The following is a 58531-nucleotide window of genomic DNA, read 5'->3' on the forward strand; positions in this document are numbered from 1 at the left end:
TCTCAAATAGAGTTCAGTGTGTCAAATCGGAGGGCCTGTTGTCCGGACCTCTGGCAGTCTCTATGGGGGTACCACTGGGTTCAATTCTCGGGTCGACTCTTTTCTCTGTATACATCAATGATGTCAATCTTGGTGCTGGTAATTCTCTGATCCACCTCTACGCAGACGACACCATTCTGTATACATCTTCAATGCCATACAACACTCCTTCTGTGGCCTCCAACTGCTCTTATACGCTAGTAAAACTAAATGCATGCTTTTCAAACGATCGCTTCCCGCACCTGCCCGCTCGACTAACATCACTACTCTGGATGGTTCTGACTTAGAATATGTGGCCAACTACAAATACCTAGGTGTCTGGTTAGACTGTAAACTCTCCTTCCAGACTCTCATTAAGCATATCCAATCCAAAATGTAATCTAGAATCAGCTTCCTATTTCGCAACAAAGCCTTGTTCACTCATAAAGCCAAACATACCCTCGTAAAACGGACTATCCTACCGATCCTCAAACAGACTATCCTACCGATCCTCGACTTCGGTGATGTCATTTACAAAATAGCCTCCAACACTCTACTCAACAAACTGGATGTAGTCTATCACAGTGCCATCCGTTTGTCACCAAAGCCCCATATACTACCCACCATTGCGACCTGTATGCTCTCGTTGGCTGGCCCTCGCTACATATTCGTCGCCAAACCCATTGGCTCCAGGTCATCTATAAGTCTTTGCTACGTAAAGGCCTGCCTTATTTCAGCTCACTGGTCACCATATCAACACCCACCCGTGTGTTTCCACCCCCATGGTTCACAGTAGGTATGGTGTTCTTTGGATGCAACTCAGCATTCTTTGTCCTCCAAACACGACGAGTTGAGTTTTTACCAAAAAGTTCTATTTTGGTTTCATCTGACCATATGACATTCTCCCAATCTTCTTCTGGATCATCCAAATGCTCTCTAGCAAACTTCAGACGGGCCTGGACATGTACTGGCTTAAGCAGGGGGACACGTCTGGCACTGCAGGATTTGAGTCCCTGGCGGCGTAGTGTGTTACTGATGGTAGGCTTTGTTACTTTGGTCCCAGCTCTCTGCAGGTCATTCACTAGGTCCCCCCGTGTGGTTCTGGGATTTTTGCTCACCGTTCTTGTGATCATTTTGACCCCACGGGGTGAGATCTTGCGTGGAGCCCCAGATCGAGGGAGATTATCAGTGGTCTTGTATGTCTTCCATTTCCTAATAATTGCTCCCACAGTTGATTTCTTCAAACCAAGCTGCTTACCTATTGCAGATTCAGTCTTCCCAGCCTGGTGCAGGTCTACAATTTTGTTTCTGGTGTCCTTTGACAGCTCTTTGGTCTTGGTCATAGTGGAGTTTGGAGTGTGACTGTTTGAGGTTGTGGACAAGTGTCTTTTATACTGATAACAAGTTCAAACAGGTGCCATTAATACAGGTAACGAGTGGAGGACAGAGGAGCCTCTTAAAGAAGAAGTTACAGGTCTGTGAGAGCCAGAAATCTTGCTTGCTTGTAGGTGACCAAATACTTATTTTACACCATAATTTGCAAATAAATTCATTAAAAATCCTACAATGTGATTTTCTGGATTTTTTTTTCTCATTTTGTCTGTCATAGTTGAAGTGTACATATGATAAAAATTACAGGCCTCTCTGATCTTTTTAAGTGGGAGAACTTGCACAATTGGTGGCTGACTAAATACTTTTTTGCCCCACTGTATGTACATACTACCTCAATTGGGCCGACCAACCAGTGCTCCCGCACATTGGCTAACCGGGCTATTTGCATTGTATCCCGCCACCCACCACCCTCCAACCCTTCTTTATGCTACTGCTACTCTCTGTTTATCATATATGCATAGTCACTCTAACCATATCTACATGTACATACTACCTCAATCAGTCTGACTAACCGGTGTCTGTATGTAGCCTCGCTTCTTTTATAGCCTCGCTACTGTATATAGCCTGTCTTTTTACTGTTGTTTTATTTCTTTACTTACCTATTGTTCACCTAATACCTTTTTGCACTATTGGTTAGAGCCTGTAAGCAAGCATTTCACTGTAAGGTGAACACCTGTTGTATTCGGCGCACGTGACAAATATACTTTGATTTGATTTGCTGTCTCTCCAGGGCCGGTTCCCCTCTCTCCACTGGGATTCTCTGCCTCTAACCCTGTTACTGGGGCTGAGTCACTGGCTTGCTGGTGCTCTTTCATGCCGTCCCTAGGAGGGGTGCGTCACTTGAGTGGGTTGAGTTACTGACGTGAACTTCCTGTCTGGGTTGGCGCCCCCCCTTGGTTGTGCTGTGATGGAGACCTTTGTGCGCTATACTCGGCCTTGTCTCAGGATTGTAAGTTGGTGGTTGAGGATATCCCTCTAGTGGTGTGGGGGCTGTGCTTTGGCAGAGTGGGTGGGGTTATATCCTTCCTGTTTGGCCCTGTCCGGGGGTTTCTTTGGATGGGGCCACAGTGTCTCCTGACCGCTCCTGTCTCAGCCTCCAGTATTTATGCTGCAGTAGTTTATGTGTCGGGGGGCTAGGGTCTGTTGGTTATACCTGGAATACTTCTCCTGTCTTATCCAGTGTCCTGTGTGAATTTAAGTATGCTCTCTCTAATTCTCTCGTTCTCTCTTTCTCTCTGAGAACCTGAGCCCTAGGACCATACGTCAGGACTACCGGGCATGCTGACACCTTGCTGTCCCCAGTCCGCCCGGCCTTGCTGTTATTCCAGTTTCAACTGTTTCTGCCTGCGGTTACGAAACCCCTACCTGTCCCAGACCTGCTGTTTTCAACTCTTAATGATCGGCTATGAAAAGCCAACTGAGATTTATTCCTGATTATTATTTGACCATGCTTGTCATTTATGAACATTTTGAAAATCTTGGCTCTCTCTAATTTTCTCCTCTCTTTCTCTCGGAGGACCTGAGCCCTAGGACCATACGTCGGGACTACCGGCCGTGGTGACTCCTTGCTGCCCCCAGTCCGCCTGGCCTTGCTGCTATTCCAGTTTCAACTCTTCTGCCTGCGGTTATGGAACCCCTACCTGTCCCAGACCTGCTGTTTTCAACTCTTAATGATCGGCTATGAAAAGCCAACTGAGATTTATTCCTGATTATTATTTGACCATGCTTGTCATTTATGAACATTTTGAAAATCTTGGCTCTCTCTAATTTTCTCCTTCTCTCTTTCTTTCTCTCGGAGGACCTGGGCCCTAGGACCATGCATCGGGACTGCCGCCCGTGGTGACTCCTTGCTGTCCCCAGTCCGCCTGGCCTTGCTGCTATTCCAGTTTCAGCTGTTCTGCCTGCGGTTATGGAACCGCCACCTGTCCCAGACCTGTTGTTTTTCAACTCTTAATGATCAGCTATGAAAAGCCAACTGAAAATTATTCATGATTATTATTTGACCATGCTTGTCACTTATGAACATTTTTGAACATCTTGGCATAGTTCTGTTATAATCTCCACCCGGCACAGCCAGAAGAGGACTGGCCACCCCTCATAGCCTGGTTCCTCTCTAGGTTTCTTCCTAGGTTTTGGCCTTTCTAGGGAGTTTTTCCTAGCCACCGTGCTTCTACACCTGCATTCTAGCTGTTTGGGGTTTTAGGCTGGGTTTCTGTACAGCACTTCGAGATATTATCTGATGTACGAAGGGCTATATAAAATAAAATTGATTGATTGATTGATTGATTTATATAGACAGGTGTGCCTTTCCAAATCCTGTCCAATCAATTGAATTTACCACAGGTGGACTCCAATTAAGTTGTGGGAACATCTCAAGAATAATCCATGGAAACAGGATGCAGCTGAGCACAATTTCGAGTTTCACAGCAAAAGGTCTGAATACTCATGTAAATAAGGTATTTCTGTTTTACATTTTTAATAGATTTGCAAAAACTTCTCAAAACCTGTTTTCACTTTGCCATTATGAGATATTGTGTGTAGATTGATGAGGGGAACAAAAATATTTCATCAATTTTAGAATAAGGCTGTAACGTAACAAAATGTGTAAAAAGGGAAGGGGTCTGAATGCTTTCCAAATGCACTGTATACTCAAATGTACTAAGATGATGATAATGACTATTATGATTTGACTTCACAGTAAATTTTACACTGCTTTACTAAAGTTTATTTTATTCCTTTGGTACTAGTATTCAAAACCTTTCATTGTGTATTTATTTTGTTTGTAGACATATTTCATCACACAACCATTGATCCAAAATATAGGTTTATTCTGAAATATGATACATTGGTTTAATCACCAAAACACAACATATTTAAATATTTTCAATTTAGTTATTTTAACAACCAGTTAATCCAATAGCAAAACATTTAAGATACATGTTTCAAAATTGCCCTTTGAGTGTAGTATGCTACAGTACTGTAAATTACAGTACATTACATTGTTTTCACATTAGGTAATACAATTGCACTACCCTCTAAAATTGACTGAATATCACATTTCCATCATTTCTATCCCATGTGTGATCAAAGGTGTGATCATTGAAGACATCTTTCACAGTGTAGTCAAATGAAAGAAATGAAAGAGACAATGTTTTGTCATGTTTTGTCATTTGATTATCATGTCTTGTCCCTGTGCTTCCCTTCCATTTTTCTCCCTCTGCTGGTCTTAGTAGGTTCTTTCCCTCTTTCTATCCCTCTCTCTTCCCCTCCCTCTCTTCCTCTCTCGCTCTCTCTCTATCGTTCCGTTCCTGCTCCCAGCTGTTCCTCATTCTCCTAACTACCTCATTTAATCTTTCACACCTGTCCCCTATTTTGCCCTCTGATTAGAGTTCCTATTTCTCCCTCTGTTTTCCGCTTCTGTCCTTGTCGGATCTTTGTTTGATGTTTGCTGTTCTGTGTCCTGGTTCCGCCCTGTCGTGGTTTTGCCTTCATCAGATGCTGCGTGTGAGCAGGTGTCATCTAAGATATATCCTGGAGTACCGTTTTGTTTAAGACTGGAATAAAGACTCTGTTTTTGTTAAGTCGCTTTTGGGTCCTCATTCACCAGCATAACAGAAAGATCCGACCACAATGGACCCAGCGACTACGGATTCTCGCAACACTGCCATCAAGATCCAGGGAGCAATGCTCGGCAGACACGAGCAGGAATTGTCTGCTGCTCGTCATGCCGTTGAGACCCTGGCCGCTCAGGTTTCCAACCTCTCAGGACAGTTTCAGAGTCTTCGTCTCGTGCCACCTGTTACTTCCTGGTCTTCCGAGTCTTCGGAACCTAGGGTTAATAACCCACCATGTTACTCTGGGCAACCCACTGAGTGCCGCTCCTTTCTCACCCAGTGTGATTTTGTGTTTTCTCTCCAGCCCAACACATACTCACGAGAGAGAGCTCGGATCGCCTACGTCATATCACTCCTTACTGGTCGGGCTCGGGAGTGGGGCACAGCTATCTGGGAGGCAAGGGCTGAGTGTACTAACGATTATCAGAGCTTAAAGAGGAGATGATACGGGTTTTTGATCGTTCAGTTTTTGGGAAGGAGGCTTCCAGGGTCCTGGCTTCCCTATGTCAAGGTGATCGATCCATAACGGATTACTCTATAGAGTTTCGCACTCTTGCTGCATCCAGTGACTGGAACGAGCCGGCGTTGCTCGCTCGTTTTCTGGAGGGACTTCACGCTGAGGTTAAGGATGAGATTCTCTCCCGGGAGGTTCCTTCCAGCGTGGACTCTTTGATTGCACTCGCCATCCGCATAGAACGACGGGTAGATCTTCGTCACCGAGCTCGTGGAAGAGAGCTCGCGTTAACGGTGTTTCCCCTCTCCGCATCTCAACCATCTTCTCCCATCAGCTCAGAGACTGAGCCCATGCAGCTGGGAGGTATTCGCATCTCGACTAAGGAGAGGGAACGGAGAATCACCAACCGCCTTTGTTTCTATTGCGGTTCTGCTGGACATTTTGTCATGTCATGTCCAGTAAAAGCCAGAGCTCATCAGTAAGCGGAGGGCTACTGGTGAGCGCTACTACTCAGGTCTCTCCATCAAGATCCTGTACTACCTTGTCGGTCCATCTACGCTGGACCGGTTCGGCTGCTTCCTGCAGTGCCTTGATAGACTCTGGGGCTGAGGGTTGTTTTATGGACGAAGCATGGGCTCGGAAACATGACATTCCTCTCAGACAGTTAGGGAGGCCCACGCCCATGTTCGCCTTAGATGGTAGTTCTCTCCCCAGTATCAGATGTGAGACACTACCTTTAACCCTCACAGTATCTGGTAACCACAGTGAGACCATTTCCTTTTTGATTTTTCGTTCACCTTTTACACCTGTTGTTTTGGGTCATCCCTGGCTAGTATGTCATAATCCTTCTATTAATTGGTCTAGTAATTCTATCCTATCCTGGAACGTTTCTTGTCATGTGAAGTGTTTAATGTCTGCTATCCCTCCTGTTTCTTGTGTCCCCTCTACTCAGGAGGAACCTGGGGATTTGACAGGAGTGCCGGAGGAATATCATGATCTACGCACGGTCTTCAGTCGGTCCAGAGCCAACTCTCTTCCTCCTCACCGGTCGTATGATTGTTGTATTGATCTCCTTCCGGGGACCACTCCCCCTCGGGGTAGACTATACTCTCTGTCGGCTCCCGAACGTAAGGCTCTCGAGGATTATCTGTCTGTTTCTCTCGACGCCGGTACCGTGGTGCCTTCTTCCTCTCCCGCCGGAGCGGGGTTTTTCTTTGTTAAGAAGAAGGACGGTACTCTGCGCCCCTGCGTGGATTATCGAGGGCTGAATGACATAACGGTTAAGAATCGTTATCCGCTTCCCCTTATGTCGTCAGCCTTCGAGATGCTGCAGGGAGCCAGGTTCTTTACTAAGTTGGACCTTCGTAACGCTTACCATCTCGTACGCATCAGAGAGGGGGACGAGTGGAAAACGGCGTTTAACACTCCGTTAGGGCATTTTGAATACCGGGTTCTGCCGTTCGGTCTCTCTAATGCTCCAGCTGTCTTTCAGGCATTAGTTAATGATGTACTGAGAGACATGCTGAACATCTTTGTTTTCGTTTACCTTGACGATATCCTGATTTTTTCACCGTCACTCGAGATTCATGTTCAGCACGTTCGACGTGTACTCCAGCGCCTTTTAGAGAATTGTCTCTACGTGAAGGCTGAGAAGTGCGCCTTTCATGTCTCCTCTGTCACTTTTCTTGGTTCTGTTATTTCCGCTGAAGGCATTCAGATGGATCCCGCTAAGGTCCAGGCTGTCAGCGATTGGCCCGTTCCTAAGTCACGTGTCGAGTTGCAGCGTTTTCTCGGTTTCGCTAATTTCTATCGGCGTTTCATTCGTAATTTCGGTCAAGTGGCTGCCCCTCTCACAGCTCTGACTTCTGTCAAGACTTGCTTTAAGTGGTCCGGTTCCGCCCAGGGAGCTTTTGATCTCCTCAAGAAGCGTTTTACATCCGCTCCTATCCTTGTTACTCCTGACGTCACTAAACAATTTATTGTCGAGGTTGACGCTTCAGAGGTGGGCGTGGGAGCCATTCTGTCCCAGCGCTTCCAGTCTGACGATAAGGTTCATCCTTGCGCTTACTTTTCTCATCGCCTGTCGCCATCGGAACGCAACTATGATGTGGGTAACCGCGAACTGCTCGCTATCCGCTTAGCCATAGGCGAATGGCGACAGTGGTTGGAGGGGGCGACCGTTCCTTTTGTCGTTTGGACTGACCATAAGAACCTTGAGTACATCCGTTCTGCCAAACGACTTAATGCACGTCAAGCTCGTTGGGCGTTGTTTTTTGCTCGTTTCGAGTTCGTGATTTCCTATCGCCCGGGAAATAAGAACACCAAGCCTGATGCCTTATCCCGTCTCTTTAGTTCTTCTGTGGTTTCTACCGACCCCGAGGGGATTCTCCCTGAAGGGCGTGTTGTCGGGTTGACTGTCTGGGGAATTGAGAGACAGGTAAAGCAAGCGCTCACTCACACTGCGTCGCCGCGCGCTTGTCCTAGTAACCTTCTGTTTGTTCCTGTCTCTACTCGTCTGGCTGTTCTTCAGTGGGCTCATTCTGCCAAGTTAGCTGGCCACCCCGGTGTTCGGGGTACGCTTGCTTCTATTCGCCAGCGGTTTTGGTGGCCTACTCAGGAGCGGGACACGCGCCGTTTCGTGGCTGCTTGTTCGGACTGCGCGCAGACTAAGTCAGGTAACTCTCCTCCTGCCGGTCGTCTCAGACCGCTTCCCATTCCTTCTCGACCATGGTCTCACATCGCCTTAGACTTTATTACCGGTCTGCCTTCGTCTGCGGGGAAGACTGTGATTCTTACGGTTATCGATAGGTTCTCTAAGGCGGCACATTTCATTCCCCTCGCTAAGCTTCCTTCCGCTAAGGAGACGGCACAAATCATCATTGAGAATGTGTTCAGAATTCATGGCCTCCCGTTAGACGCCGTTTCAGACAGAGGTCCGCAATTCACGTCACAGTTTTGGAGGGAGTTCTGTCGTTTGATCGGTGCTTCCGTCAGTCTCTCTTCCGGGTTTCATCCCCAGTCTAACGGTCAAGCAGAAAGGGCCAATCAGTCGATTGGTCGCATTTTACGCAGCCTTTCGTTTCGAAACCCTGCGTCTTGGGCAGAACAGCTCCCCTGGGCTGAGTACGCTCACAACTCGCTTCCTTCGTCTGCTACCGGGCTATCTCCGTTTCAGAGTAGTCTTGGTTACCAGCCTCCTCTGTTCTCGTCCCAGCTCGCCGAGTCCAGCGTTCCCTCCGCTCAGGCTTTTGTCCAACGTTGTGAGCGCACTTGGAGGAGGGTCAGGTCTGCACTTTGCCGTTACAGGGCGCAGACTGTGAGAGCCGCCAATAAACGTAGGATTAAGAGTCCTAGGTATTGTCGCGGTCAGAGAGTGTGGCTTTCCACTCGTAACCTTCCCCTTACGACAGCTTCTCGCAAGTTGACTCCGCGGTTCATTGGTCCGTTCCGTGTCTCTCAGGTCGTCAATCCTGTCGCTGTGCGACTGCTTCTTCCGCGACATCTTCGTCGCGTCCACCCTGTCTTCCATGTCTCTTGTGTCAAGCCTTTTCTTCGCGCTCCCGTTCGTCTTCCCTCCCCCCCTCCCGTCCTTGTCGAGGGCGCACCTATTTACAAGGTACGGAAGATCATGGACATGCGTTCTCGGGGACGTGGTCACCAGTACTTAGTGGATTGGGAGGGTTACGGTCCTGAGGAGAGGAGTTGGGTTCCATCTCGGGACGTTCTGGACCGTTCGTTGATTGATGATTTCCTCCGTTGCCGCCAGGGTTCCTCCTCGAGTGCGCCAGGAGGCGCTCGGTGAGTGGGGGGGTACTGTCATGTTTTGTCATTTGATTATCATGTCTTGTCCCTGTGCTTCCCTTCCATTTTTCTCCCTCTGCTGGTCTTAGTAGGTTCTTTCCCTCTTTCTATCCCTCTCTCTTCCCCTCCCTCTCTTCCTCTCTCGCTCTCTCTCTATCGTTCCGTTCCTGCTCCCAGCTGTTCCTCATTCTCCTAACTACCTCATTTAATCTTTCACACCTGTCCCCTATTTTGCCCTCTGATTAGAGTTCCTATTTCTCCCTCTGTTTTCCGCTTCTGTCCTTGTCGGATCTTTGTTTGATGTTTGCTGTTCTGTGTCCTGGTTCCGCCCTGTCGTGGTTTTGCCTTCATCAGATGCTGCGTGTGAGCAGGTGTCATCTAAGATATATCCTGGAGTACCGTTTTGTTTAAGACTGGAATAAAGACTCTGTTTTTGTTAAGTCGCTTTTGGGTCCTCATTCACCAGCATAACAATGTTTAGCAGACACTAGTTTGCATCAAGCGAGTCTTGAGCATTTGGCCATAGATTGCAGTAAATATCAATTTTTCATGCACCTGGTGAAAAACCTTTTGGCATGGTGAATCCAAACCTGACATACAGTAAGTCTGGATTGAAATCAGTGCATGCCTCATCCATAGCCTGAAGGAGGGTGGTACGCTCATGGGGATAGCAATCTTACATCTCCCACCTGTATTGTAATTGTTTATTGTATTTGACAGTATTGTATTACACTTTATGTATTGTAGTGGTCCTGATCAGAAGAGCATGGCACTAGCAACACCAAAGTTGTGGGTTCGACTCCCACTGGGGTCATGTACCAAAATGTGTTCGCTGTTGTCACTTTGGATAAAAAAAAGTGTCTGCTATGTAAATGTAATATATTACAGTATTACAGTACTGTATTGGCCAATGCAATTTTAGTAAAGCAGACCCCCCCCCCCCCCCCCCCCATCAATGAGACCCCAACAACTTTATTTTTTGCATACATGCTTACTGTATAGGGAAGGGGTATGTATTTAACTGCGAGGTACTGGGCCTGCTGGTTTTCTATTCTACCTGATAATTAATTGCACATACCTGGTGTCCCAGGTCTAACTCAGTCCCTGATTAGAGGGGGACAATGGGCGTTCTGCGTCGCCTGCCTTCTAGCTGCTGGCGAACCTGTAGCTGGCAAACGCCCTTCACTCATCAACCCCGGACTTGTCTGGTCATCATTGCACACACCTGGTTCCAATCCCTACTATATCACTGTGTATACATTCCCTCTGTCATTTGTCTTTGTCGGTCATTGTAAATGCTGCTTGTTTTCCTGAGAGGAATCTCTCCTATTTCCTGAGTACTTTATTATTTTACACTTTGGGTTTCGTCCCGCTTTTATATATGGCGCTTTAATAAATTCAGTAGTTCTAAACATGTGACTGTCTCCTGCCTACTCTTCTTTACACTTGTGACACACACCTACTCATTCAAGGGTTTTTCTTTTTACTATTTTCTACATTGTAGAATAATAGTGAAGACAACAAAACCATGAAATAACACATATGGAATCATGTAGTAACCAAAAAAGTGTTAAACAAATCAAAATATATTTGAGATTCTCTAAAGTAGCCACCCTTTGCCTTGATGACAGCTTTGCACACTTGGCATTCTCTCAACCAGCTTCATGAGGTAGGCACCTGGAATGCATTTCATTCCACTTGTTAAAAGTTCATTTGTGGAATTTCTTTCCTTCTTAATGCATTTGAGCCAATCAGTTGTGTTGTGACAAGGTAGGGGTGGTTTACAGAAGATAGCCCTATTTGGTAAAAGACCAAGTCCATATTGTGGCAAGAACAGCTCAAATAAGCAAAGAGAAACGACAGTCCATCATTACTTTAAGACATGAAGGTCAGTCAATACGGACAATTTCAAGAACTTTGAAAGTTTCTTCAAGTGCAGTTGCAAAAACCATCAAGTGCTATGATGAAACTGGCTGTCATGAGGACTGCCACAGGAGAGGAAGACCCAGAGTTACTTCTGCTACAGAGGATAGGTTCATTAGAGTTACCAGCCCTAGAAATTGGATCAAATAAATCAAATAAATGCTTCACAGAGTTCAAGTAACAGACACATCTCAACATCAACTGTTCAGAGGAGGCTGTGTAAATCAGTAGTCGAATTGGTCGAATTGCTGCAAAGAAACCACTACTAAAGGACAACAATAAGAAGAGACTTGATTGGGCCAAGAAGCACGAGCAATGGACATTAGACCGGTGGAAACATGTCCTTTGGTCTGATTTTTGGTTCCAACCGCCGTGTCTTTGTGAGATGCAGAGTAGGTGAACAGCTGATCTCAGCATGTGTGGTTCCCACCGTGAAGCATGGAGGAGGAGGTGTGATGGTGTCGGGGTGCTTTGCTGGTAATACTGTCAGTGATTTATTTACAATTCAAGGCACACTTTTAAAAAAAAAAAAATTTTCACCTTTATTTAACCAGGTAGGCTAGTTGAGAACAAGTTCTCATTTGCAACTGCGACCTGGCCAAGATAACCTTAACCAGCATGGCTACCACAGCATTCTGCAGCGATATGCCATCCCATTTGGTTTAAGCTTAGTGGGACTATCGTTTGTTTTTCAACAGTACAATGACCCAAAACACATCTCCAGGCTGTGTAAGTGCTATTTGACCATGAAGGAGAGGGATGGAGTGCAAAAAAAAACTTGAATGAGAAGGTGTGTCCAAACTTTTGACTGGTACTGTATATATAATACTTTTTTATGTTTCTACTTTACATACATACATTTCATGATGTAGTTCTCAAAATCTGCCGTAGACAAAAGATTGCATGTAAAATCTATAGGTTTACCAAACGGTTAATTGATTAACAATTAAAAGCAGTCGGGTTAAGTAATAGTAAAATGTATTTTAACAAATGAGAAGACAATCATATCAAAAGGAATTTGAGCGTTGTATTGTGAAAAGCAATTCCTTTATATGAACATGTATTTCAATGTGAAACATGTATTTCTATATGAAAGACTAAATTTTGTGAAATAATGTACTATATAAATGTATCATTTGATGTTTAGAGTGAGGGACCAATACTAATCTAATTTCTCAACAACATTTGAACTGTACAAAATAAACACACTGGTTAAAATAATAATAATTCATAACCAATAGTAGGCTTCCCTACTTACTATTTGCGATGCATATATGTAATAGGAAATACAAATGGTATTTAATAAGCGCATCATTTTGTTGAACTATGCAACACATGGATTGATGAATTCGGGTATTTCAGTTTGATCACATTTTTTTTTTTGCCTTGGTGCAATTTTCACAAGTATGTGCTACATTTTCACTCAAAACAGATACTCAAAAAGGCAGTTGTTTCAAAACTCTAAGCACATTTTCAATTGACCAAGTACAACACACACGATCATATTGTCACCTATGAATGAGCCACATGGGGCGTATCGGGGGAGAGAAGTGACAAGACCTATAGAACAGCCCTATAACATGACGAACAACATAAAACGACAAGGTTCGAAACGTACAATAGTCTAAAAGAGGAAACGAGAGAGAAAGAGAGAGGCGAGCAATTGACAAGCATTCACATGACTTGTGTCGCCTAACGTGGATATTTCTGTGATAGCGCACCAGTCCAAATACACAGGTAGGCTTTCACAAACGATGACGTTTTATAAACTTTTTGATAGTCATTAACCAGAACGAGTTGATCTAGCTCCGCTACAGAAATTAAGGTAGGCAAAGTTTATGCTGCTTTGAAATAGGATTTACAAGAAATCGCATGTGTTAGGCTTACTTGACAGACAGTTACCAGTCGACAAGCATCAGTAATAGATTTATCTATATTATTCATTACTCCGAATATATTGTGTTATTGGATAACGAAAGACATAAACAGTTTAATAATACCAAAAAATATATATATATATATGCAGTATGATAAGCATTTGAAACGCAATATGCGTCACATTTTTATAATAGGTAGGCCTAGGCCCTAGAGTATGCTCTTTTTGAATAGTCTTCTTTATCATAAACTATTATGTTACTCTACCTGGACAAAAACTCCACAAGCACCGAACCTTCAATCATTTTCACAGAAGTGTAATTGATTTGGCTGTTTTAATTTGCTTTGGGCTGTTGGAATTGTTCCTCAGCATGAGTCAATGGAAACAAATTCAACAGCTCCAGATCAAATACCAGGAGCAGGTGGGCTACCTTTATGATGACAACTTCCCTATGGACATACGGCAGGTGCTCTCCAACTATATTGAGAGCCAGGACTGGTGAGTGTGTGTGTATGTGTGAGCGTGTGTGAGCGTGCGTGCATGCATTTGTTTGTGTGTGTGTGTGTGTGTGTGTGTGTGTGTGTGTGTGTGTGTGTGTGTGTGTGTGTGTGTGTGTGTGTGTGTGTGTGTGTGTGTGTGTGTGTGTGTGAGAGAGAGTGTGTCTTGGTCTGTGTGTGTCTGTCTGTATGCATGTCTGTGTGTATGTCTGTATGTGTGTTGGTGCTTGTGTTACTGTACAGTAATATATATAATAGATATGAAGTTGGGTTTCCAGCAAGCATGTTCAGGAACTAAAACACAGCATGTGGATACCATAATTGGTAACACATTACTTGAAGGGGCAATAAGGCATCCATAACACCTTTATGAGACCAGCCATGACACCTTAATGAGTGTTTTACTGCATTAACTCATCATGGTAATCCAGCTGTGACTGATATTCATGTCTTGGGTCGTTCCATGAAATGAGTCACTTTGATATTTTTTAGAAGAAATTGTGAATCAATATTGGATTTTAAAAGCCAGCTATATTAAATGAAGTACCCTTTAATATAGACCACATGGACAATTCAATGAATCCGATTTTTAATATGAAAAAAAGTATTATGCATTTTGACATGTCCGCCTCTGTACTCTCTGTGACTTCTCTGGAGATTTTAACCCAGTTAAACACTAAACGTTTTCACCATCATTGTAAAGTCCTTTTTATTTTGTTGCTTTGACGGGAGATTATTATTTATAACATGTGATTAGGGATTCATTTGAAGGTTAAAAAAAAGAAGAGTTTTAATATGGTGAAACTATTCCTTTTTAAATATTTTTTTCAAATCATAGTGTTAAGGGAGGTGAGCTGGTTCTACTCTCTGGGCATTTGCTCGTGTTTTGTGGTGGAAAACTGAGTGTGTAGAGAGCTTCCTTTTTTTTAAGCTTACAGTCAAATTACCAAAGCATCCTCTAGTGGCGTCATGGGTGGAATGTTATCAATATTTTTCATAATTTCATAATTAATAAACATTTATTATTTTTACTGCCAAAAAAAGGGTAATATTGGGATGCAAACTCAAAATGTAATACGTTTTAACTCTATGACATAGTAGTCTTGTTTTTTTAAAGCCAATTACCAAGTGTGTGAGGTGTATACTTTTGTTTCAAAGTTGATTTGCTTAATACTACCAAGAAAAAGTATGTGTGACCCTATTTACTGCAGCAATTAATTTCCACTCCCTGTTACACACAACAAGCTTCAATTCCCTCTTTCACAAGAGGATGTATTTATTTTACCTTTATTTAACTAGGCAAGTCAGTTAATTAAGAACAAATTCTTATTTTCAATGATGGCCTAGTGGGTTAACTGCATTGTTCAGGTGCAGAACAACAGATATGAACCTTTTCAGCTCAGGGATTCGATCTTGCAACCTTTCGGTTACTAGTCCAACGCTATAACCACTAGGCTACGCTGCCGCCCCGTTTGGTTGATTTAAGATGAAATTGTCAACCCTGTTATGGTCATCCCTGTTAGGGTCAACCCTATTAGTTTATTTGGCACTTACAGGCACTTAGTATAGTCTTTTTGGGGGGGATGGGATAAAATAACAAAAAACATGTAGATGTGCTAATTATTACAGAATGTACAAATTAGGTGAAATAAAATGCTTTTTCCCCCACCATGTTACACTACCCAAACGGGACTCATTTCGTGGAACCACCCTATTGCGCTTGTACAAAACAGCAAAAGAAAGCATTTGATGATATGACATGCTGAAAAAGGAGAATGAGTGATTTTCCCCCTTTTCCCTTGTGCATTGTAACATGATGTATACAGTATGTTCTACATGCTCTTATTAATAACTTTTTGATTGAGCACTGAAAACTGTTAAATTAGATACAAAGCTAAGACAAAGTGAATGTGTTTTTTCCAGGGATACTGCCGCAAACCATGAGTCCATGGCGACAGTTCTCCTCAGCAATCTCCTGTCTCAGCTGGACAGGCAGTGTTCTCAGGAACAGAACTTCCTACAAAGACACAACTTGAAGTTTATCTACCAGCAGTTACAGGTGCCACAATAACCTCCCTTACAATATCATGCACCTAACCTGGTGAAAACCAGACTAAACTCTGCGCTCAATCAGTTTGCCAGGCAACCATATACCCTGCAGATCCAACATTGATAACATTAAACAGTCTATCCTTGTCATTGATGCATTTAAGCATTGAGGGGATTAAGTACAACCAACCAACAACTTCCCGTAACTGGGGGGTGGCACTGTGTAGTATGTTATGATAGTATGTATGTGTGTGTGTATGTGTTCAGTGTGGAAAAGGAAGTGAAAGACGAGAGCTGTTCATTTGTGTGTTTTTGTCACCTTTAGGGATTGGCTTACGGTTTAGTGGCATTCCTCAAACTGAGCTTCCTTTCACTTGTGGCGTTGTATGTGTGTTGTATGTCATTTTTGTTCCAGACAATTTCACCTCTTATCCTATTCAGGGGAATCTAAATTCTATTATGCTCTCTGAGGTCTCAGGACATTGACTGGCAGTATATTTCTTAGAATCTCTGAGAATTGTACCTTAAAACACTGTAACAGGAACAGGAAATAGCTGTTTGAGGCTGATGGCTGAGGCCGGCGAGGCCATATTTCTCTATAACACAACTGATGTAGGAAAGACACATACCTCATCAGAACCTTGTGGTTTTTGTGTGTGTATTTGACTGTTTGTCTGTGTGTACAGATGGTGTGATGTTTCTCAGAGGAAGTAGTAGCTCAAACACAAGAGGACACAAGAGGTTTGGTTTGGTGTGGCGCTTGGAGATATGCATTTTGTTATTGTTTAGGTGTGCTGTCTATTATGCACAGATGACAGATGGAAAGTGTCTCTTTCCATGCAATCATTTGTGCTGAGTCTACCTTGAAGGTATACAAGCATTGTTTAGAGTCCACTCTTTTAGGGAATTCAATGGAAATGCATTTCATGAATTGAATAAACTCCTCCACTGGTTCATACATGAATTGCATTTTGTTGTGAGGGATCTGACCCTAACCTTGAAAAAATATATATGTCACTGAATAAAGAAAACGGTCAACCCACTATGCAAATACATTTGTACTTAGTACTGGAAATAAATATTGCAGTGTCTCATCTAAAGCTTGGAAATGCTGAGTGGTTGGCTCTAAGGGGATTTCTCAGTCTGAGGGAGGATCTGAATACAGTGGGCCGAAGGACGCTGCTGAATGCTGCTGAACTGACACTGTTTGTTTGTGATGTAGTCGTCATTGTGATGGTGGTAAAGGGTATCGCGTAGGTTTTCAAGATTGAATCCCCCTTCTGCCTTTCGCTGCACACTCAGATCAGTAGTTACAGACAATGACTGAAAGAGAAATCAGGTTTCACATGTTCACATCAGAACTTTCCCTTGTGTCACAGAGGCCTAGACAGAATCTGTGGAATTTTGTCAAAAACAGACAAAGATGTCAAGATGCACATGATGTTTGAGACATGTTTTGCACAGAACTGAGTTCAGATCCCAGAGACAGACAAAACACAAACTAAAGGGACAAATTATGGGCATGTCCATCCATGGTTGTATTCCTTAGGGATCAACGTAGCAAACTAGTACTTCTTATTGGGGTTCAGGTAGTACCACCCCGTTTCATTCTGTTTTCTTCATTTCCGTTGCCAGTAAACATGTCCCATGTCTGTAGGCCTTTTTACACAAAATTTCTCCTTGTTTAGACTGTCATAGTACATTACTTTTGGTTTTGATTTCATACTGAGTCTGTACCTGGTTCAGTCACATTCTTTCCTATGGAATGATTTATGTTGTTTCTTCACACACCTGATGGCATACTTTCTCTGTGAGGTGTGTCGGTGGAGAGGTTGGAGAGAATGTACAGTGTCTGAAAAACACCTCTCAATACCTCCTTATTAACCAATTTACACTATAGATTATAAGGAGAAGGTCGAGCAAACCTGAGCCTCCCTGTTTTACCCACACTCTTTTGTATTTCCGAGAAAGAATCTCAGTTGAGAGAGGAAGCTTTCAAAGAGCTCTTAGAAACTCACACAATTTGCACAATTCAGGAGACACTCATACAGACAAGTCAGTTAAAATGTTGTTGTTTTTTAAATATATTTTGTAAGTATTTCCTGCTTTTATTGACAGGGATACCCATGAAATGAAGAGGGAGATAGATTGTGGGCATAATGTTAATAAGTGCGCTGGGGACCAGGATTCGATCCCATGCAGGCAGGGGACTGCGTATGTCAAATGGTGTAGACAGCAGCATAATATTGCAGCAATTTCGGGGGGGTGGGGGGTGGGGGGGTGGTAGGCTGGACCAGGACTCGAACTCAGATCCTGCAACTGTCAAACTAACACATTAACAATTTCACAGAGAGATTCGAATCGCTTGACAAGGTCTCTAGGTGTTTGACATCTCCATGCCTTCTTGTACATGTATACATGTGTCTGTGGATTCATATGTCTATGTTCTTTTTCAGACTAAATGCAAAGCCAACCCTCTGCTGATGGCCGGGGTCATTTCCAGTTGCCTCAGAGAGGAGCGTCGTATCATCTCCACAGCCAGCATTCAGGAACAGGTGAGTCTCTTTGACTCTGTTACGTCATCAGGAAAGTCCCTTGTGTTTCCCGCTTATCCTTTTATATCTTCTTCCTCGAAACACCTGGAAAGACAGGCAGTAACAGGAAGAGTAAAGACTAATTGCAATAGGAAGGCATTTCTGTGTGTGTGTGTGTGTGTGTGTGTGTGTGTGTGTGCGTGCGTGCGTGCGTGCGTGCGTGGTTGGTTGGTTGGTTGGTTGGGTGTGTGTGCATATGTGTGTGTGGTTTACTTCACCTCATCATCATCTTGATAGGGCCCATTGGAGAAGTCAATGCAGAATTCGGTGGCCTTCGAGAGACAGAAGAACATGGACAACAGGGTGGCGGTGATCAGGAGTAGTGTGCAGATGATGGACCAGGCAGTGAAATACCTAGAAGACATGCAAGACGACTTTGACTTCCGCTATAAAACTCTCCAGTCTCGAGGTCAGCCATACACCCAATCTGAAATGCCCTTATGGACTCCCCTAAGATCTGAGATGATTTTACAGCTATCGTATAATATTGGATAGGGTTAGTAAAATGGCATTAGCTGCACATTGCCCTCTGATGGCCTGATGTGGTGAAATTATTGACTAACTATGGGCAACACTTGACTTAAACCACAGAGTTTTTAAAACCAGAAGCCCAACATTGCAATACTTCTAGGAACGCTTGCGAAGCAGACTCGGCAGACCAGGCCGGGGTATTTATTTACCTTTATTTAACTAGGCAAGACAGTTAAGAACAAATTCTTATTTTACAATGACGGCCTACTCCAGGCAAACCCTCCCCTAATCCGGAAAACCCTGGGCCAATTGTGCGCTGCCCTATGGGACTCCCGATCACGGCCGGTTGTGATACAGCCCGGGATCGAACCAGGGTCTGTAGTGACGGCTCTAGCACTGAGATGCAGTGCCTTAGACCGCTGCCCCACTCGGGTATGGGGTTTAGCAAGTCAATAGAAGTGAAAAAAAGTGTCAAATCTAAATGCAAAACCTAGATTTGAGCCAATGTCTTAATTAGTTGAAACCTTGTTAAAGTGACAAACTGACACGTTTTCATTTTCATCAAAAACAACTTCATATCAAAGGAATTCCTTTGATTAGACGGCCTGCACATCCGCAATTCGGCTCGAGACAACCGTTAGACCCAATGACGTTCCTGCGCATTAGCTTAGCGAGCCAACATTGCCATCACCTACAAGCGTGATCAAGGGTTTTTATTGGAGAGGCAGTTTCTGGATATCTTAGTTTGTAGTATCTTTGCTTAAACCCTGCAGGTATAATGCAATATAATGTGGTTATAATGCATTGTAAGATTTGTCATAAGCATGTATGACCCCCTTTTAATGTCTATTCTTATCATCTCATTATGATCCTGACTGAATGACAACCATAGGTTTTAAAGGGGCAATAAAAAAACATGCTTCATTTCACCAAATTCTAACGTTCTGTCATGATGAGCACATTTTCAGGTCCAATGCAGCCATTTTTATCTTAATATCAAATAATTTCTGGGTAGTAGTGATTGTGTTCAATTAAAATGGTCAAAAACAAGCAAAAATTGCTTCTTAGCAAGAGCAATTTCTCAAGAAGGAATTTTGCTAGGACCTTCTGGGAGTGGTCTGAGTGGGGAGGGGAAAACGGAAAACTAGCTTTTATTGGCAGAGAGGTTTGGAATGTTCTTTCTTGTTGGTATATTAACCAATTTACCGACTGGTGATGTCACCAGGCAGGCCAAAACTCCATCCCACCAAAACGGGCTGAAATTTCAGGCGGTCTTTTCAAACAGCTCAAACAATCATAATTCTTTCACAGTATTATTCCAACCTCATAGTGTGGAAATACATTTAAAACACAGAAACATCTAGTTTTTGATTGCACTGGACTTTTAATTAAAAACATGTTTTCCTATTTCAAGAGGTTAAATACAAAAATTACAATAGTAAGTGGTAACAGAGATGACCGTAACAGGGTTGACGATTTAATCTTAATTCAGCCATAAATCCCTATGTGATAGGGGGATGTAAGCTTGATGTGTGCAACAGGGAGAGGCAATTGATAGAAGCTTCACAATAATAGTTTTTATTGTTAAAATATTTCTAGCCTGTCTATCTATGAGGGTTGACGTGTTATGCTCGACCCACTCAGTTTTCCACCACAAAACACAAGAAAATGGCCAAAAAGATTCGAACCAGCTCACCTGCTTTTACGCTATGATTTGAATATCAGATATCCATCCAATCTTTCTTTTGAGAAAAACATTTTAAAAGGAATAGTTTCACCATATTAAAACTAGAGTTTAGTTCACATAACAGGGTTGACCTTAAAATCATGTACAGGTTTGTTTTTAAATGAATCGCTAATCCCATTAAATAAATACAAATTGCCAGAAATGACTTTGTCGAAGCAACAAAATAACTAAGACTTTACAATAATGGTGAAAACTTTTGGGATTAAAGGGGTTAAAATCTTCTGAGAAGTCACAGAAAGTGGATTTATTTATCAAGTCTATATTCAAATAAAAAATTGGATTTATTGAATTGTCCATATGGTCTATTAACCTCTCTAGGGTATGTGGGACGGTAGCGTCCCACCTCGTCAACAGCCAGTGAAACTGCAGGGCGCCAAACAGAAATCCCATAATTTAAATTCCTCAAGCATACAAGTATTTTACACCATTTTAAAACTACACTTGTTGTAAATCCAGCCAACGTGTCCGATTTCAAAAAGGTTTTACGACGAAAGCACACCAAACGATTATGTTAGGTATGAGCCAAGTCACAGAAAAAGACAGCCATTTTTCCAGCTAAAGAGAGCAGTAACAAAAAGCAGAAATAGAGATAAAATTAATCACTAACCTTTGATCATCTTCATCAGATGACACTCATAGGACTTCATGTTACACAATACATGTATTTTTTGTTCGGTAAAGTTCATATTTATATCCAAAAATCTGAGTTTAGGCAAGACGCTACTGTATCACTTGGCAAAAAGCCTAAGAAAATGCAGAGCGCCAAATTAAAATGAATTACTATGAAAATTACTATCAAATCAAACTTTCATTAAATCACACATGAATGATACCAAATTAAATCTACACTGGTTGTGAATCCAGCCAACATGTCAGAATTCAAATAGGCTTTTCAGCGAAAGCATACGATGCTATTATCTGAGCATAGCAAACAAAAGAGAGAAAACATTTCAACCCAGCAGGCACGACACAAAACGCAGGAATAAAAATATAATTCATGCCTTACCTTTGACGAGCTTCTGTTGTTGGCACTCCAATATGTCCCATAAACATCACAAATGGTCCTTTTGTTCGATTAATTCCATCTATATATATCCAAAATGTCCATTTATTTGGCGCGTTTGATCCAGAAAAACACCGGTTCCAACTTGCTCAAACGTGACGACAAAATATCTCAAAGGTTACCTGTAAACTTTGCCAAAAAATGTCAAACTACTTTTGTAATACAACTTTAGGTATTTTTTAATGTTAATAATCGATAAAATTGAAGACGGGATGATATGTGTTCAATACAGGATTAAAACGATATTTGATTGAAGCGCATGTCCAGGACACCTGGAGTGCCTCGACTTCAAGATGGCCGTATTTCTTCATTACACAAAGGAATAACCTCAAATGATTTCTCAGGACTGTTGACATCTAGTGGAAGCCGTAGGAACTGCAAGCAATTCGCTTAGAAATCTGGTTTCCCAATGAAAACTCATTGAAAAGACAGTGACCTAAAAAAAAAGAAATCTGAATGGTTTGTCCTCAGGGTTTCGCCTGCTAAATAAGTTCTGTTATACTCATAGACATGATTCAGTTTTAGAAACTTCAGAGTGTTTTCTATCCAAATCTACTAATAATATGCATATCTTGTCTCCTGGGGATATCTCCTGGGGATGACTAACTGGCAGTTAAATTTGGGTATGCTTTTCATCCAAAACGTGAAAATGCTGCCCCCTACCCTAGAGAAGTTAAAGGGCACCACATTTAATATAACACTCTTTTAAAATCCAATAGTGGTGCACAATTTCTACTTACAATTTCAAAGTGATGCAAAAGGGACTCATTTTGTGGAATGACCCATGTACCAATCCCAGATTGCGCCATTAAAGTGGTGCAAAGAAGTGCAACACTTTTATTCAATGTAACTTACATCAATCGTACATGGGTTCCCACTATGTTTTATCCTCTGTCATGCTGGATGTATTTTTGTCCCTTAGATCCAGTGGACAGGAACACAGCGGTGATGAAACAGGAAGTGACCCGACTGCAGGAGATGCTCAACAACCTGGACTTTAAGAGGAAGGTGTGGGAACACTACATACATTAGATAAACCATCAATCAGCTATGGTTGTTACTATAGGCCTAAGCTTTGTGTTTAGCGTGTAAACAGTTGAACATCAGCGATGCCTTATCTTTGAGTAATATGCATTTATTTGAATTGGGGCCACCGTTTCTGTCATGCAGTTGCTGTCTTACACAATTTTAGTCTATACAATTCTATATGAATATTTACCATATAGATACAATGGTTAAAAAGAAAACATTTTGGGGGGCTGCAAAGTGTGGAGAACACTGTTGCATCCAGCACGATATTGCTAGTTAGATTTTCGTCTGACACTGCAAGACAGCTGAGTGAGTTTAGATATTGAAGTCGTGAGGATATTTATTGAATTCGCTTCGGGGACTAATCAACAAAACACACGTTTATGTATAATATTATAATATATGGCATTTAACAGACACTTTTATTCAATGAAACTTACATGAATAGTACATGGGTTCCCAACCTAAGCGCCAACGTTTTGTGGGGGGGCGTGGGAACTTCCTTGATTTGAGGGGTAAAAAAAAACAATAAAAATGTTGTTGTTTTTTGTTTGTTTTTTACAATTCGTGATTGTTTATACCAATCAAAAACGATGCATACATCTGTGAAGCTTCAGGCTAGAAACAAGCAGTACATGCCAGAGGAAGATGCAACTCTGATGCAATGTGGAATTTCTTTGGTTTTTCTCTATGACATTCAGAAAATGAGCTACGACCTAAAGTCGAGGAGTCAAAGAAATTGGACTTTGCTTGGAAAGAAATCTCATATGATGTGTGACTCTGTCGCTATTATTTGATCCAATCACTTTCTGCAACAGATAATATATACAGTATAACTACATTGACGGTTCATATAAATGATCCTAATAAAACATATTTGGTAGCGGAATAGCATTTGGAGAAATCGGGTCTAGACTATTTTCCCTATCCATTATTGATGGGATTATCATTAAATATCCTTCCTAAAAGATGTCATGAGTCTTGTTAAACCACATATAATTGCAGGAAATTAACTTTAAAAAATAACATTTTCCAAAGTCAATCATGTTGGGGGAATTGAACCCACAACGCTGGTGTTGCTAGGATCATGCTCTTACCAACTGAGCCACAAAGGACCAGCAGTGAGTTTTGTTATTGTTCCCCCATAGGAGAACCTATCTAAAATGAGTGACGTGATAAAAGAGATTGATGCTCTGATAGTGTCCCAGCTGAACCCAGAGCTGATGGAGTGGAAACGCAGGCAGCAGATCAACTGTATAGGTGGCCCACTGCTCACTGGACTGGACCAGCTCCAGAACTGGTAATGCAACCAAGCATGCTTACACACATACACACACACACACACACACACACACACATTACTCAAACGTATAACTATATCCCAAAATAACATGGGATTTTAGGTCAACCTCAATTCATGCACACCCCCTGTCACCCTCTCTCTCTCCCAGGTTTACTCTGACAGCACAAAGTCTGTTCCAGATGAAGCGTCAGCTGGACAAACTGGGGGAGCTTATATTAAAGGTGACGTATGAGAGCGACCCCATCCCACTGCAGAGACCGCAGATGGAGGAGCAGGTCAAATACCTCATCTACCACCTCATCAAAAGGTACTGACCTCAACAAAGCCGAACACCTACTCTAACCAAGTGCATGAAGTATCCATATCACAAAGTTATTTTCCAAACAACTGGAAGCATAGGGAAGCTAGATAACAGGGAAATGAACTTGTGAGTGTTATGTTGCCGCCATCCAAATCGAGGTGGCATACACAACTGCTATTATGCTATTGTAGTTCTCTTGTAGGCCATTGTTGTGTCATCCCTTTGTACAATGTCCACAGCTCCTTTGTGGTGGAGAAGCAGCCATGTATGCCAACCCACCCCCAGAAACCTCTCATCATCAAGACCGGGGTGCAGTTCACCACCAAAGTCAGGTACTGTATGTGTATTAAGATGTAACACAACTCAATACATGGTGCTTATCAATCCGTTGTGTGTGTGTGTGTGTACATCTTAAATATACACTCACCAGAGAGTTTTTTAGGTACACCCATCTAGTACCGGGTCTAGTACTTTTGCCTCCAGAACAGCCTGCATTCTTCTGGGAATTTTAAAATGTGCGGAAACGTTCCACAAGGATGTTGGTCCATGCTGACGTGATGGCATCACGCAGTTGCTGCAGATTGGACGGCCGTACATTCATATTGCGAACAGCCCGGTTCCAACTCATTCCAAATATGTTATATTGGGTAGAGGTCTGGGGACTGACCATGCCACTCATGTAAACTGAACTCGCTGTCATGTTCCAGGCAATGTTTTTCCACTCCTCAATTGTCCAGTGTTGGTGATCGCGTACCCACTGGAGCCGCTTCTTTTTGTTTTTAACTGATAGGAGTGAACCTGGTGTGGTCATCTGCTGCAACAGCCTATCCGTGACAAGGACCAATGAGTTGTGCGTTCCAAGATGCCATCTGCACACCACTGTTGTACTGCACCGTTATCTGTCTCTTTGTGGCCAGCCTGTTAGCTTGCACAATTCTTGCGATTCTACTTCAATCTCTCTCACCAACAAGCTGTTTTTGCCTACAGAACTGCGGCTGACTAGAGGTTTTTTGTTTGTCACAACATTATCGGTAAACTGTTGTGTGTGAAAAGCCCAGGATGGCGGCCGTTTCAAATCAAATCAAATTTTATTGGTCACATGCACGTGATTAGCAGATGTTATTGCGGGTGTAGCAAAATGCTTGTGCTTCTAGCTCCGACAGTGCAGTAATATCTAACAAGTAATATCTAACAAATTACTCAACATATACCGAATACACACAAATCTAAGTAGGAATTAATTAAGACTATATACATATGGACGAGCGATGTCAGAGCGGAACGGAATAAGATACAGTAGAATAGTATAGAAAACAGTATATACATATGAGATGAGTAATGCAAGATATGTAAACATTATTAAGTGAATGAGATACCATAGAATAGTATAGAATACAGTATATACATATGAGATGAGTAATGCAAGATATGTAAACATTATTAAGTAACTAAGATACCATAGAATAGTATAGAATACAGTATATACATATGAGATGAGTAATGCCAGATATGTAAACATTATTAAAGTGACTAGTGTTCCATTCCTTAAAGTGGCCAGTGATTCCTAGTCTATGCCTATAGCCAGCAGCCTCTAATGTGCTAGTGATGGGTGTTTAACAGTCTGATGGCCTTGAGATAGAAGCTCTTTTTCAGTCTCTCGGTCCCAGATTTGATGCACCTGTACTGACCTCGCCTTCTGGATGATAGTGGGGTGAACAGGCAGTGGCTCGGGTGGTTGATGTCCTTGATGATCTTTTTGGCTTTCCTGTGACATCGGGTGCTGTAGGTTTCCTGGAGGGAGGGTAGTTTGCCCCCGGTAATGCGTTGGGCAGACCGCACCACCCTCTGGAGAGCCTTGCGGTTGCGGGTGGTACAGTTGCCGTACCAGGCGGTGATACAGCCCGACAGGATGATTTCAATTTTGCATCTGTAAAAATTTGTGAGGGTTTTAGGTGACAAGCCACATTTCTTTAGCCTCCTGAGGTTGAAGAGACTCTGTTGAACCTTCTTCACCTCACTGTCTGTGTGGGTGGTTGATAAGAGAATTTTGTTCTCCAGGTACATAACCCAATTTAATCATATTACTCAGTCGGCAAACCAGAATTTGTAAGATCCTGGTCGAATGAAACAGACGGAGGCCCAGCTAAAATAGATAGTCAAAAAGGTTTATTCACGGGAACGTTCTAAAGTCAAGAATACAAAACAATTCATTTTATACTGACTTCTCACGCCCACACATTCACACAACCATACGCACACACACACACAAACAGACGCACACACATACACATACACACATACACACAAACAGACGCACACACATGTCCTGCTACCCAGCTGACAGAGATTAGTGACCTTGTCCTTGACACGTACTCCCTGTTCTCTCCCAAATCTCTAGTCAGGTCGGCACCAAGCTCAGACAGTCTGTGTTTATAATACCATAAAGACATATTGTCTTTACCCTATTTCTGACTAGGACTACACATTTATTGATTATGATTTTATACATTCTAATCACTTCCATACAATTATATGTTTCAGGGCGGAATATTCTAATCATTCAATTAACAGAAAATTCTCACCTAACAGTGGTCCATTTCAGTTTGTCAGTGATGTGTACGCCGAAGAACTTGAAGCTTTCCACCTTTTCCACTGATGTCCCGTCGATGTCGATAGGGGGGTGCACCATTTGCTGTTTCCTGAAGTCCACGATCACCTTTGTTTTGTTTACCTTCTGTGAGAGGTTGTTTCCCAGGCACCACACTCCCAGAGCCCTCACCTCCTCCCTGTAGGCTGTCTCGTCATCGTTGGTAATCAAGCCTACTACTGTTGTGTCGTCTGCAAACTTGATGATTGAGTTGATGATTGACCACGCAGTCATGGGTGAACAGGGAGTACAGGAGGGGGCTGTGCACAAACCCTTGTGGTGCCCCAGTGTTGAGTTTCCTACCTTCACCACCTGGTGGCGGCCCGTCAGGAAGTCCAGGACACAGTTGCACAGGGCGGGGTTCAGACCCAGGGCCTCCATTTTAATGATAAGCTTGGAGGGTACTATGGTGTTGAATGCTGAGTAATAGTCAATAAACAGCATTCTTACATAGGTATTGTAAAGAACACGATGGGAGACAGAGAGCTGGTTTCAAGTGCAGGGAGCAGCTGGTGTTTATTGTAAAGGACCACAGGAGGAGGCAGGTAGCTGGGTTTCAGTCAGAAGGTCATATACAGGGGGTCCAAAAAGGCAACAGTACAGGCAGGGAAAAGGCTAGTAACGTCATCCGGGAGATCAGGCAATATGTAGGTAACAGGAAATCCGATAGGCTAAAGTACAGGCAGGGAACAAGCAAAAGGCATCGTTAGTGAGGCAGGCAAAAACTATCATACACGGGAGGAGTAAATTACGGGAAAACCAGAAGTCCGAATAGAAATGTGTCACAAAACAAGCAATACCTCACAATGATGGGGTGCAAAGAGCTGAACTAAATAGTGTGTGATAAAGACATACAGGTGTGTAATCAGAATTCAGGTGATTGGGATCTGGAGAGCGAGCTGCTAATATCCAATAGTTCTTCCGGCTATATGTAATGACACAAAACATTTCCTGAGCTAATAATGTAAAAAAAATAATACATAATAAAACAAAATACTGCAAAGTTTTCTAAGAGCTAGTATCGATGCTGACATCTCCGTCGGCGCCATATTCTATTTGTTGGTAATCCAACAATTTGTTGGCTTCTGTCACCGATGATCATCACACGCTCAAAGTCCCTTAGGTCACTTGATTTCCCCATTCTAACGTTAAATGGAACAGTAACTGAATGCCTCAATGCCTGTCAGCCTACTTTATATAGCAAGCCACGGACAAGTGACTCACTGTCTGTACCTAATAAACTGTCAGGGGAGTGTATGTTTTCGCTAAATATTTATGTTTTGTCACTTTTCTGTCTAGATTGCTGGTCAAACTTCCAGAGGTGGATTACCAACTGAAAGTGAAGACAATATTTGACAAGTGAGTATTAGTGTAATGTAACACAGCAATATGTGGCACATTTGCTTCAAAGTGATCACTCTTTGCAAGCTCTGTTAAACAAACTGACAACACTGTGTGAACATGAATATATTTCAGAAACGTAATGTTTCATAGACATGAATATATTCTTCATTGACGTTTATAAGCAAGCTAGCACTACATTACTGAGTAATTTATGTACTGTATTATCTTCCCTGTGTGTAGGGACCTCCCCCCTGGCAGAGTGTGAGTATATCCATGCAACCTCAATGTGGGATTTCCTGTTCTTGTTATTTAGGCCAATTTATTTAGGCCAATATTGAACCTTCTCATGTGGCATGTGTGTACATGAGGGTTCTTCAATAGTTCTTTGGGAAGGGTGATGGTTCTATGTGGAACCATACTGACCCAAATAACCTTTTTAGCCCTTCAATAGTTATTTGTAGTTCAAAAAAGGGTTCTTTCCTCTTTTAGTGTTAATTAAAATGTAGGGTCGGTGGCTCAATATAATATTTTGGGGCGTGGTTTTTGCACAGCTCTTTTTGTGCAACAGTGAGTGAGAGTGTCATTCTAGTTTATCTAATATGTTATGTTACGCTGTAACATGTTATACATTGGTGTAAAAAAGTATTTCTGATAGTTCTTATACTGATAACACTATAATGTTATCAGATCTTCAACAAAAACCTAACATTAGATCAAGGGAATCTGAGGTTACGAATAACAAAAAAAAAACGGATGCTTATTTTATTTATTTAATTAACAATTACACTCAATAACTGATTGTGCCACCTTTTGCTGCAATGACTGCAACCAAATGCTTCCTGTAGTTGATCAGTCTCACGTCGCCGTGGGGGAATTTTTTGTGGGTTTTCAAACATTAACTGCTCGTTTCAAGTCCTACCACAACATCTCAATTGGGAATAGGTCTGGACTTTCAGTAGGTCATTTCAAAAGGTCAAATTTGTTGCTTTTTAACAATTTTGATGTATACAGTTGAAGTCGGAAGTTTACGTACACTTAGGTTGGAGTCATTAAAACTCGTTTTTAAACCACTCCACCAATTTCTTGTTAACCTGTCTAGGATCAGCGTGGCGCTAGCGGCACCCCCCCCCCCCCCCCACTGAAAAACCAGTGCCGCGAAATTCAAAAAAAATATTTTTTTAAAATATTTAACTTTCACACATTAAAGTCCAATACAGCTAATGAAAGACACAGATCTTATGAATCCAGTCAACATTTCCGATTTTTAAAATGTTTTACAGGGAAGACACAATATGTAAAGATGTACATCTATTACCTAAAAACACATTAGCATAATCCACCATCTTTTATTTGTCCACCAACACCAGTAGCCATCACCAATTCGGCTAAACTAAGATATTTATAGCCCCTAACCAACAAAAAAACTCATTAGATGACAGTCTGATAACATATTTATGGTATGGGATAGGTTTTGTTAGAAAAAAGTGCATATTTCAGGTATATGGCATAGTTTACAATTGCACCCACCATCACAAATGGACTAGAATAATTACAATGAGCAACGTGTTTACCTAACTACTAATCATCAAACATTTCGTAAAAATACACAGCATACACGAATCGAAAGACACAGATCCTGTGAATACAGACAATATTTCAGATTTTCTAAGTGTCTTACAGCGAAAACACAATAAATCGTTATATTAGCTTAGCACATAGCAATTAGCAGCCCAGCATTGATTCTAGCCAAAGTGAGCGATAAAAGTCAACATCGCCAAAAGATATTAATTTTTTCACTAACCTTCTCAGAATTCTTCCGATGACACTCCTGTAACATCACATTACAACATGCATATACAGTTTGATCGAAAATGTTTATATTTAGCCACCAAAATCATGGTTAGACAATGTGAAATGTAGACAAGCTGGTAAAGAAAACGTCCTTGCGCCACTTAGACAGTGATCTACTCTTATACATAAATACTCATAAACGTGACTAAAAAATATAGGGTGGACAGGGATTGATAGACAATTTAATTCTTAATACAATTGCGTTATTACATTTTTTAATTTATCCTTACTTTTCAATACAGTTTGCGCCAAGCGAAGCTACGTCAAAAAACATGGCGTCCTAAGCCACTAAAATGTTTCGACAGAAACACGATTTATCATAATAAAAATGTCCTACCTTGAGCTGTTCTTCCATCAGTATCTTGGGCAAAGGATCCTTTCTTGGGAGAAATCGTCTTTTGGTGGAAAGCTGTCCTCTTGCCATGTGGAAATGTCAACTACGTTCGGGATGAACTGAAAAGCGTTTCCAACTTTTCACATCGTTGCAAAAATAAATGTCCCAAAATCGCACTAAACGGATATAAATAGCTATAAAACGCTTTAAATTAACTACTTTGTGATGTTTGTAACTCCTATAACGAGTGAAAAGATGACCGGAGAAATATAACAGGCTAAACTAACGCTTGGAACAGGAGAGGGTCGGTGTCTTCCACGCGCGTTACGCAGCAAGAAAAGACTTGCTAGCTAAAGGTTTTTTTCATTTGTAGGGCCTGTGAACGAGCAATCGAGCCCGTTGGAATCGTCATCACGTAAAGGCATCCAGGGGAAGACGTAAGAAGTGTCCGTATAGTCATAGCAACGACAGAGCCCTTTTAAATGACTTCAGAAAAGTGGCCAACGTTTCTCAAATCTGACTCCATGTCAGGGAAATTGCTGTAGAATGGGCTCTGTTCCACTTAGAGACAAAATTTCAACTCCTATAGAAACTATAGACTGTTTTCTATCCAATAATAATAATAATATGCATATTGTACGATCAAGGATTTTGTGGGAAGCCGTTTAAAAAATTAGCCACATTAGCATAAATAGTCTAAACAGCGCCCCCATCCCCAACAGGTTAACAAACTTTTGTTTTGGCAAGTCGGTTAGGACATCTACATTGTGAATGACACAAGTAATTTTTCCAACAATTGTTTACAGACAGATTATTTCCCTTATATTTATTTCACTGTATCACAATTTCAGTGGGTCAGAAGTTTACATACACTAAGTTGACTGTGCTTTTAAACAGCTTGGAAAATTCCAGAAAATGATGTCATGGCTTTAGAAGCTTCTGATAGGCCAATTGACATAATTTGAGTCAATTGGAGGTGTACCTGTGGATGTATTTCAAGGCCTACCTTCAAACTCAGTGCCTCTTTGCTTGACATCATAGGAAAATCAAAGGAAATCAGCCAAGACCTCAGAAAAAAAATTGTAGACCTTCACAAGTCTGGTTTATCCTTGGGAGCAATTTCCAAATGCCTGAAGTTACCACGTTCATCTGTACAAACAATAGTACGCAAGTATAAACATCATGTGACCACGCAGCCACCACGCAGCCGTCATACCGCTCAGGAAGAAGATGCGTTCTGTCTCCTAGAGATGAAAGTACTTTTGTGCGAAAAGTGCAAATCAATCCCAGAACAACAGCAAAGGACCTTGTGAAGATGCTGGAGGAAACAGATACAAAAGTATCTATATCCACAGTTAAACGAGTCTTATATCGAGATAACCTGAAAGGCCGCTCAGCAAGGAAGAAGCAACTGCTCCAAAACCGCCATAAAAAAGGCAGACTACGGTTTGCAACTGCACATGAGGACAAAGATTGTACTTTTTCTTTCTTCCTCTGGTCTGATGAAACAAAAATAGAACTGTTTGGCCATAATGACCATCGTTATGTTTGGAGGAAAAAGGGGGATGCTTGCAAGCCGAAGAACACCATCCCAACCGTGAAGCACGAGTGTGCTTTGCTGCAGGAGGAACTGGTGCACTTCACAAAATAGATGGCATCATGAGGAAAGAAAAGGATGTGGATATATTGAAGCAACATCTCAGACATCAGTCAGGAAGTTAAAGCTTGGTTGCAAATGAGTCTTCCAAATGGACAATGACCCCAAGCATACTTCCAAAGTTGTGGAAAAATGGCTTAAGGACAACAAAGTCAAGGTATTGGAGTGGCCATCACAAAGCCTTGACCACCCCCGAACTGAAAAAGCGTGTGCGAGCAAGGAGGCCTACAAACCTGACTCAGTTACACCAGCTCTGTCAGGAGGAATGGGCCAAAATTCAACCAACTTATTGTGGGAAGCTTGTGGAAGGCTACCTGAAACATTTGACCCAAGTTAAACAATTTAAAGGCAATGCTACCAAATACTAATTGAGTGTATGTAAACTTCTGACCGACTGGGAACGTGATGAAAGAAATAAAAGCTGAAATAAATAATTCTCTCTACTGTTATTCTGACATTTCACATTCTTAAAATAAAGTGGTGATTCTAACTGACCTAGGACAGGGAATTTTTACTTGTATTAAATGTTAGGAATTGTTAAAAACTGAGTTTAAATGTATTTGTCTAAGGCTTCAGCTCACGGACGGATGGCCTGACATTCTCCAGTAAAATTCTCTGATAGAGAACAGAATTCATGGTTCCTTCTATTAAGGCAAGTCGTCCAGGTCCTGAGGCAGCAAAGCATCCCCAAACCATCACATTACCACCGCCACGCTTGACTGTTGGTATAAGGTTCTTACTGTGGAATGCAGTGTTTGGTTTTCGCCATCTCATCCAAAAAGTTTACTCAAGTTTGCCAAAAAGCACCTGGAAGCACCTGGATGATCATCAAGGATTTTGGAAGAATGTATAACTTTTGGAAGAGTGAGTTAAAGCAGTTCTGCACAGAAGAGTGGGCCAAGATTCCTCCACAGCGCCGTGAGAGACTGATAAAAATCTGCAGGAAGCGTTTGGTTGTAGTCATTGTAGCTAAAGGTGGCACAACCAGTTATTGAGTGTAAGGGGGCAATTACTTTTTCACAGCACTGTATATGACTATGGCCAGTGACGGTGTCTTGTGAAAGACTCACATATGGCCTTGCGTCAATTGAGAATTGTCTACTAAGACAGTAGTTCTCAATTCTCTTTTCAGGGACCCCCAGATGTTCCAGAGCTAGCACACCTTATTAAACTTGCTGACAAACACAATAATAAAACGATGGGATTTTAACAATATAATGTGGCTATTAAACCAGAATTTTTAAAACGGTATGGTTCTACAAAGAACCTTTGAGATTGAGAAAGGTTCTTTATAGAACCATTCTCCATAAAAGTTCTATATAGAACCATAAAAAAGGGTTCTATATAGTCCCAAAAAGGGTTGTAACCATAGCAAAACCCTTTTTTGGTGCTATATCAAATCTTTATTAATGGTTCTTTATAGAATCTTAGGAAATCGTTCTTTATAGCACCATACATGTTCCATTTAGAACCTTATGAGTATGGTTATTTTCCTAGAACCTTCAAAAAAAGGTTCCATATAGCACCACAAAGGGTTCTGCTATGCTTACAAGCCAAATAACCTTTATTTGGCGCTATATAGAACCATTAGAACCAACAGTGACAAAGAGAGAAGTATGAGATGTGTCAGATGACACAGTTTAAGTGAGCAGAATAATCCCCTTTTTAGCTGCCTGGAATCCAACTTGAATTGTTGTTTCTACCGCTGCATGTGTTTGCCATGTACAGTATCTTAGCTAATTTTGTTGTTGTTGCTGTTCTGTGTTTGTGTGTGTGTGCTTAGTTCAGACTATTAACTACGGCTTTGCCCCGTCCCTCTCCATTCAGAAATCGTCAGTTCTTCATCCTGACTACCACCACCAAAATAATGGACGTGGAGGAATCATCCAATGGCTGTCTGTCTGTAGAGTTTAGACACTTGGTAACCTCTGACTTTCACTGTCCCCACCTACACACTAACATTTTAATAATAATTAAACCTCAATCTGTTAATCCACAAGTTTAGTGAAACATTTTAGTGGAATCAAACTAATTTGGTTCAATGGAGCTGGCTGGCAACAGTTATATTGGAAATAACAGACAACTGTTTGCAAAGACTCTATTATATAGTCTTTTTTTTTTAATAAGATCGCCCTGGACTAGCTGTACATGACAGTGTGTGAATAGTTAATTTGATATTAATGTAAGTATATTTATTATGCATTGATATCATATTTGTATCTTCTTCAGCAGCTGAAAGAGAAGAAATACGTTAATGGAACCAAGGTGAACGAGGTGAGAGAAGTAATATGAAAGTTGAACAAGACTTTTAGTTTTTCCATGAATGATGGTTAAGTGACCTTTAGAGTGAGCTTGACCTTTGAAACATGACCTTCAGATTTGTTTGCTATCGTAGAACTGCTTTGTTGAGCCAAAGATGGTGGATAAATGAAGATGTCCCACTCAGGCCATTTACCATTGAAAAAAAATGGTCAGTTCCGGTTTGCTTAACAGGGTGGCTCTCCCATAGGCACCAATGCATTAGCAGCTGGGTCTGGTCTGCTTAGTTTATTGACTGTAATGTAACCAGAAAAGATTAGGGAGTGGGATGTCTCGCTTCTTCTTCCGTATCTTTGTAAGAACTTCAAGAGATATATTCTGGTCAACCAGAGATAATTTGATTAGAAGTCATTGGACACGGAAGTGAATTAATTAAAATGTATGATTTATTTAGAGGTAAATCATTTGTTTTACTTTGCCTGAGGTTGGGGAGCCAGGTAGCCTAGTGGTTAGAGTGGTGGGTCAGTAACTGAAAGGTTGCTGGATCAAATCCCTAGGCTGACAAGGTAGAAATCTGTTGTTCTGCCCCTGAATAACCCACTGTTCCCCAGTAGGCTGTCATTGTAAATAAGAATTTGTTCTTAACTGACTTGCCTGGTTAAATAAAATATAATGTCTTTTAAAAACTGAACTCAAAAACACTTCCATTAAGAAAGAGGTAGTTGCTTTCTTAAAACAGTAGATGGCAACATTGCCAAGGATTTACAAAATGTTCCCCTTAATTTGAAGTTTTAACTCCTTTTCAGGACAATGGTGCTTTTGGTTGCGTACGTTTTCAGATGGCTCCATAACTTATCACAGATGGAAAACCTTGTTAACTCCCTAGTAAACTCATAATTGAAAAAACATGTGCTCTTTCTGATAAAGTTTTATCATAGATTGACTTTTGAATTAAAGAAAGGAGTTTATTTTGCCTTTTTATTCATGTGGCTCAACAAAAGTCATGACAAAGCTTCAATCACATAATTTAAACACTAAGATACAGGATCCTTATCTTATTACAGAATACTACTGATGAATAATGCTAGCAAACTTCCCCCTATTGCTCATATACTGTAGAGGGAATATAATTATCCTCAAAGATCGTTTCATTGGTTTTTTCGACTGCCTTGTTATGGAATGCTGTTCTTTAATAAATAGGGCAAATTCCTTATCCCGTTGATAGAGCCTGCCGTGTTTTTCATTGAGATGTGTTCAACTTTTTGGTGGGTCCCTCACTGCACAAAAAATGTTTAATTTCCCTCTGCTACTATATTTAATGTGTTCTGAGAAAAAGGTTTAGTGAAATGTGGTGTAGTAGAGTGTTTGTAAGAGGAAGGCGTTTAGTAAAGTGTGTGTGTGTGTGTATTTGTATTCTGCTGGTTCCAGGGTCCTGTCTCTGTGACGGAGGAGCTCCACTCCCTCAGCTTTGAGGCCCAGTTCAACATACAGGGCATTAACATCGACCTGGAGGTCAGTCAATTTATACACACTCCTTCAAATCTCCTATATAAGACACACACTCTCCCACACAGACATTCTGACAATACTCCACACCATCCCACACCTCAAATAATCCCCACCCAGTCTTCCTAGCATACATTGTCAGTCGTTATTACAGTGCCTTGCAAAAGTATTCATCCCCCTTGGTGTTTTTCCTATTTTGTTACATTACAACCTGTCATTTAAATAGATTTTTATTTGGATTTCATGTAATGGACATACACAAAATAGTCCAAATTGGTGAAGTGAAGAAAAAAACTTGTTTTAAAAAAAAAGTTGTGCTTGCATATGTATTCACCCCCTTTGCTATGAAGCCCCTAAAATAATATCTGGTGCAACCAATTACCTTCAGAAGTCACATAATTAGTTAAATAAAGTTCACCTGTGTGCAATCTAGGTGTCACATGGTCTGTCACATAATCTCAGTATATATACAACTTTTCTGAAAAGCCCCAGAGTCAACACCACTAAGCAAGTGGTACCACCAAGCAAGTGGCACCATGAAGACCAATGAGCTCTCCAAACAGGTCACGGACAAAGTTGTGGAGAAGTACAGATCATGACTGGGTTATAAAAAAATATCTGAAACTTTGAACATCCCACGGAGCGCCATTAAATCCATTATTAAAAAATTGAATGAATATTGCACCACAACAAACCTGCCAAGAGAGGGCAGCCCACCAAAACTCACGGACCAGGCAAGGCGGGCATTAATCAGAGAGGAAACAAAGAGACCAAAGATAACCCTGAAGGAGCTGCAAATAGGAAAAATGCCAAGGGGGTGAACTCTTTCGCAAGCCACTGTAGTCATTGTGTAAGCAAATACTGTATGTGTGTGTGTGTGTGTGTGTGTGTGTGTGTGTGGTATGTGTGCGTGCATATATGTCTCTTTCTCTGCAGACCTGCTCCTTTCCTCTGGTGGTCATCTCCAATGTTAGCCAGCTGCCTGGAGGCTGGGCATCTGTCATGTGGTACAACCTGCTGACTGACGAACCCAGGGTGAGCTGAACACACACACACACATACACACACACACACACACACACACTACCATTCTTTTAGGTGTTTTATATTTTATCTCTCTTTCCTCTGTGCCGCTCCCTTTTTTAGAACCTGGGCTTCTTTGCCAGTCCTCAGCGGGCCAGTTGGGGCCAGCTCTCTGAGGTACTGAGTTGGCAGTTCTCCACCTTCGCTGGGCGGGGCCTCAACAGGGAACAGCTGTGCATGCTAGGAGAGAAACTCTTGGGTACGGTGGCCTAGTGGAACACTTTTCATGAGGGCATAACAGTGTTGAAACAGCATACATACACCATTTATTTGCACAGGTCATGAGGAAAAGCACTCCCGTCCCTAACAAGTATTTTCAATTATGAGAGAAAAGGAATGTGAATTGTCATGAGATTGTTCAACATCGGTGTTTGGCTTCCAACCACCACAATAGTATGGACTCCCCTTATATAATCTAAGGTGGTGTTATTTCTGTCCAAGAATACTTGAATATTCATTCTTAGTGTATGAGATATTACTTTTTTGTTGTTGTTGATAATCATAAATCTATGAATCATCTTCACTGTAGGTCAGCAAGCCTCCCAAAACGAATGTCAGGTATCCTGGTCCAAATTCTGCAAGGTCGGTTCTATTGCTTCTTATAGTCCTACTACTACAAGTCTTAAACACAAAATGAAGAATGTCATATCTTACTAGCAAATACTCTAATTTCCCACTTCATGTAGAATCTTTCACAGACATACTGTACTGTCATTCTCCATCTTGACTTGACTTATTCTTTTCAGCTCCTAGTGGAGTCATTCTCCATCAACAATTCATAATTGCACCACTTCCCCTGAGGAATTATTCCAGTGGTCATATTAAATTAATAACTTGAGGCTGTCTTTTTATTGAAAGATGCCATAAAAAACTTTTAAGGGTAATTCTCATCTCTTTCCCATTCTGTCCGCTTTTTCCAGGAGAATATTCATGGAAAGAATTTCAGTTTCTGGATGTGGCTGGATTCCATCCTGGAGCTCATCAAGAAGCACCTACTTCCCATCTGGAACGACAAGTGAGATTTAGGGCCGGTCAGAAACAACCCATACCCCCTATCCCCTTTCCCCTAGGCACTATGCCATGTGTGGACAATTATTAGGGGGACAGATGGAATTATTGCCATGTTGCTTCTACAATATTCTCAGATCTACATAAATGCTTAGGCGATAGATGCTAGGGGCTACAAGTTGTTTGTGGACACTCCTCTGCTTTGTGTACCCCACTGCTGATCCTTAAGCTAGCCTTTGCTAAACTACAGTGTTGGGTTCAGTACAATTTAATGTCAGTTGTGAATCATTAGGTTCAGTTCCATTTTGAATGGATTTAATGTACTGGATTGATCTATTCACTGCTCAGGGCTATACACCACAGTGTACTGTTAAATCAGTGGGTGTAAAATAAATAATGTAACGGTAATGTAACTGATGGTGTGTTTTGGGTGTGCTTCCTTCAGCTGCATCATGGGTTTTGTCAGTAAGGAGACTGAGAGGGCCCGTCTGAAGGACAAGGAGCCTGGGACTTTCCTGCTGCGCTTCAGCGAGAGCCACCTGGGCGGGATCACCTTCACCTGGGTGGAGCAGTCCGATAGTGGTGAGGCCTGCTCGGTTGTCAATTACTGGGGTGTCGTGAAAGAATTATCTTCACTATTTGGAATTTTTGCATCTGCTCTTGAGCCAAAGGGGGACCCCTACATGGAGAGACAAATTGTCCAGAAATGACCTGATTAGACATAAAGGGTCACACCTCCCCACACCCATGAGTAAAATCATATTGTTTGCCCAAAACAAGTGATTTGTTTGGTTTCATAAGATAATAAATTGATTCATATTCTATCTGAACCATGCAGTCAACATTGAAATCCACAAAACAATTAGCATCTAAACTTCCACAGTGTCTTTAACATTGATTCTGTAAACATTTAACTCTGATTGGCGCTTTGGTTGTGTCTGTGTCAACAGGAGACGCCAAGTTCATCTCGGTGGAGCCGTACACCAAATCACGCCTCAGCGCTCTCCCGTTTGCCGACATTATCCGGGACTACAAGGTCATCACAGACGGAGAGGTCCCTGAGAACCCACTAAAGTTCCTCTACCCAGACATCCCCAAAGACGAGGCCTTCGGACGACTTTACAACAGCCAGCAGAACAAAGGCAAGATGTCTGCCAAGACATGTTTATGATGGAGAGGGTTTTGGTTTGTACAGTATATAAAATAATTCTGACCACCTAGGTTCCAGCAACTTCTCTGTGAGTGAGAGTAAGTATGTTATGGGATTGCATCATTTTCTACTCATTATTTGGTGGTGATGTGTTTTTACTAGAGGTCGGCCGATTAATCGGAATGGCCGATTAATTAGGGCCGATTTTCAAGTTTTCAAAACAATCGGAAATTTTTGGACACCGATTTGGCGATTATGATAATAATTTTTAAATTGTATTTATTTTTTACACCATTATTTAACGAGGCAAGTCAGTTAAGAACACATTCTTATTTTCAATGACGGCCTAGGAACGGTGGGTTAACTGCCTTGTTCAGGGGCAGAACAACAGATGTTTACCTTGTCAGCTCAGGGACTCAATCTTGCAACCTTACAGTTAACTAGTCCAACGCTCTAACCACCTGCTTTACATTGCACTCCACGAGGAGCCTGCCTGTTACGCGAATACAGTAAGAAGCCAGGTAAGTTGCTAGCTAGCATTAAACTTATCTTATAAAAAACAATCAATCAATCAATCATAATCACGAGTTAACTACACATGGTTGATGATATTACTAGTTTATCTAGCGTGTCCTGCGTTGCATATAATCGATGCGGTGTGCATTCGCGAAAAAGGACTGTCGTTGCTCCAACGTGTACCTAACCATAAACATCAATGTCTTTCTTAAAAACAATACTCAAGTATATATTTTTAAACCTGCATATTTAGTTAATATTGCCTGCTAACATGCATTTCTTTTAACTTGGGAAATGGTGTCACTTCTCTTGCAACAGAGTCAGGGTATATGCAGCAGTTTGGGCCGCTTGGCTCGTTGCAAACTGTGTGAAGACTATTTCTTCCTAACAAAGACAGCCAACTTCACCAAAAGGGGGATGATATAACAAAAGCGCATTTGCGAAAAAAGTACAATCTTTGCCCGACTGTACCTAACCATAAACATCAATGCCTTTCTTAAAATCAATACACAGAAGTATATCTTTTTAAACCTGCATATTTAGCTAAAAGAAATCCAGGTTAGCAGGCAATATTAACCAGGTGAAATTGTGTCACTTCTCTTCCATTCATTGCATGCAGAGTCAGGGTATATGCAACAGTTTGGGCCGCCTGGCTCGTTGCGAACTAATTTACCAGAATGTTACGTAATTATGACATAACATTGAAGGTTGTGCAATGTCACAGGAATATTTAGATTTATGGATGCCACCCGTTAGATAAAATACGGAACGGTTCCGTATTTCACTGAAAGAATAAATGTTTTGTTTTCGAGAGGATAGTTTCCGGATTCGACCATATTCATGACCTACGGCTCGTATTTCTGTGTGTTATTATGTTAATAGTAATCGGAACATTGAACTATATAACAAACACGAGTAGTGTGTAGAAATGAAACACATAAACAATACTGACTTGGGAAAGAACCTAAGGGAGTGCCAGATATAGGGGAGGTAATCAGTGAGGTAATGGAGTCCAGGTGAGCCTGATGATCACTGCAGGTGTGTGTAATGATGGACCCCAGGACTGGTGGTTATTATACAGGTGATGTCGAATGCCGGAGGGCAGGAGCGAGAGTAGACGTGACACATGGACTGTTCAAAACTTAGTTTTATAATTCTGGGAAAATTCTACGTATTCTACGAATACAATTCAAAGAACATTGAGGGGATGTTTTGTGCACCCTGATACAAACATTCTAAGAATGTCATCACAATTGGACAGATTTTGTGTTTTGGGAACCTATCTCTTGTCATATCCCCACATTGTTCCCACAACCTAATGAAATTTGTTAGGAACTTTGAAATAATCTAAAAAATGTGGTTCTTGCAACATCAAGTGAATATTTTTTGCACCCTAAAAGAAATATTGTCAAATCATACGCACAACTGGAAAGTTTTTGTGATTTGGGAACATATATTTTGTGATGTCCCCACAATGTTCCCACCAAACTGTTCCCACAACCTAATGAAACATTCTGGGAACCTTTTAAAGAAAAGACTAAATGGGTTCTGGGAATGTTCTTCCAACGCCAGGGGAATGTTTTATACAAACATTGTATAATCATCAGCACAACTGTACAATCAAATGTTCTGGAACTGGGAAGCAGGGTTGATATTGCCAACAATTTGAGTGGTTGTTTACTAACATGCCCATAATCTCCTATTTTTTTAATCTTCTTACAGTCTTTCCATACATACCATCTATGCTGATCCCCATCTCAACTTTGCAGTGAGTACTTAAGTTTAAGTTTGTTAAGATCTTATAATCTGTGCATACCAGGAGTTGAATGCAGACCTGCGCCGAAGATGTGTATCTGAAATATTAGGCTATGTTAGATATAATTTGTTTCTATAGTCTAAACCATTCCCTTGACTTATATCTCTCTCTCTTTCTCTCCAATGCTGCCGCCCCCGCCCTTAGAACCACACCTCCCCCCTGCTCCTCCCCAGAACCCCCCATGTCCCCTGGGATGTTTGACATGCTCACCCAGCACCTCAGCCCCTTGGAGATTGAGACTGCCGTGAGTACAGTAACCACCCTATCTTAAACAGACACTCTGCAGCTAGCCTAGTCCCAAACTGTAGGCCTATCTAATGTAGCCAACTCTTCCATCATTGCAGATACACAGTTGCCTCTCTAAGCCAGTAGGTGCTGGTATACAATAACCTTTATCTCAATGTTGGTGATAATACAAGAAATTCAACTCTGTTACACTTGTATGAGTGGAGGCTCCTCAGAGGAGGAAGCCGAACAAAACGGGGCTAAACCTACCTGAATTTGTCCAATACAAACTCTTGTCTGCAACTGTTTGGACTAGTGTTTACATCCTAGATCAGCTAGAGTGTGCAAGGCGGTATTGAATGTGTCACTGTCTGCCACCTTGAATACTCCAATTTGTCTTTCGACCTGTGCACCGACGTTTTAAACTTTAATTCATAGGCTAGGTTGTAGCAACCTCATGATGGGTATGGGGGAAATTTGAGCATCATGTAGGAGCCTAAGCCTATTGATGTTACATTGAGCTGGGTGAATGGAATATGAATGACAGTCATCCAATATTCTGTCATAGAAATAAGGCCATGCTCATAAAAAAACTTAAACAGCACTGACCACAACTGACTTGGTGTATGGTTTATAGTAATGATAGAAGAGCTGGCTATAAAGCAGATCATGTACAGGTTGGGACGAGGCTACACCGCAGCAAGGTATTAAAACACTCTGGAGATGAACTATGTTCAGAAGCCTAGGTTGACTTTATCACTGCTCTGGCTTTGATGTTAAATACGACTTTTAAGCTGATGTTCCTTTTGTAAAATAAATGAGTCATCATGAAGACTCCCTGTAATTCTCTGTGGTGATTGAACTGAACCTGCAGAAACAATCTTTATATTCTAGTTGCATTGGCGTCCGCTATTAAGGGTATTGTTTGACTTTTACAGATGAGTTCTCCGTACTCCGAGTAACACAAGGTGACCTGCAGAGTATGCCAAGTAACTCACTCTTCTCCGACTAGTGGCCTACAATCTCTACGGAATCCCTGTACAAGTGTAATTTTCTCTTACATCTGATCACAATACATTGCTCTTCTATCCAACTGTTAGTATTGTCTTTGAGCCCTTTGTCATGACTACAAAGGTATAATATTATGTTTTGAGCATAAAGTAGATATTACATGCAGTGGGACATCCAGCTTGTTATATCACTTCTCATAAATTGACATCTTTATTACTTCTGCACAAGTAATGTTAGTATGTTATTATATATATAAATAGTGTCTTATGCTCCGCTATCAAGAACCAAGTTTTGTACAAATAATAAATGTTTATTATCGCTTTAATCACTTATTGTGTTTTCATTAGTTTACCAATTTGATATTTTTGCACTTAGAGCCCAAGGTGTAATGGTCACAATGGTCGCCTTTGCAACAGAAAAAGGGTTAAACAAATGATGATTTCCCCCTTTCAACTGTCTTCACTACTGCGTAATAGTATACCTGTAGGTAATAATCATTTATTCAACTTTTATAGTGCTATTCATTACATGATAGTAGGGTTGAATAGTGGGAACCCGGTTACTGAGATTTATCTCCCAAATACACTCCCTTTTCCCGGGATAAATAACTGCAAGACACCAGTACATTTTTATACATTTTTTATATGAACAGCATGGTGTGAAATGGAACTGTTAAATTATATGTGATGACAGACAGCCCATCTCAGTATGGAGCACAGTTCACAATGCATGTAGACCCATCATGATCACTTTTTTCTTGTCACAGTTAGGCCTACATTTGCCGCAGCGTAGCCTATGACACAGTAATATAAAGGCCGAATGCACGTCAAATTTACCCATCACCATCTGGCTTTCAGGGGTCACCTTGTTTTTTAATTGTAAAGATTATTATTTGTTTAATTGCAGCTGCAGAGTTTTAAAACAGCCTGTCACTCAAATATATTTCTTTAAATCAGTGCATGCCCGAGCGCTCTCTATCTTTCTTTCTCTCCATCAACTCCATTCAAATTGCATCCAAAACAGACAATCCTGTTCAATATTGATATATAGCCCTATATATAGATGTCCTAGCCTACCTCTTTTAGGTAATGAATTCAATGCAGTATTAGCCTTATATTTAGCAAATTAATGATGGTTATGCATAATAAGCTTCTAACTTTTGGCCTCTGTCTCTTGCGCAATACGCAAGTACCTGTGCTCAGCTGGCCTCTCCTTAAAAAACGCTCCTTAGCTCTTGGAGTCCCATGCAGGAAAGCTAAACTAGAATAGCTTGCTGGACCATATTTTATTTTTAGCATTTCTTATACCAATAGACTTCGAAAATGGAAGCAAGCTTTTTTTGCTGAATGTTAAATTACTAATTATACAAATATGCCCTATTCTATTTCAAAATTAAAATCAAATTCACTAGCCTGTAACTTTGTAGCCCGCATGTGGTTCATCAGAATTGCATGTTCTCTTCTGCTTTATCATGGCTTGAACGATGTGGGTAATTCCAATCCATATAATACAGGGCAATACAATACAGTACAGTAATACAGTTCACACTCAAAAAGATTTTACCTACAGGAGCTAGTTTCATTTATTTACCCAATAGAGCATATAACTAGCTACATCTACGGGCTTTTGTTTTTATGTTGTGCATAATGTGCTGTAGCCTATATCGTATATGCATTGGATAACGGCACAATAATTAGATATTTTTTGGGCTTGGGCTCATTAAATGTTGTTCATGTGGGGCTCATAAAATGTAAACTATTTAATATCAGGCTCAGGTAGCATCAGGTTTGGATTTTCATGCGGATCAAAGCTCTAATCAAATTCAGACTTTTATATGGTTTTGAATGATACGGGAAATACCGGGTTACCCAGGAGAAAAGTGATTTATTCTCGGGATGGAACATTTGTAAAATAACGGGAAAATATTCAACTCTACATGATAGTAATGGTCTATGGTCAACACTCACAGTGGATGTATAAAATACTGCACGGGACAAAGCAATAAAAGTCATCAGGTTTTCTCTCCTTGAATAAAGGTCATCTCCTTGGAATATTAATTTCCTTTGTTTTAATTAATTGACGACTAGTAATGACTGCTTTTCAGGTCATAACCTATAGTTAAATTGCAAGATTATAGTACAATACAGACAGACAATCAAGTATAAAGTGCTGGAATGTCCAATTTGAGGAGCTTGATCTTTTTCTGGTGCAAAGGTACAGTGTTACTGATTAAACACTAGAAATGCATTTGGGATTTTTCACCCCATGCAGTAATAATGGACTGTGAATTGTATACTGCCTCTACCCACATAATTTGTAGCACAGGTGGTTATGCACGTACCTATGCACCGTAAAAAGATCAAGTCCTCCAAATTAGGACACTCCAGCACATTGTACTTGATTGACTGTCTGTATTGTACCATAATCTTGCCATTTAACTTTTCTAATCATGATCTCTTGTAGGCCTACTTGGTCGATTATTTTGCCTTTGAGCTTCTTTGTGTGTGTGTAGGGGCCAGCAAAAGGCCAAGTGTATTTCCCAGCTAGGGTCTTAATAAAGTTGTATTGTATATACATTTCAGAAAAGGATCAATGTAAAAAACGACTCAATAATTGTGATTTATGTGGTTGGCCTATTAGATATTCCAAGAAGAAGAAAGAATACTTGGGATTTGTGCATGTTTTGGTTTACGCTGTTTCCTATACGAGTAAGTATGTATTTGTAATGGGGACAGTAACCTTAGTATTCTCTACAAATTCTACTTTAAGCAAAATGTTTATATATATACTGATTGAAGTGGATGAAGAAAATACAAAGAAAAAAACAACCATTTTTTTCTACCACCATCTTTGAAATGCAAGAGAAAAGTCCCAGTGCTAGCCATCACTCTGGTTGTAATTCTGATGGTGTCCACAAGATGACAGCAGTGTATGCAAACAGTTTCAGATGGATAACTTGAAGTATGAGTACAGCAAAGCTGTCATCAAGGCAAAGGGTGGCTATTTGAAGAATCTCAAATATAAAATATATTTTGATTTGTTTAACACTTTTTTGGTTACTACATGATTCCATATGTGTTATTTCATAGTTTTAATGTCTTCACTATTGTTCTATAATGCAGAAAATAGTACAAATAATGACAAACCCTTGAATGAGTAGGTGTTCTAAAACTTTTGACTGGTAGTGTAGACCAAATTACTATAATGAGACATCGTCGCCTCAGATGAGAACGACCGACTCCCCAGGGTCATGTACTACATACAGAAAACCCTCAAATTGTTGAAATAAGTAAATCAAATCAATGATGAGAGAATAGCCAGATTAACTGATAACTGAAATAGCAGTGGCAAATGCACTCTTTTGCTAGGTGCAGAGATGTTTTATAGGTAATAAATCTGTAGGGGACTTCTGTGAATGCTACATACTCAGCATATTCCTAATCCAGAGGTTGTGAGTTAAAATCCTAGGTGTGGCCACATTCAAAAGTCAGTATTATAAAGTGATCATGTCAAATGTAATCATATTTTCATTGATTAAAGGTTTGTACACTATTTTAACTGAACAGTGTTCCACTTACCTTAAAACCCCCATCCCATTTCATTACTTTACTTACTTATAAAGGTTTGGGACACCTGGGACCATCACACGATGTCCTGACGACTGGTAAAACAAATGTCCTAAGAACATCTTGAAAATGTCCTGACATGGTCTTCAACAATGCCCTGGAAACTTACAGGGAACTAGACAAAGTTTCTTTGTCCTGATCTTGTTTATTTACACTTATAAGATCTGATCAAAATCAGTTCACAATTTTATTTATTTATTTATTTATTTTACCAGGTAAGTTGACTGAGAACACGTTCTCATTTGCAGCAACGACCTGGGGAATAGTTACAGGGGAGAGGAGGGGGATGAATGAGCCAATTGTAAACTGGGGATTATTAGGTGACCATGATGGTTTGAGGGCCAGATTGGGAATTTAGCCAGGACACCGGGGTTAACACCCCTACTCTTACGATAAGTGCCATGGGATCTTTAATGACCTCAGAGTCAGGACACCCGTTTAACGTCCCATCCGAAAGACGGCACCCTACACAGGGCAGTGTCCCCAATCACTGCCCTGGGGCATTGGGATATTTTTTAGACCAGAGGAAAGAGTGCCTCCTACTGGCCCTCCAACACCACTTCCAGCAGCATCTGGTCTCCCATCCAGGGACTGACCAGGACCAACCCTGCTTAGCTTCAGAAGCAAGCCAGCAGTGGTATGCAGGGTGGTATGCTGCTGGCTTAATGCGTATTTTAATTGTCTACACCTGTCTAAAAATGTTGGCACAATCAGAAAAATGATCGAGACACAGGACGCATGTTAGCACCAGGTATAAACATGGCTAAAGGTCCCCCAGAGAACAAATCTCCTGAGAAAGTCTTGAAGATATCCTCACATGGTCCTCAACGACATCCTGGGAACTTACAGCGAACTGTGCAAAGATCCCCCAGAGAACGTTCCCTTGGGACCATCACACAATGTCCTAATGACTAGAAAAATGAAAGTCCAGAACTTCCTAAAAAAGTCCTGACCTGGTCTTCATTGTCATCCTGGTAACTCACAGCGAACTAGACCTAGGTCCTCCAGAGAACGTTGTTCCCTTGTGACCATTATGCAATGTCCGAATGATAAATAAATAAATGTCCTGTACTGGACGCCCCCTTTTGTTTGCTAAATGGCCTGAATATAACGTCCCATTGGAACAACCCAGGGACCTTTTTGTAACGTTCCCTAATGGTCATTCTAAGATCTTAGTGTAATAGTCAGTCTGTAACAATCCAGGACCTGTCGGAAACGCCCCCTTGTGGTCATTGGATGTCCCAAGGATAACGTCCTGTCAGAGCCAAGAAGGAACCTATTTGTAATGTTCCCTAGTGGACATCACATTACTTTATAATAACCTTATACGGGGGACATTACAAAATGTCTGAATGTTGTGAATGTGTATATATATTTTTTTCAGTTGATATAATTTCAAAGTATGCATTAAGGTGTCAGCAATAGAATGCACAAATGTAGACATTAATACATGCATTTCCAAAACCTTTTTTACAATAGTGGAGTAGTACAAAAATTGCATAAAGTATCTTACTAGACAGTGCTTGATATAGACTCAGCATTCTTGTTTTCAAAGTGAATGAATGTGTAATAGTTAGTTAATCATGTTAATCAGTCTATGACCCAAGTAGGTCCCACAGTGAATGGCAGGTGTCCTGGTCCATGTTCTGCAAGGTAGGTCAAGCAATTATATACACACACAAGCTGGATCATGTCATGTCCTACTAACAAATATCCTCCTTCCCCTCCTTATAGTTTCTCTGTGAATGGGAGTAAGTATGCAATGCGGATGTAACGTCAGGGAAATAAACATATTATTCCGATAGACACAGCATGGGAATCAGACAACATTATGCAACAACAATTTATACAATTTTCAGTGTCAAAAGTAAGACACAATATCCATAGGCCTACATCATCTTAGGCCTACATCAACACCTACATCAACACAAAAATATCCATAGGCCTACATCATCTTAGGCTCCAGGAGCTTCGTACAACTGTCCTACAAGATAGACTTGAACAGTTAGCAATATCAGATTTCTCACAAACAAGTATCACGGGTTTATATGTTTAATTCATATACTCAAACTGACGATACTAATGTGTTGCAACACTCAAAGAGAGCGTGCCCAGGAAGAAGGAGAGTAGGTCTAGGTGGAATATGGGCGCAAATGCCTAAAAACAATACATTTACAATAATTCCTATTTCTTTTTTTCTTTTTAAAATGTTTATCCCCTTTTCTCCCCAATTTGTGGTATCCAATCGCTAGTAATTACTATCTTGTCTCATCGCTACAACTCCCGTACGGGCTCGGGAGAGACGCAGGTCGAAAGCTATGCGTCCTCCGAAGCACAACCCAACCAAGCCGCGTGCCTCCAACTCGGAAGCCAGCCGCACCAATGTGTCTGAGGAAACACTGTGCACCTGGCCCCCCTTGGTTAGCGCGCACTGCGCCCAGCCCGCCACAGGAGTCGCTGGAGCGCGATGAGACAAGGAAATCCCTACCGGCCAAACCCTCCCTAACCCGGACGACGCTGGCCCAATTGTGCGTTGCCCCACGGACCTCCCGGTCGCGGCCGGCTGCGACAGAGCCTGGGGGCGAACCCAGAGACTCTGGTGGCGCAGTTAGCACTGCGATGCAGTGCCCTAGACCGTTGCGCCACCCGGGAGGCCCCAATAATTCCTATTTCTCATACTTACTTTCTTTAAAAAAAATACCATCGTTGCTCCCATTCTCCCAAGGCTCGTTAACCAGCAGATAGTAAGGCGATCCCCTGAAGGACACAGGAAGGCTTTTATACAGAATGCTTTGGCCTTAGCCTTAAATGAGGCTATTAACAGTTATAACTTGGTACTTAGGTACTTTTTTTTACAGATTAGTTGCCAAGAAGACTCCTTGTAATTCTCTGTGGTGGTTGGACTGAACCTGCAAACAAACAAAACAATCTTTATCTTCTAGTCGCATTGTCATCAGTTATACATTTGTCTGACTTTTACTATCCTTTTGAAACAGATGAGTTTTCCGTTAACAATGTAACACCAATGTCACATGTGCTCCCTCTCCGGCCTCTAGGTCACCAGGCTGCTCATTAGGGCGCACACCTGTCACCAGCGTTACGCGCATAATGACACTCACCTGGACTCCATCACCTCCTTGATTACCTGCCCTTTATATGTCACTCCCTTTGGTTTCTTCCCCAGTCGTCATTGTTGCCTACAATCTCTACTGAAGCTCTAGACAAGTGTAATTTTCTCTTACATCTGATCACAGAGCAGGATGGATGAAGCTAAGAGGGGTTACTTTTAATTGAGAACAAAAATGACCCTAAAAAGCTTTGGAAATCATTTAAGGAACTAGGCTGTAGTAGTACTACCAAAAACAAACTAAACAGTATTGGACTGAACATCAAGGGGGAGATGGTATATGAAAAAGCAGAGGTTGCCAATGAATTCAACTCTTTTTTTACTTATATTGCCAGCAAGCTGGTTAGCAAGCTGCCCACCAGTTCTGATTTGTATGGAAGCAACCAAGTCAAGAAGTATTATGTAGAGTTATGGGTTCAGCCAAACTCTTTTTCTTTTGCAAAGGTAGAAATAGCCAAAATAATCAGTATGCTGGCAGAGCTTAAATGCTCCAAAGCCACAGACCTGGATAATATTCCTGCAAGGTTTCTTATAGATTCTGCTGAGCAAATTGGCCCTTGTATTACACATATCGTTAATCTCTCTTGGACAAGGTACCTTTCCCAGGGACATGAAACAAGCTAAAGTTATACCTCTGTATAAGAAAGTGATCTAGTCTGACCCTGGGAATTATAGGCCTGTATCTATCCTCTGTGTAACATCAAAGATCCTGGAGAGAGTTGTACATGAGCAAATGTATGAATATGTTAAAAAAACAGGGGCTAATGTATGATTTTCAGTCGGGTTTTAGAAAAACATACTCCACTGATTCATGTCTACTTTACTTGACTGACTTCATCAGGAAAGAGATTGATGAGGGAAATCTGTGTGGAATGGTACAGAAGGCCTTTGATACAGAAGGCCTTTGATATAGTTAACCACTGTTTCCTAATCTCCAAAACTGGAGGCACAGGGGTTAAGCAGTATCCCTCTAGGCTGGGTAAAGTCCTATTTATCAGGAAGGGAGCAAGTAGTAGAGGTTAATGGTCCACTGTCTCAGGCAAAACCAATGAGTTATCGCGCTCCGCAGGGGAGGGTGCTTGGCCTCTGCTGTTTTTATTGTATATTAACAATATGAAAGATGCTTGTTCTTGCCATCTTTTTCTTTATGCGGATGACTCTACACTTCTGGTGTCTCACAAAAGTAAAACTACGTTGGAGAGCATACTTAGCACAGAGGTTACTAACATTAGCAAGTGGCTTGGAGATAATAAGCTATATCTGCACTTAGGGAAAACTGAAGCAATTATTTTTTGATCTAGACCTAAATTGTGTAGATCGTCTGAAATCAGAGTGGAGTTAGGGGGTGAGGTGCTGACTACTAAAACCTCTGTTAGCTACTTGGGATGTATCCTTGATGGAAGCTTGGGAGGTGTGAGCATGGCCAATAAAGTGCTAGGGAAGGTTAATGCCAGGACTAAGTTTTTGGCTAGAAAGTCCAAGCTGCTTGATAAGCACTCCATGAAAGTGCTAGCTACTGCTATCATTCAATGCCATTTTGACTATGCTAGTACCTCCTGGTTTGGGGGCTTATCTAAACTTATGAAGGGGAAGCTCCAGATAGCGCAGAATAAGCTGATCAGGGTAGTATTGAAGGTGAGTCCACGTACTCACATAGGCGGGAGCTGCTTTCAGGAACTAAACTGTCTGGCTGTTGAGGCTAGGGTGTCCCAGATTAGACTAGGTTTGGTTTACAGGAGTATTTATGGTCCTGCGCCCAGATATCTAAGTGATTACTTTCCTTGTGTTAGGGATGCATACAATCACAGCACCAGATCAGGTGTTGCTGATGTGTGCTTATACAGGTTCAGGAGTAATGCTGGGAAAGGTACTTTCTTGTATACAGGAGCCTCAGAATGGAATGAGTTGCCTCTGCCCATTAAAACAACGTCCTCTCTGGGCAGCTTTAAAAATAAAGTAAAAATATGTTTGATGTCTTTTGTCCCCATATGAATAACCCCTATGATGTAACTGGAATGATGAGATAGATGTTCTTCTTCTCTGTTTTTGTTTTATTGTTTCACTGCCATAATGTGTTCGATCTTGTCTAGCCATCTTGTCTCAAGAGGACCACAATGGAAATAAGTCCCAGACTTTATTGTGTGTTATCCTCAATGATTTTATTCATGTGCATGTACGGCTTTTTCAAGTTTTATGTGTGCTTGTTTTTTAAAATGGTTGAATTAATAAACTAAACGTAACTAAACAATACATTGCTCTTTTACCCAACTGTTAGTATTGTCTTTGAGCCCTTTGTCATGAATACATATGATGTTACGAGCGTAAAGTAGATATTACATGCATCGTGTTATATCACTTCTCATAAATGGACATCTTTATTACTCAGTGTGCTAGCACACTGTTGATTTCTGTTTGTCTCTGTGCATAAGTAATGTTAGTTGGTTATTGTTGGAAAATAGCTACTCTATGAAGAACCAAGTTTTGTACAAAGAGTAAATGTTTATTACAGCACTGACGTCTTCATTCAGTTTTCCAATTTGATATTTTTGGACTAAGCGTCGAAGGTCTCTCCAATAGTAAAAGTGTTTAACAAAATATTCCCCCATGTTCTTTACTACTGAGTAATAGTATACCTATAGATAGTCATAATAGTAATGGTCCATAGTCAACAATCACACTGGATGGATAAAATATTGTACTGGACAAAGCAATATTTTTAATCAGACTTTCTCTCCTTGAGTAGTTTTCCTGCATTCAAATGTGAACCAAATGTTATGTTTTTGTCTTTAGTTTTTTTCCCCAGTTCTTCAGAACTACAACATTTCCTCTTTTTATGATGAAATATTTTCCTGAATGGTTCAATCCCAAATGCAGAAGTGATTTTCATTTTCACTTGGCATTTGACCAGCTACAGTTGTTTGCATCAAGAAGTGGCTACTGTATTGTACTGTATTGTAGTAAAGTCGGAAAGTACCCTGGGCTGTCCCTTATTAAGTTACTGCATGGGGGAAAACATCTCTAATGTTTTTCTAATGTTTTGCCGAGAAGGTGCCAAGAGCTTGCTTCCTACTGTAGTTTATGTTTGACATGAAAGTATGAGCGCTGACTTACTGGGTTTACTTTGCAATGAGACACTGTAGCATGATATAGGAGTGTTGTAGGCCTACTTTGGGCCTACTGCCTCTACCAACAGTTTGTGACTCAGGTGCTTATGCACTCACCCATGCACTGCAAAAATATCATGCTCCTCTTCATCTGTCATTTAAGGAATAAGGCATGCCCGGGGATTATTGTGAATGGCACACTGAGGCTGTTCTTATGCACGCTGTGAAGCGGAGTAGGCTAATAGTCTGGCTACACTGTAAAGGGGTTACAGTGTATTTGACAGTAGCTTACAGGCAGCTTGGTTGTAAGTACAATTATGTTTTTCAAATTACAGTACACCTACTTTAATATAAATACAATATTGTTGTGCCACAGTAGCAGTATGTCCCTCCTACTTTGATCTCTACTTGACAGCTGTAATTGTCATGACATTATAAGTTATGTTCAGTGTTTTTCTGTTGGTTCAGTAGTTTAGTTTCTGTTGAGCTCCAGTACAGATCACACGTAGGTGTCCAGAAACTAAAGTGTTATAGCTAACTTGTCTACAATAAACATCCTGCAGAGAGAAGGTTGTCGTGGACCTTCTTCCCACACCATCCACATATTAGAAGGTCTGTGGAGCTACAACAGAACAGTACAGTTTATAGCCAGCTAACGTTACAGTCCAGTTTTGTCATGTAATTCCTCTTTTGTTCTCTATTGCTCCTCCATTGTTCCTCAAGCAAGGGGGAGGCCGATGACATCACTGATTCCCATCAGAACAACTCTTTGAATGCCTTACTCCTTGAAGTTTGCAGTTGTGTCTAAAAAAAACACAATTTTGCTTAAAACTTGCAAACATTTACCCTTTAGTGTGTGTACTTTAATGTATTTATATTTGGGATATCGCTTTTCAACAGTAAAAGTAACAAGTTGCTGGAGGACTTAAGATTCCAAACTGTCAGCGACTGTAGGGCAAAACAGATCAAAAGGATATGGCAAAATGCTCAACCATTTAAGGTTTAAGACTTGCTGCCACTCCAATCTATCCCCTAAACATTTTAAATGGATGGAGCACTATAACCACATAGGAGTTAAATTGGTACAGCATTCTCACTCACGGGTGCAACAAATATAGCCTCTTATTTAGCCTCTTACAAGGCATGTTGATGAGCCAGAGACAACAATATCATGCACCACTAGTGGTCAAAAGGTTTTTGGCCCTTCAAGGATACAGTACGGTACTGTATTATGTGGTGTTGAATGACAGTACCATTCAAAATACAGCAATTCTTTCTCCGACCCACAACATTTTTCAACAATGCACCATAATTTACAGTATGCTGCAGTAAAACGTTTCAGAGTATTTTACTGTCGATAACCCACTATATCAAATATGACAAATCTGTGCTTTATAAAGGATGTACTAAGCACCTCTTAATAAAGGCTTTGTAAATCATATTAAATGAAGGCTTCACAAAGCATGTATAACCCTGTCCTGCATCTTGGTAGAGCATTGCAATGCCAGGATATTGGCTTCGACCACCCATATGTAAAAAAATATATTCACACCTGACTGTAAGTCGCTTTGGATAAAAGTGTCTGCTAAATGTTATATATTATATTATATTTCACTAAAACATTTCTAGGATGGCCCAACCTCTTTCCTCTTGGGAGCATAGTTAATATTGGATTTGATCTCAACTTCCCCCAAAATGCTGTGCTGCAAGACGACACACTCTAAAGTGCAGTCATGCACAGCAAAAAAACGTTGGTAGGGCTTTTAAATTATTAATTTTTTTCTCTAAATTACGTTTCCTTGTTTTTTTTCTCCAGGTTTCGTATGTCCCCCCATTTGTTTCTGGTTCACCCCAGTTTTTTCACACTTGTTTAATAGAAAAACAAAATGGATGGCTTAAACTACATCAGGGAATTACTTTTGAGTTCTGTGAAAATCTAAGAAACTTGGATTTTTGAGTGTAATTGCCCTTTAATTCAATGAGCATTCCTCGTAATGCGATGTAGAGCCTATATAGATGTGTTATGAATGACAGAAGATGTCTCACTTCAAACTATGTATTACAGCACTTCATAAAGTGTAAATAAATATGCTATTAATGTTCTTGTCACGATCGTCGTAGTGAGGAGACCAAAGCGCAGCGTGATGTGAATACATCTTATTTAAAGACAACTAAAGAACACTGAAACAAACTATTACAAACTATACAAAATAACAAACAAACGTGACGCTAATGATAACGAGTGCAGACATGCAACATCAACATAGACAATCACCCACAAACCAAACTGGAAAATGGCAACCTAAATAGGATCCCCAATCAGAGACAACGAAAAATAGCTGCCTCTGATTGGGAACCAATCCAGGCCACCATAGACCTACGTATGCCTAGACTACACACACAACCTAGACATACAAAAACCCTAGACCAGACAAAAACACACCCTGACCTAACCAAAATAATAAAGAAAACAAAGATAACTAAGGTCAGGGCGTGACAGTTCTGCTGATTTATGAAGGTTCTCTCATTATTCACAGGTTACTGTAAGGTGTGAGAGGTATTTACGTGGGTTGATGGACTTACAAAGCTTGAGTTTGTGTGTGTGTGTTTGTCATAACCAAGAGGATTTGGAGTTGACCAACCGGAGACTACTGCACCAGGTATTCATCTTCTGTTCCCATGCTGGAGACCAGGGCTTGATTACAACCAGTCAAAATGATGCCAACATTTTGTGGCTTATCTTTCAGCGGGGGAGTGAGTGAATGTGTCAAAGACTTGCTTGACTGGGCCCAGTACCGTGCGGTATGGCTCGTTTTTGTTGTGTGCTTGTTTGTGCACTGAGGAACATGTCACTTGGTTCCAGAAGAAAGACACTTTCAATTTATGTAGGTTGGGGGCTTTCATCAAGGTAAATTGTTCTTGTTGTAACGTCGTCCCCAGGCTATTGCACACACAACACATATAAGCCTGGGATATCAACCATTCAAAGTTGGCTTTAATGGGAATGACCATAGAATTCTATAGGAGTAACCCTATTGAGTAAAGTAGTTTGTCATCGTCACTCCTTAACACAATGAAAAAGTCATAATTATTGCCAAACCCTACCCATTTCCACAATTAATCTTTTAAAATTTGATTTTAAACCTAACCCCGACTAATGAAGGCCAAATTTGATGTGTTGGTTCACCAAACCTTTCACGCATTTGGCAGAAGTGTCTGGGAAAGAGACTAGGTGTAGTGTAACTAACATGATATCACTTTAGAGCGTATGCCATCCTTCAGCACAACATGTCACCCTTTATAAACCACATTCTTATATCATAATAGACATAATGGGTTATGTCACATTTGACATTGCTGATTATGTCACACAGTTATTATATCACAGAGTATTATTTATTTTGTTGTGTGTTGTTTCTTGCATTATTAACTACAACCGAAAATAACTTTTGGACATTAGTTTGGCGGTCACGCACTAGAAATTCGAGCAGAAATTCCCTGGCCTGGAACCATTGTTTGAACATCCTGAGGGAGGTCTATTAATCCCAGGGACTGCACCAAAATGCAGGCGCCGGCGAAGAGGAAGAAGTGGGGACCTAGTCAGAATCAGGCGGCGTGCATACTATCCACCGCTTCTGATTGTACTTGTATTACTCGTTAATATTCAGTCCCTGGACAATAAAGTAGACAACCTCAGGGCGAGGATCTCCTTCCAGAGAGACATCAGGGACTGTAACATACTCTGTTTTACGGAATCATTTCCCCCTGTCCATTCACCCAGCAGGTTTCTCCATCCATCGTGCTGACAGGAAGAAAGAACTCTTGAGAAAAGAAAGGCAGAGGGGTTTGTTTAATGATTAACAACTAATGGTGTGATTGTGGTAACGTACAGGAACTCAAGTCCTTTTCTTCTCCTGATCTGGAATACCACACCATTAGTGCTCCCAAGATAATTTTATTCGGTCATCGTCGACGACGTGAGTAAGTCATTTAAGCGTGTTAACCCTGGCAAGTCTGCTGGCCCAGATGACATCCCAAGTCGCATCTTCAGAGTATGTGCAGACCAGCTGGCTGGTGTGTTTGTGGGCATATTCAATTTCTCCATATTCCAGTCTGTTGTCCCCACTTGTTTCAAAATGTCCACCATTGTTCCTCTACCCCCCAAAAAAGGTAACTGAACTAAATGACTATCGCCCCGTAGCACTCACTTCTGTCATCATGAAGTACTTCGAGAGGCTATTTAAGGACCATAACACCTCCACCTTACCTGACAACCTAGACCCACTACAATTAGCATACCGCCTCAATAGATCCACGGACGACGCAATCACCATTGCACTGTACACTGCCCTATCCCACATGGACAAAATAAACACCTATGAAAAAATTATGTTAACCTGTTGAGGATGGGGGCGCTGTTGTGACTATTTATGCTAATCGTGTAATTTTTGAAACGGCTTCCCACAAAATCCTTGATCGTACAATATGCATATTATTATTATTATTGGATAGAAAACAGTCTATAGTTTCTATAGGAGTTGAAATTTTGTCTCTAAGTGGAACAGAGCCCATTCTACAGCAATTTCCCTGACATGGAGTCAGATTTCAGAAATTTTGGCCCCTGATCTGGAGTCAGTTAAAAGGGCATTGTTATTGCTATGAGTATACGGACACTGCTTACGTCTTCCCCTGGATGCCTTTACGTGATGACGATTTGAATGGGGTCGATTGCGCGTTCACAGGCACTACAAATTAAAAAACCCTGAGGCTAGTCACTCTTTTGGAGCTGCGTCATGCGCCTAGAGGACACCGACCCGCACCTGTTCCAAGCATTAGTGGAGGGAGTAATATTACTCGGGTCATGTTTCTACTCGTTATGGGAGTTAAAAACATCATAAGGTAGTTAATTTAAAGCGTTTTATAGCAATTTATATCCGTTTAGTGCGATTTTGGGACATTTATTTCTGAAACGCTGTGAATTGCTGGGCACGCTTCCAGTTCATCCCGAACGCAGTTGGCATTTCCACATGGCAAGAGGACAGCTTTCCACCAAAAGACGATTGGACCCAAGAAAGGATCCTTTGCCCAAGATACTGATGGAAGAACAGCTCAAAGTAGGACATTTTTATTATGATAAATCGTGTTTCTGTCGAAAAATGTTAGTGGCTTAGGACGCCATGTTTTTTGACGTAGCTTCGCTTGGCGCAAACTGTATTGAAAAGTAAGGATAATTTAAAAAATGTAATTCCGCGATTGTATTAAGAATTAAATTGTCTATCAATCCCTGTCCACCCTATATTTTTTAGTCACGTTTATGAGTATTTATGTATAAGAGTAGATCACTGTCTAAGTGGAGCACGGACATTTTCTCACCAGCTTGGCTACATTTCACATTGTCTAACCATGATTTTGGTGGCTAAATATAAGAATTTTCGATCAAACTCTATATGGATTGTGTAATATGATGTTACAGGAGTGTCATCTGAAGAATTCTGAGAAGGTTAGTGAAAAAATTAATATATTTTGGCGATGTTGACTTTTATCGCTCACTTTGGCTAGAATCAATGCTGGGCTGCTATGTGCTATGTGCTATGCTAATATAACGATTTATTGTGTTTTCGCTGTAAGACACTTAGAAAATCTGAAATATTGTCTGTATTCACAGGATCTGTGTCTTTCGATTAGTGTATGCTGTGTATTTTTACGAAATGTTTGATGATTAGTAAGTAGGTAAACACGTTGCTCAATGTAGTTTTTCTAGTCCATTTGTGACGGTGGGTGCAATTGTAACCTATGCCATCTACCTGAAATATGCACTTTTTTCTAACAAAACCTATCCCATACCATAAATATGTTATCAGACTGTCATCTGATGAGTTTTTTTCTTGGTTAGGGGCTATAAATATCTTAGTTTAGCCGAATTGGTGATAGCTACTGGTGTTGGTGGACAAATAAAAGATGGTGGATTATGCTAATGTGTTTTTAGGTAATAGATGTACATCTTTACATATTGTGTCTTCCCTGTAAAACATTTTAAAAATCGGACATGTTGGCTGGATTCACAAGATCTGTGTCTTTCATTAGCTGTATTGGACTTTAATGTGTGAAAGTTAAATATTTAAAAAAAATATTTTT

The 58531-nt window shown here is 41.1% G+C and overlaps 1 protein-coding gene across 2 annotated transcripts; it reads left to right on the forward strand.

Moving 5' to 3' along the window:
* Positions 1–12812: 12812 nt before the first annotated feature.
* Positions 12813–42864, forward strand: stat4 (signal transducer and activator of transcription 4). Of its 2 annotated transcripts, none has more exons than XM_055870771.1 (23): positions 12813–12939; positions 13448–13576; positions 15499–15634; positions 18081–18179; positions 18456–18627; positions 22422–22507; positions 23677–23828; positions 23980–24138; positions 24372–24464; positions 28079–28138; positions 28364–28384; positions 33793–33886; positions 34195–34239; positions 35653–35736; positions 36667–36765; positions 36877–37012; positions 37343–37395; positions 37734–37828; positions 38267–38403; positions 38772–38963; positions 41210–41255; positions 41448–41547; positions 42467–42864. In XM_055870771.1, the coding sequence occupies exons 2-23, from the start codon at positions 13449–13451 to the stop codon at positions 42488–42490; spliced, it is 2211 nt and encodes a 736-aa protein (XP_055726746.1). In that variant the 5' UTR covers positions 12813–12939; position 13448; the 3' UTR covers positions 42491–42864. The 2 variants fall into 2 exon arrangements, with proteins under 2 accessions (XP_055726746.1, XP_055726747.1); XM_055870772.1 differs by having other exon boundaries at positions 34198–34239.
* The last annotated feature ends 15667 nt before the right edge of the window (positions 42865–58531 follow it).

The sequence above is a fragment of the Salvelinus fontinalis genome, chromosome 19 (assembly GCF_029448725.1).
Source record: "Salvelinus fontinalis isolate EN_2023a chromosome 19, ASM2944872v1, whole genome shotgun sequence".
NCBI classification, from domain to species: Eukaryota; Metazoa; Chordata; class Actinopteri; order Salmoniformes; family Salmonidae; genus Salvelinus; species Salvelinus fontinalis.

Excerpts from the sequence above, each read along its gene's own strand:
- stat4 (XM_055870771.1), top strand. The coding sequence starts at position 13,449 with ATGAGTCAATGGAAACAAATTCAACAGCTCCAGATCAAATACCAGGAG. Across the intron at positions 28,385-33,792 it reads GACCTCCCCCCTGGCAGAGT|AAATCGTCAGTTCTTCATCC; the intron begins GTGAGTATATCC and ends CTCTCCATTCAG. Across the intron at positions 41,548-42,466 it reads CCTTGGAGATTGAGACTGCC|ATGAGTTCTCCGTACTCCGA; the intron begins GTGAGTACAGTA and ends TGACTTTTACAG.